Source organism: Euphorbia lathyris, chromosome 9, assembly GCF_963576675.1.
Source record: "Euphorbia lathyris chromosome 9, ddEupLath1.1, whole genome shotgun sequence".
In the NCBI taxonomy this organism is placed as follows: domain Eukaryota; kingdom Viridiplantae; phylum Streptophyta; class Magnoliopsida; order Malpighiales; family Euphorbiaceae; genus Euphorbia; species Euphorbia lathyris.
The window spans coordinates 36381407-36453495 of NC_088918.1; the positions used below are offsets into that span (position 1 = coordinate 36381407).

The window sequence follows — 72089 nt, forward strand, 5'->3', positions numbered from 1 at the left end:
ACATGGCAGAATTTTCCATCTTCAGTTGTGATAGAAAAGGATCCATATCTGTTGGAGACACTATGCTTTCTTGTAGCTGGATTGATTTGGGGGCTTGTGATCTTACCAAGCAGAAAAATGAGGCTTGATGCAGTGTTGGGAGGAGGTCTTATTGGTATTTATTTGGTTGCTGTTTCTGTTAGGCTCATTCAAACACTTGGTTCTTTGCAATTTCAAGACATTTATATGCACTTACAAAATTAGCTAACCAATTATGTAAATTTCAATCACTAACCTAGTTTATATGATCATTTGTAGTTTGATTTTGTGTTTTTGAGGTGTGATAAGATTATGTTCTACTTCTGCTGCTGAATGAAAGAATGCACAGTTTTTCCCCAAATCTCCATTGATGTTATCTAAAATGTTCCTTCTACAAATGCATGTTGTTAATTGTGTTCATGAATAATAAAGAGGTAAGTAAGAGTTATGGTAAGATGGAATATGAGAAGAAGTGGAGGAATTATTACAAGTTAGTACCATGAAGATGAAAGTAAAGGAGATGATAATTAAAGAAGAAATAAAAGTATGTAGGTGAAAAGACAGGACGATAAGGGCCTAACTAGCAAACAAATAATACTCAAGTGATGATATGAGTTGTGACAAATTCTCACTACCAAACAAACTATACAAATTCTCTCTCTACATATATATAACATGTGTTCATTTTCTTTTTTCCTTTTTTTCTATAAAATATTTAATCAAGTTGGATGCTAGTTAACAATTGGCTTACATCTGTTTGGTGTCAAACTAAAACTTTTAAAGTAAATTACAACTCTAAACTATCAGCTGTAAACTCCCACTTCTTTCTATAGCTTGTTAAACGAATTGCGCAAAGGCTTTTAATTCGGCGAATTAGGCCGATGGCTGCGTACAAAAAGCACAAATTTCCCGATCATACTAATATGTCTATTCCGAGGAAGACTAGTGATCTTCTAATTCTTCTAGCCACCAGACCCTTCCTAGTCGAAAGAGTGGAAAACTCATTGTACGGACATTTTCTATATCTAAAGCAGCTTTTATAGCTTGAGAAGGAAAATTCATCAACTGAGTGCACATTTTATCCTAAAATCATGACTATTTGATATAGACGGTAATAATTTCTGTGTTGGTTCAAAATGGGTTTGTGGAAGAGAGTATGAAACTGTTCAATCGAATGATTTTCGATGAGGTTTCGATTGATGATTTTTGTTTAGAATGATGACTCAATTAATAATTCTTTATTAATTCATGGATCTAATTGATGATTTTGATAATTTAACATCCTACTTAATTTTGAAACCTTAGTTTAAGGACCCAAATGAGTATTATACCTTAACAATTTGATACTTTCAACTACTCATTCAGTTAAGTTAACTGTAATTAGTTTTTTCTTAAAAGTTTTTTTGTGATGACTTAAACTCGAAATCTTAATAAGCAACTTAGACCTTTAATCACCAAATTGTGATTAAATCAATTGTAATTAGTAGTTTCTGTAAAAAAAAAAAAAAAAATCTAGAATCTAAACTCGAAATTTTTAACGTTTGACTAGTCAAGTATTTTTCTTTTTATTCTTTTCACTATTAGTCACATTTACAATCATCACAAGATGAGGACGGATAGATTTAAAGAATTTTAAGAAAAAGAACAAGAAATAAATAGATTCCAGATTATTCAAGTATTTTTTAAATGAAAAAATCTATTATATGTATCGTTGTCAAAATCGAGTCGGTTAAAGAACTGCAAAAGCATATAAATCAGGGGTTAGAACTTCAATTCAAGTCTAATGAGTTTTTTTAAAAAGCTTGTTAACCTTATACAATAATAGTAAAATATTAATCTTTACAAAAAAAAAAAGTAAAATATTAATCAAATTAATAAAAAATGTACTGATAAGGCACTTGGCTGTATCTGGTGCCTGTAGCAGATGCAGCGGCCATGTGGAAACCTTGTGCCATGCTTTGAGAGATTGCCCGAATAGTAGAAAGGTTTGGGAAGGGGTCCTTCCTCACCACATCCTTCCTTCCTTTATGGGGTTCTCTGATATTGACTGGTTCTCTGAAGGCGTTAATGGGAATTTGTTGGCCAGTATGGAGCACGGGGCTATTCTCTTCGCTATTATTTGTCACCAAATGTGGAAATGGAGGAATGAAGAGTTATTTGCTGAGAAGACTGTCTTTATTCCTGACCTCCGGTTTTACTTCTCGAAAAAACTCTCTGTTATTACAAAGAGTTTTGAAGGAGAGCCCCTGGTTCACCCCTCCCCGGTTAAAGAGGTCCAGTTAGTTGGTTGGAGGAAGCCCAGGGAAGGGGTTGTCAAGTTGAATACGGATGGCTCCTGCCTTAGTAATGGCAGAATTGCTGCTGGTGGAGTTCTTCGGGATGCTGGTGGCGCCTGGCTGGCTGGGTTTACCCATAACTTAGGTACGGGCTCCTCCTTTACTGCAGAGCTCTGGGGGATCTTGTCTGGCATTAAACTCGTCATTCGCATGGGTGTTAAAAGACTTTCGGTGGAGTCTGACAATTTGGAGGCTATCAACAGGATTTCGGATAGACATGCTGTTTGTCTTAAGAGTCAGAATCTCATTAAAGCCATCTTGAGGCTTCGTCCTGCCTTCGATTCTCTTACCTTCTCCCATATTTATAGGGAGCAAAACCGCGTGGCGGATCGCTTGGCAGCTGCTGGGCATGGGGGGATGTTAGGTGTTTCTACCCTTTCCGTTCCTCCTTCTTTTCTGTTACCTTCTCTTCTTGAGGATAGGATTGGGGTCAGTCTTCCTAGACTGATCCCGGGTTAGGTTTTTGTTTGTTTGTTTTTTTTTCTTCCCTTCTTACCAAAAAAAAATAAAAAATGTACTGATAATAATATTTTTTAATATCAATTTACAACATTTTGATATTTTAAACTAATAAATTCAATATGATAAATTAAAAATAATATATATATAAATTATAATATAAAATATGTATTTTAATTAAATAGTTATAGTATATATTTTATAATTCAAATTAAATTACATGATATTCAAAAAAAAATTAAAATATTTTTAGATAGATTTAAAGTTTAAATATTAATTAAAATTTATTAATATTAAAATATATATTTTTTATAAAATTTATTGAAATATAAAATAAAATAAATAATGTCAAATCTTATTTTAAAATTTTAATTTATTATCAAATATATAATTTTTTTAGGAATTATCCGTTTGTAAGTAATTCGGACCGGATGAATAAATATGGGTCCAAGTTTATCCAATAATTAATTAAGCTTTAACTGAGTTTCACTTAGATTAGGATTAGAATTAGTCATATCTTTCCCTATATAAAGAGACATCCAAAAGCAACCAAATTCTCTCTCTCCCTACATGGCGTGTCCATCTCTCTCTCTCGAAGGCTTTGTACTAAGTTTGTGGAACAATCTCTTCTCCTCCAAAAAGGATTTATTTTTTTTTAATTTGCGCAATGTGCTTACATTAAATAACAAAGAAAAATCTCCATCCCATCTCATTTGATTCAAACTCATGACATCTCAAGTTATTGGTATACCCTCAACCACTAAGTTAAGCGTTTCACCACAGTTTGAAAATGATATTGATTATATGTCACATGTACCTTAATCTAGTGTTGTTGCCAGTATCATCATTTATACACACCCTAGCATTTCAGGTGCAGTTAGTATCGTTAGTAGATATATATATATATGTCCAATCTAGGTAAAGATCATTAAAATGATGTGAAATGTATTTTGAGATATTTAAGGGTACTACTAATGCTTGTTCAATCAGAGGTTATTGTGTTTATCTTTGGTAGTAGTGATATAATTTGGAAAGCTACTTTACAGCCTATAGTTGTATTATTGACTACCGAAACAGAATATATGGTTGTAGTTGAATGAAAAAAAAGTTATTTGATTATGAGATTTGGTTAATGACCTAAGTTTAAATTTACAGTAAATGTTGTTCATTATGATAGCTAGAGTGATATATATTTTTACCAAATGACCATATGTTTTATGAAAAAACGAAACACGTTAATGTGAAGTATCATTTTATTCGAGATATTATTTCTGAATGTAATATCGGCTTTAATAAATTGGTACTATAGACAATCAAACTGATATAATGACGAAGCCACTTCCAACAACTAAGTTAAAACACTGCTTGAATTTGATTGGTAATGGAAATAACTGAGCTAGCCCATAGGACATTATAGTGAAAGGCCTTTTACAAAATTTCAAATTAAGGTGGAGATTTATAAACATAATTTGAATATTCCACGTTGTCCTAAGTCCAAACGTTGTGGAATTGGAAAACGTTAATTCTAACTTCTTATTATTTTCTTTTATTCACACATCTTTTTTACTTCAATCTTTTCATTCATATTACACTCATCTCCTATAAATGTCATATATTAACATGGTTTATGCATCAAGGCAATTAACAGTTAGATTGTCATTTGAAGAACTTCTCTTTAGAGACTTACGAGGGTTTTGATGTGCGGGAAGTCAAGGGTGTTTGAGTGTTATTTTCTTCATTTCTTTACTTTCAGTTCACTAGTGAATTAATTTATGTTTCCTTCGTCTATAAAATAAATACACTGCTGAACCACGTAAATATCTACATCATTAAATTATTATTATGATTTTATTTTATTTCCATTTTATCTATCTAAATTAATATCCAAATCCTTCATAGTTAAACAAGAGACTATCTCAATCCAAAATGTCAACATTTAGCATTATATATCAATACTTGAATGAGAAATCAGATGAAAACTAATAAAGATAGTGTTGAAATGGTTGGTTTGAAGCACTTATGAATGAAATAAGAGGATAAAGTATTGTCAACAACATCAAAATAATCTCAATTTCTTGTCAACATTGTAATTTTGGGATTATATGCCCAATCCATAGATACGTACTGATTTTGCCATTTGCTATTAAATATTCTCTTCTCTTAATCCTAATTTACTTTCTACAAATTATTTTAATTATGGATTTTGGTTAACCATTTAGCCAATCTAATATTCATACTCTTCAATTTATAATTGTAAATTTTTACTTTAAAAAAACCTCTGGAATACAGTGTGGTTTTTTTCTATTATTATTATTATTATGCTTTAATAGGAACAATCATATGGTCGTGTCATAATCTCATGTGCATGATATCTACATATTAGTCACTATTAGTACTATCTTTTCTTAAATAATTTATAAATTGACATTGGAAAAAAAAAACATCTTTACTTTTCAAATTGATATCAACACTCCATTTAAGATGTCTGCTTGGATTATTAGCTTCTCCATAACTCATAACTTGACACTTGAACCATCGTTTTTAAAAATAAAAATAAAAATACACGCTACATACATCATTTGTTGATTCAACTTGTTTAAAAAACTTGATTGGTTCTCTAAATTTTTAAAGTGTTTCTACAGTCTTTTAAACTTACATAAAATGTTCAGTTAGCCTCCTGAACTTGCATAAATTATAATCAATTGATCCCTCAATTATATTTAAAAAAAAAGTAAGTTAAATGCGAAAGATATGTTGCACGCATCTTAGAATATTTGTTACATAATTTCCTTTTCTATCGGATTCAGTCCTAACGCACTTATCCCTCACCGCCTCCACCTCGGGTCATGTCGATACATCCACCTCGACGTCACCAACCAAACGGCCGACAAGCACATTTCCCTCAAGCGCCCCATCAGCATTCACAGTCAAGACACCACCCTTATGTTGCGTACAACCTGATTTGCATACTCAACCAAACTAAACGAAGGCAAAGGACTTGACGTCGCCTCGTACGCTTAGCTCAGAGGAAGGACCCTTCAGCGAACTCACTCATGTTGAAGTTCATGCTAACTTGACTATTCCCGAGAGCTGCACAAATCACAACAGTTAGAAAAAGCATGAGAAAAGTTAACAAACAACATTATAAGAAAGCACAAGCATAATTAGCAAATTCAGCCCTGAACCGTCACTCACCATGAAGAGCCACCATCACCTAAATGGACTATAGCTCAGCCAACTCACCCTCTGTAAAACTGTGACCTTTCTTCCACGCATCAAAAATCTCCTCCAACCAACTAGCCAAATGCGTCAACCGCCACTAATTCCATATGGCAGTACCCAGCCGACAGATAATATCCGATCAGCAGGTCAACATCCTTTTTATTCTTCTCATCATTTGGCAAGCGCTTCAAAAACGTCACTAATCTTGACTCATGCTCGAGTAGCTCCCTCTCGACCAACCACTAGGAAGAATCTAGGGGGTCCATATTTCAGCGCACCCGACACGGGAACTCGCCACGTGTCTGTCTCACTAAAAAGAAGCGATGCCTCCACTCTAGCAGCTTATCGGACAAGCCCCCAATGGCATAAAATTTATGATTGGATTGTAATAATCTCTGCGTTGGTTCAAAATGGGTTTGTGGAAGAAGGTATGAAACTGTTCAATCGAATGATTTTCAATGAGGCTTTAATTGATGATTATTGTTTAGAATGAGGACGTAATTGATAATTCTTGGTTAGTTCAGGGACCTGATTGATGACTTTGATATTTTAAAGTTCTGATTAATTTTGAAACCTTAGTTTAAGAAACCGAATGAGTATTATGCCTTTAACAATTTGATACTTTCCACTACTCAGTCAGTTAACTGTAATTGGTTTTTCTTAAAAGTTTTTGGTGATAACTTAGAACTCGAAATCTTAATAAGCAACTTAGTCCAAAGTGTGATTTAAATCAATTGTAATTAGTAGTTTTTTTTTAAATCTACAATTTAAACTCGAAATTTTTAACTTTTGACTTTCTTTTTATTCTTTTCAATATTAGTCACATACTATTTACATTACAGCCATCACAAGATGAGGACGGATAGATTTAAAGAATTTTTTACGATACACATATCATTCCATTAACTTAAAAATACAAGTACAACACGAAACAAAGAGGAATAAAACCTTCATCTCATATAGGCAAAGACCTATAAAGGGAAGAAATATACTACAAAGAGCAATACATAGACTACAAAGAGCAATAAAACCAGAAAATATACAAATACAACAAACATAGAAATCACATCCTTCTCGTAAGTCGAATCCCGTTGAAAACCCGTTGTAATCCATACTTCATCATTTAGGCTATTTCGGACGTTCGGATCTGAGACCTTTCTGTTTGTGCATTCACGCAGATCTATAGATCTACGGACAAGATAAACATTTTCCGCTCTTGCTACGACCGAAAAAAAGAATAAAAGAAAGAAGTATAGCTCACAAATGTAGATCTGATGGAAAAAAAAGTTCAAGAATGAATATAGACTTCAAACTAACAAAAAAATGTAAATATAAAGCTAAAAACGGAAACTAAAATATAAATGGGAGGAGGAAAAAGGAAGACAGATTTCCTTCTTCCTCCCCGAAGTAGATCTGATTAGAAGGGAGTCAATGGAAGATATGAAAAAACAAAGAAAAGGGAAAAGAAGACTAGAGAAGGGAAGAAAAAAAAGGAAGAGAGAGGTGAGACCTTCTCACTCTAGAAAAGGAAGAAGTTGGCCCAAAATAAAATAAAATAAATAATGCCAAATATTATTTTAAAATTTTAATTTATTATAAAATATATATTTTTTAGGAATTATCCGTTCGTAAGTAATTCAGACTGGGTGATTAAATATGGGTCCAAGTTTATCCAATAACTAATTAAGGTTGCACGAGTTTCACTTTGATTGGGATTAGTCATGTCTTTCCCTGTATAAAGAGACATCCAAGAGCAAAAAAATTCTCTCTCTAGTCGGCGCGTCCCTCTTTCTGTCTCTAAGGCTTTGCACTAAGTTTGTGGAACAATCGTTTCTCTTCCAAAATGGATTTTTTTTAATTTGCGCAATGCTCTTAACATTAAATAACAAAGAAAAATCCTCACCCCATCCAATGTGATTCAAACCCATACTCTCAACCACTAAGCTAAGAGTTTCACCATAGTCCGAAAATGATATTGATTATATGTCAGATGTACCTTAATCTAGTGTTGTTGATAGTATCATCATTTATACACGCCCTAGCATTTCACATGCAATTAGTGTCGTTAGTACTAGTATATATATGTCCAATCTGGGTAAAATGTGAAATGGATTTTGAGATATTTAAGGGTACTACTAATGCTTGTTTCAATTTTTAAAGGAGTAAAGTCATGGTGGTTGGTTATATTGATTCAAACTATGCATGAGATCTTGATAGAAAAAGATCTATCACATGCTATTGTGCTTATCCTTGGTAGTAGTGCTATCGTTTGGAAAGCTACCTTACAACGTATAGTTGCATTATTGACTATCGAAGCAGAATATACGGTTGTAGTTGAAGCTATAAAAGAAGTTATTTGGTTATGAGATTTGGTTTGTGAGATAAGTTTAAATTTACAGAAAATATTGTTCATCATGATAGCTAGAGTGATATATATTTGCCAAATGACCATATGTTTTTATGAAAAAACGAAGCACGTTAATGTGAAGTATCATTTTGGTCAAGGTATTATTTCTGAATGAAATATTGGCTTTAACAAAATTGGTACTACAGACAATACGGGCTATAGTTGATATAATGACGAAGTCACTTTCAACAACTAAATTCAAGCATTGGTTGAACTTGATTTCATTATGGTAAAAGGCCTTTTACAAAATTTCAAATTAAGGTGAAGATTTATAAACATAATCTGAATATTCCATGTTGTCCTAAGTCCAAACGATGTGGAATTGGAAAACGTCGATTCTTACTTCTTATTATTTTCTTTTATTTACACGTCTTTTTTACTTCAATCTTTCCGTTTGTTACACTCATCTCCTATAAATACTATACATTAGCATGGTTTATACATCAAGGCAATTAATAATTAGATTGCCATTTGAAGAACTTCTCTTTAGAGACTTACGAGAGTTTTGATGTGCGGGAAGTCAAGGGTATTTGAGTGTTATTTTCTTCATTTTTTTACTTTCAGTTCACTAGTGAATTAATTTATGTATTCCTTCGCCTATAAAATAAATACAAATACACTGTTGAACCACGTAAATATCTGCATCATTAAATTATTATTATGACTATTTTATTTTCATTTTATCTATCTAAAATTAATATCCATATCCTTCCTAGTTAAACAAGAGACTATCTCAATCCAAAATGTCAATATTTAGCATTACAGTAAAACCTCTATATAGGAATACTCTATATAAGAATAACCTCCAATTTGTTATAAAAAAATTCGGTCCCAACTTGGGCCGGTTATAATAAGAATAACCTCCCAAATGGTAATTGTTATACATAATCCAAGTCCCACCTTTAGAAACTATACCTCTATATAGAAATAATTATGTAAATAATGTATATATGTATTAAGGATTTAAACAAAATTTATTAAAAAATTTAAAAATTATTGAGATTAAATATGAGTTGGCACACAAATTCCAACTTTAACTATAAATTCTTACCATTTTCCCATAAAACTCTTTTCTTTATGTATTGGAAACTAAACTCAAAACTCTTCCAATTCTTTAGGTATTGGAAATAAAACTCGTAGACTTGATATGCTAAACATTAAATTTATAAACTTTAAGTGTTGATTTTTTTTTTTTTTTTTGGTACCAAACTCTATATAAAAATAACCTCACAATTGGTATACAAATTGTCCGGTCCCAAACGTATTCCTATATAGAGGTTTTACTGTATATGTGAATAGTTGAATGAGAAATCAGATGAAAATAATCTCAATTTCTTGTCAACATTGTAATAATGGGATTATATGCGCAACCCATATAGATACGTAGTGATTTTGCCATTTGCTATTAAATAAATATCTATATAAAAGAAAATGGGAAAATAAATGCCTCAGCCATTCTTCTCTTCTCTTAATCCTAATTTACTTTGTATAAAATAATATCAAATTATTTTAATTATGGATTTTGGTGAACCCTTATCCAATCTTATGTTATATACATGCTCTTCAATTTATACTTTAACATGGTGTTTGGTATTCTATCGGGATAGGGATAAGGATAAAGATTGGGATAGGAATAAGGATAAATGGTTAGGATAAATATAAAAATATGATAGTCGAGAATTATTATTCAATGTTTGATATGTGGGTTAGGGATATGGATAAAATAATACATTTTACTATTTTAACCTTATTTAAACTACATAACATTAATTTGAGGGATAAAATGGACTTTTTCATCCTATTAAAATCGCATGAGCTTATCCCACCTCTTTATACCACCCTCTATGGGTACCAAAACAACAAAGTATTCCAAGTTCTAAAGGGAAACTCTTATTGGTTAGCCAGCTTGTAAGGGGAGCCACATAAGAGGTTCATCAATGGAAAGTACCTCAAGAAATTCTACCCCACCCTTTGGAAACTGAGGAAGCATCATCCATAAGATATAGACAATCTATTTTGATGTAATGCAAAGCAATTTCAATTTGAAAGTTGTAAAGATGGCTTATAGCCGCTATTTTAGTGCAATAAAATAATAGTTGCCTGTAAGGCTGCAATTTATTCATCATTCAATGTCTATCAAATATGTTTAACAAAGAAATCTATCTAGAAGGGAATCAAATCAAACATCGTCTAAATCTAGGGTTTTCAGATCTTCCCAAGAAGCCCGAGAAGCAGATTGAAGTTGTTTGAGTTTTTGACGTTCGACAACTCATGCTTTAGCTTGATCACATTTTGATCTCAAAGAGTCTGCAATGAGTCTCTTTTTCTCTCATCAGTTCATCTTCAGTTGTCTTCAACGGTTTCCTGGCTTCTTCCATCTTTTTATCCTTTTGGTCGATCAATTCAATGGAAGACTCAACCTCTTGGTCAGCACTAGAGTTATTTTCACACAACTCCTAGTAAAGGTGGTGATCGGATGCACACGAATCTAACTTGTCACCTAAAAAGGTCAACTAGGGTTCCGCAGCAGAGTAATCAGAATAACATGAGTGAACTTGAGTCTTGAACCTAGTCAAGCGATTTTTTAACTCAACAGAAGAGGGGCAATGAATAAGATCATCAATGGTCGAAGAGAGCATCGTCAAATGTTGAGTAGAAACTGAGGATATATCAAGACCAAGTATCGATCGTGTCATACTCTTAGAGGCAGAAGTAAGGTCTTTATCAAGCGCACCTCTAAAAGGGTCATCTTCAAAAAAGGAGAAGTCAATGTTAGAAGAAAGGTCCTCAACTGAAACATGTGATTCCTTTAATTGAACCATTCATACTAAATTAAATTAATTAAATTATGGGATCATATTTTACCAAATCTTGCTTAATACGAAAAATTTAATCTAGAAGCAAAAAAAAATTGTATTAGCCACAAATTTTTCATTCAATTAAAGGAAATACATATTATCAATTCTTAGATAAAATATTAAAGAAATAATTAGTAATTAATTAGGAAAAGAGTTTAAAATTATTCCAAAAATCAAATTCGAATAATTTAAATTTTATTTTGGTAGCTGTTGATTTTTTTCTAGTATAAAGAGCTTGCCATCTATATTTGGTTAACATTTTTTTACTAAATATTTAGTTTAACTTAACTGGATATATTATAACAAATGGATAAATGATGAACTATAACAATTTTGTAACAAAAAGTAAAAAAATGATTATGAACACATAATTTAAATTCATGAATTCAGAATCAGAACTGAAATTGTTGACCCTAGTTACCAATTCAACCTAATTTTGTTTAAAATCTACATAATATGCATTAATAACTATCTAAAAACAATCAATACAAAATCTGTTATCATCTATCAAATTATATAAGACTAAAAATCTCTAAGATGATCCATCATCAAAAGAAAAATAATGAAAATGAACAAAGTCATAATAGTAATTATGATATTAGGGTTTAGCCAAATTGGAGAATGTTGGTTGGATTGACTTTTGTCAGGGCGAGATATTAGAGTAACAAATTACGTATGTTACGACCAATGTTATGAACAATGCATCAAATTACCAATCGCTACTCCTCAACAATGCAGGCATCACTGTCAAATCACATGTCGTGGAGTATTCCTCATCTCAATAAATTTTAATCCTGATACTACTATTCCTCATCAAAGGATATCACCATCACCATCGTCATCGCCTTCTCCGTTTCCATCATATATTACTATGCCTCTGGTACTTTGCCATAAAATTAAATGTCATCATCATCTATAAACTGCTTGTAATTAATTTTATTAGGTTTTCAGTAAAATATTGATTATTTACTTCTTTAAAGCTTGAGCTGATGTTATTTATTTCTTCAACTGAAAAAATATTTTAAGAAAGCTGTAATATTTCAAATTTGAGCTTTTAGGTACTCTTACTCAAAAAATTTATTATTAAAAAATTATGATGTTCTTTTTGAAAAAATTGGTGGCTCTAATAGTCGTTGCAGATTTCATTTCTATCCTCAAAGGACGAGTAATGAACCTGAATCTAGATATAAATTAACATACAACAGATTTAGGATTGCCTCTTATAGCGCAGATCTAGTGATTAGCAACGGAAGAAACGAACATTGGCTTTGTGTTACCGATCTAGATGAAGGCTACACTAGAGGAGCAATCAACGTTGTTCCTCGAACTAAGAGCGAACATGAGACATGAGAAGGGAGGCAACTTGGGAGAGCAAGAAGAGAGGAATTGCCTTTTGTAGCATTGTATCTTTGTATCTTGTGTATTAGTGTGTTATCTGTTTTAGGTTTAGCCTCCATACTTATCTACTTATAGCTAGCTTAAACATAAACCCTAACCCTGACTGATTAGGTTACGGACGGGCCGTAAATGGACCAAGGCCCATTTACTCCATTTAATCATACATCTCCCACTTGCACGTAATAGAAACATATTCCATTTACTCCGTCTCGTTCATACTCGCAAATAGTTCGTGCGATCGACATACAATCGAAAACTCAAATGTTGTATACTCGTTGGAGATATACAACCTCTCAAATTACGTGTGAAATTAAGAAAAAGTATGATTTATCCTAGACTTTATATCACATCCATTGTGACCATTATAATTTCAACAGTTTATCTATTTTCACAAGCATGCGCACATGCACAACTCTCCGGATTTGTGAAACATAAAACTACAAGACGTGAACTAGATAAACTCTTTCCCTCTTAGTACATTCTTTCCATTATAATTTATTTTACTTGCCTAGTCGGCCCTTTTTCGAGCTAAATTAGCACATAGCTCTTGAGAGCATCCTTCTAAGGTAGCGAAAATGAATTACACTTGTTGAATAGTTAAGGGTATCAAGGATAACATTTCAAGAAAAACATGATTTTCACGAAATGAGTCTCACACTAGAAAAAAAGTGAGATTGAACTTTTTCCATCTCTTGGTCACTAAGCACACATGGTTGGAAAAACATGTGCTATGGTGTTCTAATCCTTCCATCTAAGGAAGTGCATGTTTGTGCTCAAAACAACACCATAGGAAGGTTTCAATTCTGATATGCCATACCATTTAACCTTAGTCTCTCATTATAGGACTACCTTCGACTATCTAAGATAGAAGATTTCACTAAACAACTCTGATTGAAATCTCAGATTATAAATAATCTTTTACATACATACTTATCCACATGTATGTATATCTCTATCTTGTAATCTAACGAACTCATATTCATTGTTACATCAAGACAATATCAATTATTGAGCAAGTTCTCATTTACTCAAAAAATTACTCACCAAGTGAAAACTACCGAACATACTAGTATTGTAGCCAAAGTTGGAAAACATATGGAATAAGATGCTTTTAAGAATTCCATTATAAAGGACAATATGTTAAAATAGTATATATAAATTAATTGATAAAATGGAAGTGAACTAATTGGTAAAACTGAATCACAAATGTTAATGTAAACTAAACTCACAACACATAAGCCAACTGTTAGAGATATAGTTTATCAAGAAAGAAAGAAAGATAACGACATGAAGATATTAAGTACCAAACTACTAGGCTTCTAATGTTATCTAGATGGTGGAAAGATAGATTGCGAAGTTTATAATTAAGTTAATCTACTCCTAAGTGATCTTAAACCAAGCAATTCAATTAAGCATGGTATAGAATGATACGATAATATGAATTTCAACCTAATTTAACAATTAATCAACAACCTAATCTGAGTTGCTTAAGCCGGTGGCGATTAAACCTGCTTATGTAAACTCCAATTCATATTGGAACTCTGATTTATTAAATAACTTTTGGTTCCTGATATTATTATTATTTATTTATTTATTTTTATTTTTAATTTGATGGAGTCTACGTGATTTTGTCCGCGATCAAACATAAATTTTCTTCTATCAAATCCATGCTTGAGGAGGGCAATTGTTTACACCATAATTCTATTTTTTTCTTGCTTTTATATATTTTTAATATATTAATTGACCTAACTTACGTCTAAATAGATTTTTCAAAAGTGAATATTTCAAGGGAAAGCTACTCTAGGGTGAACCTCAACCTAAGGTAAATTAAAAGGGAAATTAGACGGTCATTTAATATTTTAACGTGTATTTGTGAGCCAATTAGAAAGCACGGAAGTTAGAAATCAATCCACCGTGGAAGTTAAAGTGGAGCAATTATTCGATATGGTGGAGAACGTAGATTTGTGGAAACAACAAGAAGTTACAGGCAGAAATCGCGATAAAGAAAGGACAAGTCAACGCACAAGTAAAACTCTAGCAAATTATTTCCAGACTTTAGCAATTTAAATTTCTCAGTCATTCCCTTAGTTTTCATTTTAATTCAAGTTCAATTTCATTCAAACTTCCAATACTATAATTTTTCGACACGCCCGCTGTAACACCCTGGTCCAATAACATGTACATATTGTCCGCTCTGGCCCAATCCAACACATTGGGCCTCACGGCTTTAAAACGCGTCTGCATGTATTGGATTCACATCTTGCTAATAAGCCTCAATCACTCCCTCTCCATTTCCGATATAGAATTCAGTTCATTCTTGCCCCATCGCTATCCCTTAGGGCTGCTCACTCCGGCGCCACCCGCTCCGAACGGGTCGTTACACCCGCAATTCCCACGAAAGAGTAAAAATTGATTTCATTCAAGATAGCAAAAGTACATAACAGTGCAAAAACTAGTGCATGACGATGCAGAAACAGTCAGAAAGTATATAAATACGCAAATATTAGGGAAGGGAATTAAGCAATCTCATTTCCATCCCAAAATCTCTGTTTCAGCTGTTATTTGATTCATCTGTTTCAGCTGAAGAATCATCGAACTGCAGAGGCTGTTCTGTTGGTTCTCTCACAAATTGTCGGCTACGTGCAATTCTAATTGGCCTTCCCATCAATTCCTGCAAATGAAGCATTTTCAAGGTTATACTCTATTTCAATCAGTCTTTTAAGAGCATCTCCAGTACTTACCTTTCCTGAAAATGTAGAAAGTGCATCATCAGCTTCTTTTTTAGTCTTGAAGGCAACGAATCCGTATCCAGAAGGCCTTCTTGGATTATCACTATTATATACAATTTCAGCAGAAACAATATTAGCGCCTTCAGCATCAAACAACTCCTTAATATCTTGGGCCTTGGCTTCAAATGGCAAATTTGAAACAAACAAGTTGAATGTTGGAGCTTTCTTGAATGGTGGGGGTGAAGGTGAAGGTTTTTTCTTTCTTAACTTAGCATAATTCATCTTCAAACAACGACCTTGAAATTCCTAAACCGGCAATTACAAGAAAATCAAAATGATGGAAATATGAAACCCTAATTAAACCCTAAACCACCCACAAATGGATTGGACTTACAAAAGATTCGAGATTTATAAGAGCATTATCTGCCTCCTCAGGAGATCCCATTGTGACAAACGCCAAACCCCTGTTTCTGCTCTGGCTATGCATTGAAAGCTAAACAATACACAAAATCAAAAAAACATAAGTGGAAAGTGAGATGAAAAATGAAGTGAATTGAATTGCAGAGAAAAGAACCTCAACGTCTAAAACGGTCCCAAATTTCTGAAACAAAGCACGAATGTCATCAGTGGTACAAGTCCAAGGAACATTTTGAGCAAGCAATCTCGTTCGAGAAAATTCACCTTCTTTCCCCTTTTCAGTATTTGTTCGGAGTTGAGGTTGGTGCTCGGAGGAATCAACAACTGGGTCTTGAGTTGTGGAAGAGAAATGCAAAACCAAGTGACTGGTTCGTATGCGATTATGAAAAAGAGACAGCGAGAATGGAAGGAAACTCACATAATGGTTCGACTGTCTGCTGCCAACAAATGATGGAAGATGTGTTTTATGATGTGTTGACGGTGAACAGAGATGAAGGGAAGCCATGAAAATTGGGGATTTCTCTCGCTTCTGCGACTAGATTGGATAAGGAGGAGGACAAGCAAGACTTTTGGGAACGATGTCGTTTAGCAAAACCTCAAACCTGTCTTCCATTGTGGTGGAGAAAAACTTGTTAACCTGACCCACTGCTTTTGGTTTAGGTTCGGTTTCGAATATACGAACCGTTTATATTATTTTTATATATATTTATATTATGTCAAATTTTATTATTGATAATCAACATGTTTGTTACAAGGATAAATGGGGTGGGGACAGGGCCGATCCTGAGATTTTAGAGGTTCGTGGGCGAATTATTAAATGGGGCCCTAATAAATAAATGGTAATAAAAAAAATAAGTAGAAAAGTAAATTGTATAAAAGAATATTACTTAAAAATGACACTAATATCTAATAAAAACATTTTATATTGTTTTAAGTACCCAATTTTTTATACAAAATGATGTCTATGGGCATTTCTAGAAGTAAATTTCTTAAATTTAATAAATTATGAAATAGTTCTAATAGATTTTATGTTCTTTACGATACAAAGCATGATAACAGAAAAATGAAAATCCAAATTTGAAAATCACATCATTTAACGAGGTTTAGCGCATAAGTTCTTAAAATTGGAAGATTTTAATACGCTTTTTCCAAATTGCTTTTGAAGACCGGGTAAATCAAAATCTGATAGGGATTCTCAAAGACAACAAAAAAGGCTATTAGTAATTGGAAGTTTCAGATTGAGGTGATTAGAAAACAAAACTGATTATATAACTGATGAATTGAGAAGATGAACTGAGGATGTAGCATAATATTATTGTTTAATATTCTTTGGGATTGAAGTGTGATTAAAAAAGGGAGAGATAAATTATAAATTTTTGTTGGGATTGATAGGTGGGAAAGATAATTATAGAAATACTTTGAGATAAATTAGGGAATTGACGCCAAAGTTTTTATTAGGAAATTTGGAAAGAATCCGAGATAAATTATGAAATTTAGAAAGACTATTTAATGACTGATGTCAATATTTTTTATTTGGAAAAACTAATTTGGAAAGAATCTAATGCCAACGTTTTTAATCAACTATAACATTTTTTTTTGAATTTAATCAAGTATAATTTAGGGTGAATTACAGAAAAGTCATAATCAAGTGTATATTTATAATTTTCTCATAACTTAATAAAGAATTTCTTATTTTGTCATATTTTTCAGTTTTTCAACACCTTTGTATTTCACTTTTCCGTTTTTTTCCAAAATTATAATTTTTGAATAATAAAAAATTACTGAATTTGACAAAATTAGAAATAAAAGTATGAAATGATCAAAACACAAAATAGAAATTGCTTAAATGTAAAATAAAATTTAAACTTGATTTTTTATGTAATTTCTTCTATAATTTAATAGGTACTAATACATTACTATAATTGGAGCCCTTCTCATCTTTAGGCCCTGGGCAGGCGCCCCTCCTGTCCATGCTCAGGAACGGGCCTGGGTGGGGATAGTGATAAAAAAAACTCAAAGTTTATGGTTACATCTATTTTTAATCAGCACCTTTGTAGTTTAAAAATTTATAAAATGATATATCGAGGTTCATTATGTTAACAAACACATGTCAAATTGACTAACGGTGTTAAAAAAAAGTCAAAGGAAAAAGTGTTAATTTAGTCTTTATATTTATTTATTTTATAAATTAGCCTCTTTATTATCTAATTATCACAAACAAACCCCGAAACAACAACAACAACAACAACAACAACAAAGCCTTAGTCCCGAAATGATTCGGGGTCGGCTAACATGAACCATCATATAAAACCGTGAAAATCAAGTCGTGTCAGCGACACAGATTCGCTCCCTCCACTCCGTCCTATCCACTACCATATTTTCCTCAATTCCCAATAAACTCATATCACTCTCGATCACCCTCCTCCAAGTTTGCTTAGGTCTTCCCCTACCCCTCACCACTACATCCCTTTGCCACTCTTCGGTTCTCCTAACCGGCGCATCAAGCGCTCTACGTCTCACATGGCCAAACCACCTTAGTCGGTTTTCTCTCATTTTATTCTCAATAGATGTAACCCCTACTTTTGTCCTAATTATTTCATTACGCACCCGGTCCTTTCTCGTGTGACCACACATCCATCTCAACATACGCATCTCCGCCACCGACATCTTATGGATGTGGCAGTGTTTCACTGCCCAACACTCCGTACCATATAACAATGCTGGTCTAATTGCCGTCCGGTAGAATTTTCCCTTCAATCTATTAGGCATGCCGGGATCACAAAGGAAACCCGTAGCACTCTTCCACTTCGACCAACCAGCTTTAATCCTATGGGCAACATCTCCATCTACTTCTCCATCCGTTTGGATAATAGATCCTAAATACCGGAAGCAATCCGAGGCCTGAACAACTCTCCCATCTAGGGTGATTGTCCCTGCCTCCCTACTCCTACGGCCGCTAAACTTACACTCCAAATATTCTGTCTTACTTCGACTCAACTTAAAGCCTCTAGATTCTAGAGTTTGCCTCCATAGTTCCAACTTCATCTCCACTCCTTCTTTCGTCTCATCAACCAACACAATATCAAACTCACCATCTCTCTTCTCTCTCTTCCTCTTCCTCTCAAGCATAAGCCTAGGGGTGAACTCGAGCCGAACCGAGACCGAACAGAGGTAGGCTCAGCTCGGCTCGAGACGTGTTGAGATCAGGTTCGGCTTGAGACATGTTGAGATCGGGCTCGGCTCGAGCTTGAAGCTCGCTGAGCCTGGAACTTTAGAGCTCGGCTCGATATGGGTTCGGCTCGAGCTCGAAGCTCGTTTTGATTTTATTTAAAAACAAACAGTTTTAAATACACTTAATTATACTATAATTAACATTTTATTATCTAAATTCAGCCTTATACCGAATTTAAACTCCAAAAAACAAATACAAACATACAATCTACAACAAATTTAAACAAAATAACAAGATTAAACAAATATAGAATCTAACAAATTCGAATTTAATATGTAATCTACAACCACAAAGTTTCAAATTTGCCACAAATTCAACAAGTGAAAGAAAAACAGTCCTTCGTAGAACATAATCTAATAATCCAATTATAGACAATCGGAAGAATGATTTCAATTGGTCTATCTTTATCATCATCACCCTGTAAATATGATTATATTGCATTGGTATATGATAATTAACTATAATACATAAAAAGAAATACAAAACCATCAAAAATGAAATAAATATACTTACTTTCTTGAAGTCCTTCAATCTATAAGTTGATTAACACCAATCTGTCGTGCAAATCAACATTTGCACTGAGTCTGGTGTCAATTTAGATCGATAAGTATCGATAACCCAACTTCCGGCGCTAAATGTAGACTCAGAAGCAACAGTGGTAATAGGAATAGCTAAGATATCAGCTGCCATTTTAGATAAAACACGGAATTTGTTAGATTTATCCTTCCACCACTCCAAGGCATCAAACGCATGTCCTTCATTAATACAAGTTCCTTCCTTTCGATCTCAACACGTCTCGATCCGAGCCGAGCCTACCCCTGTTCGGTTTCGGTTTGGCTCGAGTTCACCCCTAGGCTTATGCTTGAGAGGAAGAGGAAGAGAGAGAAGAAAGATGATGAGTTTGATTTTTTATTTTAGTTTTGGGGTTTGTTTGTGATAACTAAATAATAAAGGGGTTAATTTATAAAATAAATAAATACAAAGACTAAATTAACTATTGTTCTTTTGACTTTTGATTTTTTTTAACACCGTTAGTCAATTTGGCATGTGTTTGCTAACGGAATGAATCTGAATGTACCATTTTGTAAATTTTTAAACTACAAGGGGGCTGATCGAAAACAGATGTAACCACAAGATTTATTTTTATACTTTTCCCTTATTTATATCACGTTTGTTTTAGAGATAGAGTGAGGAGATAAGAGTTTTATTCCTCAAATCTTATACCTAAGGTATCTCCAACAGCCTTCTAGTTTGACTCTTAAGTTAAAATTTAAGGATAGAGAGTTAAAAATCAGCTCCAACAACCTCTTAATGGCTCCTTAAATTACTAAGAGCTTGTTCATCCTCTTCATTAATAGAGAACCTCTCTCCACCTCTTACGAGTCGTTTGGTATTCTATGGGGATAGGGATGAGGATAAAGTTTGGGATAGGATAAGAATAAAAACTTGGGATAAGGATAAAAATAAGACAGAGAAGTTTATTATCCCATGTTTGATATGTAAGATGGGGATAAGGATAAAATAATTCATTTTACTATATTACCCCTATCCAAATTTAAATAGGAAGTATATATTATTACAGTGTTAACATGGACTGGAATTAATTAAATTTAATCTATCAACCTAATTTGAGAAATACTTGAAACACTGTATTAAATTTTCAAAATATAAAAAATGGAATAATTAATATATTTAAGATGATAGATTAAACTTATTATAAAAAAAATGATAGATTAAATTTAATTAATTTTATTCTATATTAATACTATAAACAGGATTTCGGATGGGTGTTAAAAGACTTTCGGTGGAGTCTGACAATTTGGAGGCTATCAACAGGATTTCGGATAGACATGCTGTTTGTCTTAAGAGTCAGAATCTCATTAAAGCCATCTTGAGGCTTCGTCCTGCCTTCGATTCTCTTACCTTCTCCCATATTTATAGGGAGCAAAACCACGTGGCGGATCGCTTGGCAGCTGCTGGGCATGGGGGGATGTTAGGTGTTTCTACCCTTTCCGTTCCTCCTTCTTTTCTGTTACCTTCTCTTCTTGAGGATAGGATTGGGGTCAGTCTTCCTAGACTGATCCCGGGTTAGGTTTTTGTTTGTTTGTTTTTTTTCTTCCCTTCTTACCAAAAAAAAAAAAAATACTATAATAATACATAGATAAACTTAGGTTTTTAAAAGTTTAAGATTAAAATTATCTTAAGAAATATTTGGAATACCCTACTAAATTTTCAAAACATAACCAATGGAATAAATAATAAAATTTGAGGGACAAATTAGACTTTTCCATCTAAATAAGTTATCATCATGCCTTATACCACCCCCTCCCTCCTTATCTTTAGCGGGATAAGAGGTTTATCCCTCCCTTGTCTCACTCTCTTCTCTTCCAAACAAACACGAGATAACTTATCTCGTTTTTTATCTCTATCCCAACTCATATATCCCTTCTAACAGTGTCTCCTTACGGGGCGTTTGGTATTTTATTGGGATAGGGATAAGGATAAAGGTTGGGATATAGATAAGGATAAATGGTTGAGATAAGGATAAAAATAGGACAGTCGAGAATTATTATTCAATGTTTAGTATCTGGGATAGAGATATAGATAAAATAATACATTTTACTATTTTAACCTTATTTAAACTACATAATATTAATTTGAGGGATAATTAAGATAAATTTTTCTATCCTATTAAAATCGTAGGAATTTATCTCACCTCCTTATACCACCCTCATGGGTATAGAATTTGAAGGATAAGAGGATTATCCCTCTTTTTATTATTATTATTATTATTATTATTATTATTATTATGCTTTAATAGAAACAATCATATGGTCGTGTCATAATGTCATGTATTAGTCACTACTAGTACTATCTTTTCTTAATTAATGTATAAAATGACATTGAAAAAAAAAGACATTTTTACTTTTCAAATTGATGTCAACACTCCATTTAAGATGTCTGCTTGGATTATTAGCTTCTCGACAACTTGACACTTGAACCATCATTTTTTAAGAAAGAAATAAATAAATAAATATATATATATATATATATATATATATATATATATATATATATATATATATATATATATATATATAGGCATAATACATCATTTCTTTGGTGAATTTGTCCAGATAAAAACTTGATGATTGCTTCCTAAACTTTCAAATTGTTCCAATAATCCTTTAAATTGATATAAAATATTCAATCAACTTAGCTTCTTAAACTTATATAAATTATAATCAATTAATCATTCGGTTGTAAAAAAACTAAATTAAATGCGGAAATATATTACCAGCATTTTAGAATGTTATTACATAATATACAAAATAGATTAAAAGACATTAAAAAAGAAGTTCTTATCCGCCTTTCCTTTACTATCCTATCTCCTTCAATCCTAGCACCCTTATCCTTCAGCGCCTCCACCTCAAGTCTTGTCAATACATCCACCTCGACATCAGCAACCGGACGACCGACAAACACACTTCCCTCAAGCGCCTCGTCAACACTCGCAGTCAAGACACCCCCCATGTTGCGTATAACCTGATTCGCATCCTCAACCGAACTAAAAAAGGCAAAGGACTTGACGTCGTCTCGTACACTGAGCTCGGAGGAAGGAACCCCTCAACGAACTCACTCATGTCGAAGTCCATGCTAACTTGACTACTCTCGGGAGCTGCACACACACACACACACACACACACACATATATATATATATATATATAACATCATAAAAAAGCACAAGTATAATTAGAAAATTTAGTCCCGGACACTCACTCACCGTGAAGAGCCACCATTACCTTAATGGACTCCAGCTCGGCCAACTCACCCTCCGTAAAATTGTGACCTTTCTTCCACGCATCGAACATCTCCTCGACCAACCAGCCAAATGCGCCAACCGCCACTGATTCCAGATGGCATACCCAACAGATAGATAATATCTGATCAGCAGGTCAACATCCTTTTTATTCTTCTCATCATCAGGCAAGCCCTTCAAGAATGTCACTAATCTTGACTCATGCCCGAGTAGCTCCCTCTCGACCAACCACTGGGAAGAATCCAGGGGGTTTGCATTCCAACGCACTCGACATGGGAACTCGCTGTCTCACCAAAAAGAAGTGATGCCTCCAGTCCGGCAGCTTATCCGACAAGCCCCCAATGGCATTAAATTTGGCGTGGGAGACTAGTAAAGCGCATAGAATGCAACCAACAGCCATGAAGAATAGCGGGCTCTTCATCGGTTTAAAACATTTATGAAATAATATACTCGTCGCCCTAAAACCTTGAGACCGGTAAAGCGCATAGAACGCAACCAGCATCCGCCAGCCATTTGGATGAACCTGTCCTAAGCACAAACTGAACTCTTTCATTACCTCGACAAAAAATAGAAGCAAAGGCAGTCGCATCCCAGCCTCAAATTGTTCCTCATACACGATCATCCCATCTGAAGCAGTGGCGTCATTAGCTCGCACATCCACAGACAAGTCATTGATCTCGTAGGGCATTCCTATCCGATACGCCGCTAACAATGATGTAAGATCCTCTTTCATAATTATCGAGTGGGCTCCCTCTAGCGTTTAACTCTCAAGTCTCCTCGACCTCTTCGTCCGGTCATAGTGCAATCCGTCTGATCTAGGGACACCTGATCCACGTGACCACACCTTCTTACACGTCCGCTCATACAATATGCCTAAATCTTTTTCGCCACTAACCAGATACCCAGAAAACATGACGACAACTTCCACTGTGCCCGACCTCACGCCCCCTACGGGCATCAGGATCGAAAAAGGAAGACGGACTACGAGAGCACTCCGAGAATGAACCTTTTTCGCTCTCGAAAACTCCACATCTTTTACCTTTCCGGTCTTTGCTTTCTCTGGCGAACGCGACCAGAATCCTTTAAGGCGAAATCACTGGGAGTAATGGAAGCCAACTTCACTGATTGCTCCGGTGAAGAATCACCAGACATAATCACACCCACAAACACACTCCAGACTATACTAACGCGCAAAGACAAGCAGGAGGGTATAGAAGACTGACATCGTCTTCGCAAAACAATGCTAGAGAAGCTGAGCAACCACAACGCAAGCAAATCCTCCTCCCCCAACAAAAAGCGAAGCACCAACAACAATGAAGACTGACGGGCGATTATTTCTCGGGTAAATTTCATCAATGGTGTACAACATTTGCCTCATTTCACACTTTGGTGTACAACCTTCAATTTGTCTCACTAATGTATACGACCTTATAGGTGACCTCCCACTTTGGTGTACGGCCGGTAAAAATGCCCAGTCAACGTGCCAACTCATCATTTTCATTCAAATAATTAGTAAAGTGGGACCTACAAATTAAAAAAAATCATTTTTATCATTTCCCTATTTTACCCTTATCCCTCCATCTCTTCATCTTTTTCTCACTATTTCTTTCTCACTCTTCAAATTTCTTTCTCTCTCTAACCTCTCTCTCTAAATTTCTTTCTCTCTCTAACTCACCCCTCTCTCTCTCTCTCTAACAAAAAAGAATATATTTGTTCCTGAGCTTCGATTTTCCATTTCGCATGACTTTGATTTCGATTCTCTTTTGATTTCTTTCTCACTTTACTAATTATTTGAATGAAAATGATGAGTTTGCCAAACAGTTTGTTTCGAGGGGGTCTACTTTATAAGGATATGAGCCAGGTCCAACCCAAATCAACCAAATTAGAAGCATATGACACACCAAAGGGTTGCCCTCCATCTATAAAAGGAGCTCACTAACCACTAAAAGATGTCTGCCTACTTTCTCTCTCTTATTTACTACTTTATCTCTCTATCCTTTTCGAGACTAACTTGAGTATCGGCGTGTTTCTAGGGACCGCTCCATTTTTTATAAAAAAAATAAAAAAAAATCTTAAATAAAATATAATAAAAAAATAACATAAATGTAAGAAAAACAATAGATTGAATATCGAGAAAAATAAAATAAAAAAACATGTGAAATGTCTTAAAAAAAACATGTGAAATGAAGAAACGGTACAACAGCAAAACAATAAAAAAAATTGGTAAAAATAACTAAAAATTTAAAATAAAGGCACAGTGCAACAATAAAAAAAATTATACACCAAAATGCCCTTCTAAAACTGATATTTTATGTAAGTCACTCTAAAATACATTGATTAGGGTCGTTTGTTTACTTACTTTCCATTTGATATTTGTCTTTTCATTTTGAAAGGTAGAATTTTAAATGTTTAATTAGATACCTCATGTTTACCTTTTAGAGTTGAAAAATAGCTTTTTATAAAAACAGAGAAACTCTGGTTTTTTTTAGAAAAATATTATTTTCTAAGGCAAATAGCAAACAATAAGTAGTGAAATGGATCCTTAATAATGAGTTAGGCATTGTGTGGGGTGGGGTGATAGGGAAAAGCCCAATGTAGATAGAAATTAACCTTAACCCACTAATAATAGAGAAAATGGGCTAAATGGACTTAAACTTAATCTAAATTCCAAGGAGTTGAGTCACTCTCAAAATGCCAAGTTTTAGGTGTCAAAATAAAAGCAGCCATTGCATTGGCATTACCCTCCCCACCTACCAACTTGTAACATGTCATGTCAGTCATAGACCCCATTTTAAATTACATCATTTCATGCCTATATGTTAGGAACTGGTCCCTCTTTTCTTTTTTATCTTTTTAGTGAAGAAATTATCATCAAACTCTTGCTTTTTGTTTTTTGTTTTTTTATCTTCACTTATTTTAACATTTAGTATTAAAAATTTATTATATTAAATCTCAATTAATTATAATTACACATATTAAATTTCCAATTAATAAGATAATTGGAGTTTTAGTATATACAAAAAAAAAAAAACTTTAATTGGAAGATTATTTATCTAAAGGTATCTGACGAGTCTTGAACTGATAAATGAGATAAACTAAAAAGAAGTATATAAGAGATTATAATTAATTAAAGTGAAAATAAAAAGCTAAAAGCATGGGCAGAGCCAGCCTAGGGCTCGGGACGCTGGAGCCCTCCCAACCACCTGTTCCACCCTTGAGTACTGGTTGTTTTTTCCCTTGTTACTCCCCCAAATATTAGAACATATAGACTCTATGTAGTATTATTTTATGTTTAAAGGTAGATTTGATAGTTAAAGATGCATGTTTCTATTTAGGACTGTAAATGAGTCGAGCCGCTCATGAGCGGTTTGGTGGCCGGCTCGATAAAAGCTCGGTTGGACTCAGGTCGATTTGTAAACGAGTCACTTGTGAGCACGATTTACTATCTCGGTTCGTAAACGAGTCGAGCTTGAGCATGCCAAAGCTCGTCTCGAAAGCTCGCGAGCAGGCTCGATTAGAACATTTATGAACAAATTTTAGTTTTGTAGAAAACTATATAGTTTTGTGTTAGTTCACAAATATCTAAACTTAATATTATTTCATTTGCTATTAGATAAGTTCATTCATAGACATAATAAATGAGTAATAAACGAACTATTTGTAAGCATCTTGTTTATTTATTCATGAACTTTGCTTGTGAGTTTGTTTATGTACACAATTAAAGAGTTATTTGCGAGCAAAATTCACAAATATAATTAACGATTTACTCACAAACAATTTATGGTTAGATAATTTTCTTAATAAACCAAGTTCAAAGAGGATTTTGGGCTCGAAACAAGCTCGAAGCTCGGTTCGAGCTTGTTGAGCAAGTCAAAGCTCGGCTCAGGCTCGAGTTCGTTAATTTTATAGCAAGCTCGGCTCAGGCTCGGCCTCGTTAATTTTATAGCGAGCCGAGCTTGAGCAGGTCAAAGCTCGGCTCGGCTTGGCCCGATTACAGCCCTATTTCTATTTAAAAGGTTCTAGTTCAACTCCCACCAATCTCATTTTATTTTAAAATTCTTTTATTAATTTTAACTTAATTTTTCCATAATTATAAAAATATGGTATCATTATTAATTAATTTAAATAGACTCTTTATTTTGATATCACTTATGAATCATTTTTATTATGTCCTTTCTATTAAAAAAATCAATTTTTTATTTTTAAAATTCAAATAACTTAATTTTTAAATTAAATTTTAATTTATGAAAATATCAAAATTTTAAAACTAAAAATAAAAACGGTAAAAATGTTACAATTTTTTATAAACTAGCATTGAACTAATAGAAAATTAAATATGTTTCCTCTTTTTACATTTGATATTTTTAATGTTTTAGTGAACACATCAAAACGATGGTGTTTTAACGTGTTGGAAGTTAAAAAATTTATATGTACGACTAAAATTAGCCTCTAAAATTTAAATTTCTGGTTTTCCACTGACTAGAAGTATTAAGATCGAAAGACTAAAGTTGTTGTGATAATGATTTTTTGGTTTATCCGTTAGTTTAAAATAAACACGTTTGTGTTAAAGAAAAAGAAGATTTAAAATGAAATGAAATTGAAGAGAGTTGCGTGCTGGGATTATATCCATGAATATTCTAAATAAAAAAAGAAAAAGAAAAAGAGTGGATAATGTTAATACATCTCAGTTGAAGTGGCCACCTAGCTAATTATTATTTTTTAATTTTATTTGCCAACTTGCTATACCAGTTGTCACCATATGTCTATGCAACAAAATGTTCTATTCAATTAGTTTTACATTTCGTGTTAAATGTTTTAGATTGCGTCTAATCTAAACATCATTACTATTGTTAGCGATATTTTGCGAATATGCTAATTTCAACCTTGTCACGTGTGGTTAGGGTGCGGGCGTGTCAGAGAAATTATTTCTCAATTATTAAAGACGGTTAAGTTTATAGAATTGCGCGCCAAAACTTGAAATCTAAACAAAACGATTGGCGAGGGACGCAAGGATTGAAAAAAAGTCCCTCTTGGGTCTCTAGCGCCGTTATAAAAACTTTGCTAGATAAATTATTTTATTTAAGCTAATGCGGGTAAATTGAAGACGAGAAAATAAAGGAATTTAAAATGCGAAATTGACACAAGATTTGGTGAAAAATCGGTATTTTATTGATTGAATAAGTGTTTGAAACATGAAATTGGAAATGAATTACAATTGAAGTACTTCTATACTAAACATATAGCTAATTCAATTGAATTGGAAAAACAAATCAAATACGAGGAATTGAAATGCAATTAAAATAAAAATTGGAATTCAACAACAAACTCGGAGCCACAATAGCTATCTCGGATTGATGTTGAATTTTTGCGTCGGCGTGAGGTCCTTGGAGAGCTGCAATCGGTCGGGCCCGTACGGTATGTGCTTGGTGCAATGGCAAAACGTTGGTAGGCAAATGGGGCAGATTTAGACCTTAACTTCGGGAAGTTCGTTTGGGTGCTTACGAATGCGGAATTGGACGAGTAAATAGTGTAAATTGAACTTCAGAATGTCAGGAACAACTTTGTATAAGGGATCGAAGGCTAAAACAGACTTTAAATAGACGTAATTGAGGATTGAAAATGACTGGACGAATCTGGAAAAATCTGGGGAGAATAGCTAAAAGAATTTGGGCTAGAAATATCAGCTTGTAACTATAGTTTCTGGGTACGGAATTGGGAAATTAAACATACTAGATTGAAATTCAGGACGTTAGGAACAACTTTGTCGAAGGGATCGACGGCAAAAAATAACGTTAAATGGACGGAATTTGGTTTTGAAAAAGGTTGGACGAATCTGGAAAATTAACTTGAAAACAGAGTTTTAGCTAGGAATTGAGCAAATTTAAGGCTTGGAATGCTAACTTGAATTGGAAAACTTGAAAAGAAACTTGAATTAAGGCTAAAGGAGGCTTAAAAGAGGGATTGAAGCTAAGAAAAAATGAAGAACAAAAGGAAGAACTTGAAGAACTTAAAGAACTTAGGAGCTAAGAACTTGAAACTAAGAACTAGAAAAGAGAGAGCATTGAAAGGGACCTTTAGAGAGGGGTTTGTGTTTGTGTTGAGTGTGATTTTTTATGAAGGGGAGGGGGTCTATTTATAGTATTTTGGAGTGGCATTTTGGTAATTTTTGAGTGGTATTTTGGTAATTAGTCACCAACTAACTTAACTAACTCCTTAACTTCCTCCAACTACCAATGCCACATCATCCCACTACCTCAACTTCCATTAACTTCCATTGACCAATTCCAACTGCTGCCGAAAGAGAGTTTACGCCCCGCGTATGTCCGACTACGCCCCGCGTAGTGCAGCTTCTAGAGTTGGCGCGTTTTGTTGATGGTGCATACGCGTGGCGTCTCTGGTGTCACGTCCCGCGTGAAGGAGTACGCCCTGCGTGTTGGTGGATACGCCCTGCGTATTGGAGCTTCTGATCTTGGAACACTCTGCGAATGCGTCTTACGCGTGACGTATTGGCAAGTACGTCCCGCGTAAGAAAGTACGCCCCGCGTAACGTGAAGGACGCGCTGCGTATTTGAGTTTTTGACGTTGATTTCTTCGGACGCCTTGTTTACGCGCTGCGTATTGAGGACACGCCCCGCGTGGTGCCAGACTCTCTCATGGGTTGAAGGTTAGCTTACACGTGTATTTTTCATTATTTTCTAGACAAAAATAGAAACTATACCCTAAATTAAACATAAGCTTTCTATATACATAAAAATAAAATTTATTTTATTTTGGGCCAACAATTGCCCCCCTCTTTTGTATATAAATTGACTAGAATTGAAAATTTGTACACAAAAGAATGTATTTAGGATTTTTTGAACCTTTTTTTTTTTGGTGAAATTTCTTTTATTTTTGTTTTACCAATTGCATCAATCTTCTGGAGGCTTCGACTCCGTTTGAATAGGTTTTGAATGGTTTCTCGGTTGCCCGGACAACTTCCGCGTCCTCTCCTTTCCAAAATAGAAGGAGTTGGTGCAAAGATGATGGGATGCATGAGTTGGAGTGAATCCAATCCCTTCCTAAAAGCGCTTGATAGCTTGCAGTTGAATTTACTACGAAGAAAGCAACCGTGGTGGTGTGAGAGCCAATGGTGAGTCCAAAGGTAGGACACCGTATGTCTTCGTGATTTCTCCCGTGAAGGCTGAAACGGATGCCTCTGATGGGATTATGTCTTGCTCCGATTTGCCTAGGGCCAAGACCGTCTTCATTGGTATGATGACAGCTGATCCATTGTCGATGAGCACTCTGGATATTGTTTTGGCATCTATATGAGCCTTAACATATAAAGGTTTATTGTGGCGAGTCATCCTTGGAGTGGGCTTGTCAAAGTAAACCCTCCTCATGGCGTCTTCGACGGACGCCTTCGGTGTTGGATCTTCTCGCTCTTTGTGCTCGAGCTTAGGGGCTTCCTTCTTAGTGCCTTCACCTCTAAAATTTGAAGGTAAGGTCAAAGAGGTGGTTGCACAATCTGTCTGGATGATGAAATCCCCCACACGGATTTGGATGCTCTTTTCTTGGTTTTTCCCTTTTTCTTTCGCATTATTAGAGTTAATGCTGGATGATTCCCTTTGACTATTTCTTTTCTTTGCCTCTCTTTTTCTTTCTTTTCTTTTCGCATTTTTTGAGAGAGGTCTTGGGAACTTCTTATGGTTGATTATCTGCCACTGGTCGATGGGTAACGTCTTTGGAGGCTTCACAAAACGTGGTAGCCGTTGCTGCGTATCTTTCTTCTTTGAGCCCTTCGAACTCTCCTTCGACTTAGATGTTGATGATATCGCCTTTGGTACCCAAACTCGCCGGGTCCTTGGGTTGGAACACTCTTTTCCCTTGCCCTCCCCACACTAGTGAAGTGGCATTGATCATGTTGGCTACCGGGAATGGATCATCATCGATCAACATGCTTTCCTTCTTTTCCGGGAATTGGAGTATCCCGCGGTTTATCCTATCCTGCACGGCATTTCTAAAACTAAAACAAGTTTGAGTATTATGGCTCCAGTTGTCGTGATACTTGCAATAGTCTCGTCCACGTATTTCTTCTTTAGCTGGAATCACATGTCTAGGTGGTAGTGTGATGAATTTTTCCTTCAACAAATAATCGAAGATTTCTTCCGTCTTTGAGACGTCGAAAGTGTACTGAGCGGTTGGACTCCTTTTGACTACGTCTGGTGTCTTAGGGTTCTTTAACAAACTGGGGCACATCCGAGATCCGGTGTTTGCTAAATCGGCAATAGCTACCTCATGTGTTTGCATATTTTCTTGATAGCTCCCCATAGTGCTCTTTTTCCGCCAATGATCCTCCTTCATCAACTCTTCGTACTCAGATACTTTAGCTACCAACTCATAATAATCATGGAAGTCGATCCCTTGGAATTTCTTTCGGTTTTCGAATTCCAAGCCTCGTTGAGCAATTTTTACAAACTCGACTTCGGGAATGTTGATTCGACATCGATGTCGCATTTTCTTAAATCTATTAATGAAATTTTCAACCGGTTTCCCATGTCGCTGCACTATATGGGAAAGTTCTGCCACATAGACCTCGGGTTCCGTTCGATAGAATTGGTTATGGAAAAGCCTTTCCATTTGTTCTCATCCATGAATGGACCCGGATGGCAAAGTGGTGTACCAAGAGAACGTTGGTCCTGTTAATGATCCTGGGAATAGGCGTAAGCGCAACATGTCGAAGTTCATAGCCATGCTCAAACCACTGCATTGAAAGGTGAAGCGTGCCACATGCTCTATGGTGGATTGCCCTTCCTCTCCTGAAAACAAGGTGAAATCAGGGACTCTAAAGTTGTGAGGTAAGGGATATAGTTGATCGTACTGCGGTGGATACGGTTTTTGGAACTCGGGTTGGTACACCTCTCTTACGGCTGGCCCATAAATCTCTTGGACGATGTTTCTTATGCGTTGGGCCTCTCCCAAGTTGTTGGCGGGCTCCATGCGTGTGTGCATCGTCCGTTGTGGGTGAAAGCCGGTTCCTCTCCCATTGCCCCCCATATTATGAGTATGGTTTTCCTCATAGTATTCAGCATGGTTACTAGGCCCGATATGAGACCTGAACTGTTGTTGAGGTGGTGAGACTTGAACGGGTTCTGGACTGATCCTATCACTGCGCTCATTAAACCTGAGGTTTTCTTCTCGAATTGGTGGAGGAGTATACCTCTCACCGGCGCCTGAGATCGGCGTTCCTTTTCCGTTGCCTGCCGGTCCTTGAGATGTTGACTTTTGTGAGAATAGCTCGGCACATTTTTCCGAGATTTTGTCGATCTCTCCGGTTAAATCGACAATCCTCTCCTCGAGAGCCGGAACCTTATTGGAATTGTTTACCGCCTCATTGCTGGTTTTGAATAGGGTCTCATTGATAGCTTGCATTGCGTTGCATATAACCTCATGATTCTCTTTCATGGTTTGTGAAAATCCATGTAGGAATTGGCTGATTTGCTTCTCCATACTCGCTAATAGTGGTGTTATGTCGAATATGGGTGGGCCTTGAGGTGGTTGTTGGCTTGCACTTCCTCTATTATTCACGGTCTCGGCTACAAAGCCTTCAGGCATTCCGGGCTCATTGTGATGATCTCGGTTCTGATTTTGACTCTCTTCGGATTCCATCGGAATCCGATCTTTTCCGGTGTTCTTCCTAGGCGGCATTCTCCGTGAATACTTATAAGCGAAAATGATGAAATTAAGTTAGTAATCTAATATTGAAAAAAGAAAGAACAAGAAAATAAACAAATGGAATAAAAGCAAAGCATAAAAGATAAGTGGAAAATAAAAAAATTTAAATAAATGTGAATCGGGTTATAAAGAAAAGTTTTGAAATTTTTGGCAAAGCCTAAATAAAAGTAGTTGGTCTCACTGGGCGTGCCAAAAATTGTTAGCGTTAGCTAATAAATTTTGGTAAGGTAAAGTGGGGCGAGAAAAAAAAATGAGTCGTGTTTATATAAAAAGGGTATTGAAATTTTTGGCAAAGCTTAAATAAATGTCCCACTGGGCGTGCCAAAAATTGTTAGTGATATTTTGCGAATATGCTAATTTCAACCTTGTCACGTGTGGTTAGGGTGCGGGCGTGCCAGAGAAATTATTTCTCAATTATTAAAGACGGTTAAGTTTATGGAATTGCGCGCCAAAACTTGAAATCTAAACGAAACGATTGGCGAGGGACGCAAGGATTGAAAAAAAGTCCCTCTTGGGTCTCTAGCGCCGTTATAAAAACTTTGCTAGATAAATTATTTTATTTAAGCTAATGCGGGTAAATTGAAGACGAGAAAATAAAGGAATTTAAAGTGCGAAATTGGCACAAGATTTGGTGAAAAATCGATATTTTATTGATTGAATAAGTGTTTGAAACATGAAATTGGAAATGAATTACAATTGAAGTACTTCTATACTAAACATATAGCTAATTCAATTGAATTGGAAAAACAAATCAAATACGAGGAATTGAAATGCAATTAAAATAAAAATTGGAATTCAACAACAAACTCGGAGCCACAATAGCTATCTCGGATTGATATTGAATTTTGGCGTCGGCGTGAGGTCCTTGGAGAGCTGCAATCGGTCGGGCCCGTACGGTATGTGCTTGGTGCAATGGCAAAACGTTGGTAGGCAAATGGGGCAGATTTAGACCTTAACTTCGGGAGGTTCGTTTGGGTGCTTACGAATGCGGAATTGGACGAGTAAATAGTGTAAATTGAACTTCAGAATGTCAGGAACAACTTTGTATAAGGGATCGAAGGCTAAAACAGACTTTAAATAGACGTAATTGAGGATTGAAAATGACTGGACGAATCTGGAAAAATCTGGGCAGAATAGCTAAAAGAATTTGGGCTGGAAAGATCAGCTTGTAACTATAGTTTCTGTGTACGGAATTGGGAAATTAAACACACTAGATTGAAATTCAGGACGTTAGGAACAACTTTGTCGAAGGGATCGATGGCAAAAAATAACGTTAAATGGACGGAATTTGGTTTTGAAAAAGGTTGGACGAATCTGGAAAATTAACTTGAAAACAGAGTTTTAGCTAGGAATTGAGCAAATTTAAGGCTTGGAATGCTAACTTGAATTGGGAAACTTGAAAAGAAACTTGAATTAAGGCTAAAGGAGGCTTTAAAGAGGGATTGAAGCTAAGAAAAAATGAAGAACAAAAGGAAGAACTTGAAAGAACTTAAAGAACTTAGGAGCTAAGAACTTGAAACTAAGAACTAGAAAAGAGAGAGCATTGAAAGGGACCTTTAGAGAGGGGTTTGTGTTTGTGTTGAGTGTGATTTTTTATGAAGGGGAGGGGGTCTATTTATAGTATTTTAGAGTGGCATTTTGGTAATTTTTGAGTGGTATTTTGGTAATTAGTCACCAACTAACTTAACTAACTCCTTAACTTCCTCCAACTACCAATGCCACATCATCCCACTACCTCAACTTCCATTAACTTCCATTGACCAATTCCAACTGCTGCCGAAAGAGAGTTTACGCCCCGCGTATGTCCGACTACACCCCGCGTAGTGCAGCTTCTAGAGTTGGCGCGTTTTGTTGATGGTGCATACGCGTGGCGTCTCTGGTGTCACGTCCCGCGTGAAGGAGTACGCCCTGCGTGTTGGTGGATACGCCCTGCGTATTGGAGCTTCTGATCTTGGAACACTCTGCGAATGCGTCTTACGCATGACGTATTGGCAAGTACGTCCCGCGTAAGAAAGTACGCCCCGCGTAACGTGAAGGACGCGCTACGTATTTGAGTTTAGGACGTTGATTTCTTCGGACGCCTTGTTTACGCGCTGCGTATTGAGGACACGCCCCGCGTGGTGCCAGACTCTCTCATGGGTTGAAGGTTAGCTTACACGTGTATTTTTCATTATTTTCTAGACAAAAATAGAAACTATACCCTAAATTAAACATAAGCTTTCTATATACATAAAAATAAAATTTATTTTATTTTGGGCCAACAATTGCCCCCCTCTTTTGTGTATAAATTGACTAGAATTGAAAATTTGTACATAAAAGAATGTATTTAGGATTTTTTGAACCTTTTTTTTTTTGGTGAAATTTCTTTTATTTTTGTTTTACCAATTGCATCAATCTTCTGGAGGCTTCGACTCCGTTTGAATAGGTTTTGAATGGTTTCTCGGTTGCCCGGACAACTTCCGCGTCCTCTCCTTTCCAAAATAGAAGGAGTTGGTGCAAAGATGATGGGATGCATGAGTTAGAGTGAATCCAATCCCTTCCTAAAAGCGCTTGATAGCTTGCAGTTGAATTTACTACGAAGAAAGCAACCGTGGTGGTGTGAGAGCCAATGGTGAGCTCCAAAGGTAGGACACCGTATGTCTTCGTGATTTCTCCTGTGAAGGCTGAAACGGATGCCTCTGATGGGATTATGTCTTGCTCCGATTTGCCTAGGGCCAAGACCGTCTTCATTGGTATGATGTTAACAGCTGATCCATTGTCGATGAGCACTCTGGATATTGTTTTGGCATCTATATGAGCCTTAACATATAAAGGTTTATTGTGGCGAGTCATCCTTGGAGTGGGCTTGTCAAAGTAAACCCTCCTCATGGCGTCTTCGACGGACGCCTTCGGTGTTGGATCTTCTCGCTCTTTGTGCTCGAGCTTAGGGGCTTCCTTCTTAGTGCCTTCACCTCTAAAATTTGAAGGTAAGGTCAAAGAGGTGGTTGCACAATCTGTCTGGATGATGAAATCCCCCACACGGATTTGGATGCTCTTTTCTTGGTTTTTCCCTTTTTCTTTCGCATTATTAGAGTTAATGCTGGATGATTCCCTTTGACTATTTCTTTTCTTTGCCTCTCTTTTTCTTTCTTTTCTTTTCGCATTTTTTGAGAGAGGTCTTGGGAACTTCTTATGGTTGATTATCTGCCACTGGTCGATGGGTAACGTCTTTGGAGGCTTCACAAAACGTGGTAGCCGTTGCTGCGTATCTTTCTTCTTTGAGCCCTTCGAACTCTCCTTCGACTTAGATGTTGATGATATCGCCTTTGGTACCCAAACTCGCCGGGTCCTTGGGTTGGAACACTCTTTTCCCTTGCCCTCCCCACACTAGTGAAGTGGCATTGATCATGTTGGCTACCGGGAATGGATCATCATCGATCAACATGCTTTCCTTCTTTTCCGGGAATTGGAGTATCCCGCGGTTTATCCTATCCTGCACGGCATTTCTAAAACTAAAACAAGTTTGAGTATTATGGCTCCAGTTGTCGTGATACTTGCAATAGTCTCGTCCACGTATTTCTTCTTTAGCTGGAATCACATGTCTAGGTGGTAGTGTGATGAATTTTTCCTTCAACAAATAATCGAAGATTTCTTCCGTCTTTGAGACGTCGAAAGTGTACTGAGCGGTTGGACTCCTTTTGACTACGTCTGGTGTCTTAGGGTTCTTTAACAAACTGGGGCACATCCGAGATCCGGTGTTTGCTAAATCGGCAATAGCTACCTCATGTGTTTGCATATTTTCTTGATAGCTCCCCATAGTGCTCTTTTTCCGCCAATGATCCTCCTTCATCAACTCTTCGTACTCAGATACTTTAGCTACCAACTCATAATAATCATGGAAGTCGATCCCTTGGAATTTCTTTCGGTTTTCGAATTCCAAGCCTCGTTGAGCAATTTTTACAAACTCGACTTCGGGAATGTTGATTCGACATCGATGTCGCATCTTCTTAAATCTATTAATGAAATTTTCAACCGGTTCCCCATGTCGCTGCACTATATGGGAAAGTTCTGCCAGACAGACCTCGGGTCCCGTTCGATAGAATTGGTTATGGAAAAGCCTTTCCATTTGTTCCCATCCATGAATGGACCCGGATGGCAAAGTGGTGTACCAAGAGAACGCTGGTCCTGTTAATGATCCTGGGAATAGGCGTAAGCGCAACATGTCGAAGTTCATAGCCATGCTCAAACCACTGCATTAAAAGGTGAAGCGTGCCACATGCTCTATGGTGGATTGCCCTTCCTCTCCTGAAAACAAGGTGAAATCAGGGACTCTAAAGTTGTGAGGTAAGGGATATAGTTGATCGTACTGCGGTGGATACGGTTTTTGGAACTCGGGTTGGTACATCTCTCGTACGGCTGGCCCATAAATCTCTTGGACGATGTTTCTTATGCGTTGGGCCTCTCCCAAGTTGTTGGCGGGCTCCATGCGTGTGTGCATCGTCCGTTGTGGGTGAAAGCTGGTTCCTCTCCTATTGCCCCCCATATTACGAGTATGGTTTTCCTCATAGTATTCAGCATGGTTACTAGGCCCGATATGAGACCTGAACTGTTGTTGAGGTGGTGAGACTTGAACGGGTTCTGGACTGATCCTATCACCGCGCTCATTAAACCTGAGGTTTTCTTCTCGAATTGGTGGAGGAGTATACCTCTCACCGGCGCCTGAGATCGGCGTTCCTTTTCCGTTGCCTGCCGGTCCTTGAGATGTTGACTTTTGTGAGAACAGCTCGGTACATTTTTTCGGGATTTTGTCGATCTCTCCGGTTAAATCGACAATCCTCTCCTCGAGAGCCGGAACCTTATTGGAATTGTTTACCGCCTCATTGCTGGTTTTGAACAGGGTCTCATTGATAGCTTGCATTGCGTTGCATATAACCTCATGATTCTCTTTCATGGTTTGTGAAAATCCATGTAGGAATTGGCTGATTTGCTTCTCCATACTCGCTAATAGTGGTGTTATGTCGAATATGGGTGGGCCTTGAGGTGGTTGTTGGCTTGCACTTCCTCTATTATTCACGGTCTCGGCTACAAAGCCTTCAGGCATTCCGGGCTCATTGTGATGATCTCGGTTCTGATTTTGACTCTCTTCGGATTCCGATGGAATCGGATCTTTTCCGGTGTTCTTCCTAGGCGGCATTCTCCGTGAATACTTATAAGTGAAAATGATGAAATTAAGTTAGTAATCTAATATTGAAAAAAGAAAGAACAAGAAAATAAACAAATGGAATAAAAGCAAAGCATAAAAGATAAGTGGAAAATAAAAAAATTTAAATAAATGTGAATCGGGTTATAAAGAAAAGTTTTGAAATTTTTGGCAAAGCCTAAATAAAAGTAGTTGGTCCCACTGGGCGTGCCAAAAATTGTTAGCGTTAGCTAATAAATTTTGGTAAGGTAAAGTGGGGCGAGAAAAAAAAATGAGTCGTGTTTATATAAAAAGGGTATTGAAATTTTTGGCAAAGCTTAAATAAATGTCCCACTGGGCGTGCCAAAAATTGTTAGTGATATTTTGCGAATATGCTAATTTCAACCTTGTCACGTGTGGTTAGGGTGCGGGCGTGCCAGAGAAATTATTTCTCAATTATTAAAGACGGTTAAGTTTATGGAATTGCGCGCCAAAACTTGAAATCTAAACGAAACGATTGGCGAGGGACGCAAGGATTGAAAAAAAGTCCCTCTTGGGTCTCTAGCGCCGTTATAAAAACTTTGCTAGATATTTATTTAAGCTAATGCGGGTAAATTGAAGACGAGAAAATAAAGGAATTTAAAGTGCGAAATTGGCACAAGATTTGGTGAAAAATCGGTATTTTATTGATTGAATAAGTGTTTGAAAAATGAAATTGGAAATGAATTACAATTGAAGTACTTCTATACTAAACATATAGCTAATTCAATTGAATTGGAAAAACAAATCAAATACGAGGAATTGAAATGCAATTAAAATAAAAATTGGAATTCAACAACAAACTCGGAGCCACAATAGCTATCTCGGATTGATGTTGAATTTTGGCGTCGGCGTGAGGTCCTTGGAGAGCTGCAATCGGTCGGGCCCGTATGGTATGTGCTTGGTGCAATGGCAAAACGTTGGTAGGCAAATGGGGCAGATTTAGACCTTAACTTCGGGAGGTTCGTTTGGGTGCTTACGAATGTGGAATTGGACGAGTAAATAGTGTAAATTGAACTTCAGAATGTCAGGAACAACTTTGTATGAGGGATCGAAGGCTAAAACGGACTTTAAATAGACGTAATTGAGGATTGAAAATGACTGGACGAATCTGGAAAAATCTGGGCAGAATAGCTAAAAGAATTTGGGCTGGAAAGATCAGCTTGTAACTATAGTTTCTGTGTACGGAATTGGGAAATTAAACACACTAGATTGAAATTCAGGACGTTAGGAACAACTTTGTCGAAGGGATTGACAGCAAAAAATAACGTTAAATGAACGGAATTTGGTTTTGAAAAAGGTTGGATGAATCTGGAAAATTAACTTGAAAACAGAGTTTTAGCTAGGAATTGAGCAAATTTAAGGCTTGGAATGCTAACTTGAATTGGGAAACTTGAAAAGAAACTTGAATTAAGGCTAAAGGAGGCTTAAAAGAGGGATTGAAGCTAAGAAAAAATGAAGAACAAAAGGAAGAACTTGAAAGAACTTAAAGAACTTAGGAGCTAAGAACTTGAAACTAAGAACTAGAAAAGAGAGAGCATTGAAAGGGACCTTTAGAGAGGGGTTTGTGTTTGTGTTGAGTGTGATTTTTTATGAAGGGGAGGGGGTCTATTTATAGTATTTTGGAGTGGCATTTTGGTAATTTTTGAGTGGTATTTTGGTAATTAGTCACCAACTAACTTAACTAACTCCTTAACTTCCTCCAACTACCAATGCCACATCATCCCACTACCTCAACTTCCATTAACTTCCATTGACCAATTCCAACTGCTGCCGAAAGAGAGTTTACGCCCCGCGTATGTCCGACTACGCCCCGCGTAGTGCAGCTTCTAGAGTTGGCGCGTTTTGTTGATGGTGCATACGCGTGGCGTCTCTGGTGTCACGTCCCGCGTGAAGGAGTACGCCCTGCGTGTTGGTGGATACGCCCTGCGATTGGAGCTTCTGATCTTGGAACACTCTGCGAATGCGTCTTACGCGTGACGTATTGGCAAGTACGTCCCGCGTAAGAAAGTACGCCCCGCGTAACGTGAAGGACGCGCTGCGTATTTGAGTTTTTGACGTTGATTTCTTCGGACGCCTTGTTTACGCGCTGCGTATTGAGGACACGCCCCGCGTGGTGCCAGACTCTCTCATGGGTTGAAGGTTAGCTTACACGTGTATTTTTCATTATTTTCTAGACAAAAATAGAAACTATACCCTAAATTAAACATAAGCTTTCTATATACATAAAAATAAAATTTATTTTATTTTGGACCAACAACTATATAATTTAATTACATCCAACTAAAATTTTCAAAATAAAAATACGGATAAAATACAAATTTATCTTTTTAACTTTAATATTTTTAGTGTAAGAAGCAATTTTATTTAGACTCAAACAATGGTATATGGAATAATTATAGATCCGAATAATAGAATAAAACAAGATTCTTACATAGGTTAAGAGGTAAAGCCACGATGAACCTCAAAGGGGTGTTGGTGCACCCCTCAGTCGTCAGATTTACTTATAGGGGTGGTTGAAGGCTAAATTGCATTAATGGTCATTAAAGTTTGAGATTATTTTTAAAAAAATCATTGAATTTTATCTATTTTAATAAAGTCATTGAAAATTTATTTTATTTTTTCAATCAAGTCACACAAAAAATAAGTAATTGGAATAGTAAAAATTTACTTTTATATATAACATGACAACACTGTGAATTAGTGATAGATCTAGAATTCACTTTCTCTCATGATTTATGGTTGCTAAATTAATATTTTTGATGTTTTTACATAAAAAAAAGTTAAAAACCCGTACACAATTTCCATGGAATTAACCACATTAGAACATTGATATTCCATAAAGAAAAATGTTATGGTTGTCATATTAATCGCAATTGATGATGTTATTCTATAAAATAAATAAAATTGAAAAATCTTATACTGAAATGTTAGCCAATAATTATGAAAGTAAAAAATGTAATGATACATAATTCACTGATACTTTAAAAAAAAAAAATTCCAAAATTACTCCTGGCTAAGAATTAAAGGAAAAATCAAGCCCAAGAATGAAGTTTAAATAAGCCAAGAGCCTTAGCCAGCCTTAAGGATAGAAAGCATAAATAAATAGCTAAGAGCCCAAAACCAAGAACTCTATCTAACCTCATATTGTTCCTTGGCAAAACCACAAGTGCCCATAACAACCCTCCAATTAAGAACCCTAAACTCTCAAACAAAGAAGGATCATAAGGAATTACATATGGATATGGATAATTAGACCATGATGTTATAACAAATGAAATCCCCAAACCCAACAATGTATTAAACATAGGAACAGCATAGCAACCTGATATAGCCACTTGTGCTCCATCTCCCCCTCCATTCACAGCCATTGCCACATTTGCTATCAAATCACCAACTGAATTACCCCATGCTAGGACTGTTAGCCCTAAAACTGAAGGGTCTATTCCAAACACATACCCTATTGAAACTAGCAAAGATACTAATTCCTCAGCAATTATGTAAGTCCATGTTACACTCATTAAGAATCCACCACCAAGCCATAGGCATAAGCAACTCTTTGGTGGGCTGCATTTTTTAGTAGTAAGCAATGCAACACTGCCGAGACTTATGCCTATGAATCCTGCTGTTCCGTAGGTGATCAGGCAGGTTTTCGAGCCGCCGGAATCGAATAATGCAGCTAATAGAATTGGTGCTAATGTTACTGAGGCAACTGCGTATGTTTTAGACCATTTATCTTCACTCACAACAGGAATAGTCAATCTTCTTGGCAAGTATAAAGGCAGCTCCAAAATACTACACAATGTTGCACTTTTCGCTACGAAAACCGGATGTTCATCATCAACATAGCCAAGTAATGATATGCCTAATTCCTCTACGTCTAAAGGGTTGAGTTTGTGTTCTCTTGTAGAGAGGAAGTGCATGAAGCAAACAACACAGACATAGAACAAATATACAGAAAGAAAACAAATGGAAGCCCAGAGAGTGATTTTTCCTACACTAATGATCAAAACAAGAGTAAAAAGTGAGAAAAGAAAGAAGAAAACGTCCCGAATGAAGCTGCATTTATCGATAGAAACGTCTCGAGGACTCATGATTATGCTTATGACTCCAACAACAGCACTAGACACAAAAAATGCTCCACCTAGTATACTATTCAGCCCAAAATCACCGTTTTTGGAGCTAGTAAACGAAACAATACTAGCAAAAACATCCGGTGCACCGTTACCGAGTGAAAGAAGAGTGACACCAGCAATAGCAGGAGAAAGGTTTAAGATATTGGACAAGTTTTCTAAGGAGGAACAGAAGTATTCTGCAGCTGTGTTTCCTAATAGATAGAATAAAACAGCAAGCCATGCTGATAACATGACATAGCCTAGTACAGGAAATTTTCCAAAAGTGCAGTAAAATATTTGGAGATAGTTTATATACCCTTTTGGTCTGCACCCAGAATTAGACTTGATAAATATACACTTGAATTTGGAATCTGTGTGGTCATGAAGTCCAGTGCAGTCATTGCCTTGAACTGGAACCCGAACCGGTAAGGAACGGTGTGTGGTTGTGTGTGGTTGATGAAGAAGATATGAGATTGTGACATAGAATATGAAGAGGAAGAGAAAGGAGGAATTAAGGAAAAGAGTGAGCTTTTTGGATATGAAACTTACCATTATTCTAGGTGTTAAATGTGCAAGTGATGAAGTCCATAAATTTGAGAAATTATGGTGGGTGATTTACTGTGTTTTTGGATGGATTAAGGTTTAAATAAAAGGGTATGAAAAGAGTACAAAAGTTCATTCTTTTAGGATGGACAAGTAGTGTACAAAATGATATAGTTAATCCTACAATATCATATATACTAAGGCACCACAATGCTTCACTGTTTCTGCCAAATACATCTAATACTTGTTCTATATACGTAAACTACTGCCAACTAACTTTATTTTATTTAGAATTATCAAAACATTTAATGAAGCATATGATACCCCAAACGTCGTCAGGTCGGTCATGTCCAGGAGATGTTTTTGGCTAGTTCAACATGCCAGGGACATTTTGGACGTTTTGCGTCCCCAGGATCCAAAATCTATAAATACGAGAACTACACCCCATAGTTGAGGATTGTACCTTTCTCTCTCTCACTACATTCCCATTTCTTTTAACTTGATCGTCCAAGTGTATCATAGGAACCACTCCCGTCGCATGAACAGAACGCCGAACATCTCCAATCTTCACTTCATAATGTTTTAAAATATATAGAAAATGGTCAAACTTGAATTTTTAAATCCGCTCGTAATTAAAAAGATTAGCATACATAACAAAATATTAATATTTCTCCGCCGATTGTTTTGAGTCAAGCTTCCTAGTCCGTCAATGTACCCGTAGAAGTTGAAAGAATTACAATGCCCATCTCTTCTATCAATTTTCTCCAAAGTGAATTTTTATTATCATTTTAGTCCTGCATTTTTTTGTGAATGTTAACATTTGTCACTTTTGAATTAATTTGGAAAATTGGGGACTAAATTGAAACCAAATTATAGTTGTGGAGTTAGTTTTCATAGTTGTAGAACTTAGTGTGGTAAACATACTGAGCAGATGTTTGAATACATTGACGTAACCTTTAGGTTTTAATGAGTCTGTCTGGACACTGATTTGAACCTTGCAACCTATTTAATGTACTTGTAATAACAATATTGAAAGAAACTTAGTAGCAGCAGTTGGAAGAAGAATTTTATAAATGGTTCATCATACTTTCACATAAGAAATAAATCATGAAAAGTAATAATTCATATTGGAACTTTCTTTTAATTGAGTATATTGAGCAGTAAAATTCAAGTGTTTTCAAGTTAGGTCAGTGAAATTATTATGATAGTTCATCATTGTTTGGTTGGCAAACTTCATTCTTTCTTACACTTAAAGTTAAAGAGTAAAAATTTTAACTTTTCATTTCAAACTATTCGGTTATGCCAAAATCATGGAGCCAAGATATTTTAACCCCTCTATGTGCACTGGACCACGATTTACAAAGACAACTCAACTGACACAACATGGTTGATACGATTATAATTATCTTACAATTAGATAATGTATAATCATATGGAACATACATTTAACATAATACAATTTTGACTTGATAACCTAAAATTGTCACCTATAATTTTTTTTTTTTTTTTTTTTTTTGAAACAAGCCGCCTCTAATTAGATTATGTGCTAATTTTAGTTCAAATTTGCCTAATAATTAGAATTCCAGTAAACATGTAATATACATCACATGGGAAACAAATAAACATACTTGCACGTGTATTTATTTGGTTAATTCTGGGTATATAATTAGGCTTCTGAGGGTCTCAGTAACCCAACTTTGTATGCACTAATTCCATATAAAATCATATTCAAACTAATTACTAGTACTATATAAATAATTTTATAATATTCAAACTAGATTAAATAGTATATTAATAATTGAATAGTAACAATAATTAAGTAATATACATAAAGATATAAACAATCAAAGTGAATTAGCTTAATGATTCAAGCTAAATGACTTCATTGTTAGCATTGATAAAGTGTGTGTTTCCATTCTTTGGACCTGCTTTTTATCTTTTAATTCTAAAAGGGAGATAAAAAGTGTTCGGTAAAAATTTAAAACAACTGTTTTTAACAGAAAAATCAACTAATATTTATTATCTATCAGCAAACAGGTAAACCAAACGAACCCAAAGTATTTCTAATTTTTTAGAGAGAAACAAGTAGCGGGTACGCCTGAGTATACCCTGCTCTACCCATGCCTGTCACAAATAATTTTTTAAATATCATCCCTATCCCAAACCCTTATGTATAGGGTTCTAAGTCCCATTAGAATTGAGTAGTGTCAGTAACCATTACCATCCCTACAAGAAACAAGGCAGTGGACGTCCAAAATGCATAATAACACCAATATTCCAAGACTAAGGCATGAAATTAGCTACTAAGATCTTTTAAAATGAACTAGCATCCATTCTGGTGATTCTATAAAATAAATAAATTAAAGAGGCATGAAATTACCTGGTAAGATCATAATTGCATACAAAATTGCAGCTCACTGTTGCAGGAAGAAAACTACTTGCCCAATTACATTTCTCCCACCATTACACCACACTAACAACATCAAAACCAATTCATGCCTTTATAAATATAAGGCTACATCATAATTCTTTAACTACCCAGCTGATCAGTTTGCCTTGATTTGGTACCACTCTCGCGGCCCGCACTGAAACAGTGCTTTTCTAATAATTTTGCTATCATTCATATAAGCCAGGCATTACCTAATAAAAGAAGAAAAGGACCATTTACACACAAAAAGGTACAAAATGTAGCATTGCTGTGTAGATTTCTTCTGCAGTCAATATCCACATAACTTCATCTACAGTGAAATAGGCAGTCCCAGATAAGAACTCTCATCACCAGTTAGTACTTCAACTCCTCTTCTGGAAGAGGATTGACAAAAACTCAACTAAGTTCTACAACGTTCTATGTCTGCTTCCGTGAAGCTGATCCTGCGAATGTTGTAGCTGATTGCAAGAATCATCTACAGAATCAATCCATCACATTTTCGTATACGAAAATGAGGAACGGTTGCATGTTAGAGAACTCTTCAACATAACATTTTCCCATCACATAACTCACCCAAACTTTGCATTACAAAAAAGAGGCAATGAATGAAGACCACAAAAACTTATTCTCACAACAGCTTAACCAATTGATTGATTAATTGGTTACTTGATAATTCAGAGTTTAATAATGGACTTTTATTTTCTATGCAGAACTTTAAACAAGTCAACATGATAATCTGAAAACTCGTAAACGATCATTATTTTAAGTAATGCAGATGTTGTTTTCTGTGCCTCTTCTTTCTGGAGATAATGTAAAAATATGCAAGTCAAAATAAAAGATATATATCACATTCCGCAATTATGAACTTGCAAAAAAGTTCTAAAACTAAAAGAAACTGGGTTTCAGTCCAATTGAGATATAACAAAAATTGCTCAATTTAAAAGTTGATCAGGATCGGCATCATGGAAATAGTATTACCATCATTCATGCATAAACCAATCAACAAGGATAAAAGATCTGATCATAAGGAAAGGTGACTCACTCTCAGCTGACAGATTAGCAATTCTATCAAGTGCCTGAAGAATATCTCTTTCATGCTCCTACATCAAATTGCAAAATCACAACCTTAATATTAAAAAATTGACAATCAGGCATTCTTTATCACAAAGTAAAAGTTCACTCATGCAAGTGAAAGTTCAATGCTTCAACTGAGGGAAGTGATATTACCCCTAGAATTGACATGGCTTTCTGAAGTTGAAGAGGATCAGGGTTTCCTCTACCAAACGCCATCTGCTTGACCTGTGTGAGACACAAAAGTTTCAGACATTACAAAGTAGAGAGCTAAACATGAAAATTAAGAACTCGTTTTCTAATCACAATGACTGAATATTGTGAGAACTTGACTAATTGACTAAATATCACATAAATATTAACTCCCACTGGTACAAACTACAAAAAGGACATAATATCCAACTTAATTAGCAAAATCTGGATTTTACAAATGGGCATTCAGGCAACTGCTGGAAACTAGGCATCGATTATAGATTGAGTGCAGTGCGTGCACAAGTCAATCATCTTCAATTACAGAGAAAATAACTAAAAAATGAAATTTATAATACTTATATGTCAAAGGAGAAAATTACAAGTTTTCACACGCCTTTAGGGGCTGAAAACATGGATTAGTGCAGTTAGACATTAAGTGTGGGTTCATTAGCAAATATAACCTATGTTGCACGGAAACACCTGTTCAGTACGTTTCCACATTTTGTGTCCGTTTCCGTTCCTTTTCGGTTTCCTACCTATATTTTTTAGAAATAATGTTTCCAGCACACGCCTTTAGGGGCTGAAAACATGGATTAGTGCAGTTAGACATTAAGTGTGGGTTCATTAGCAAATATAACCTACGTTGCACGGAAACACCTGTTCAGTACGTTTCCACATTTCGTGTCCGTTTCCGTTCCTTTTCGGTTTCCTACCTATATTTTTTAGAAATAATGTTTCCAGGAAGCCTTGGCGCAACGGTAAAACGTTGTTGTCGTGTGACCAGAGGTCACGGGTTCGAGTCTTAGGAGCGGCCTCTTGCCAATTAAATTGACAAGGGAAGGCTTGCTCCCAATACACCCTTGTGGTGGGACCCCTCCCCGGACCCTCGCTCAGCGGGGACGCGTATTGCGACCGGGCCGCCCTTTAATGTTTCCAGGAAGCCGTTCCCGTTTTTCAGTTTCAGTTTCCATGCAACATAGACTATAACTCAAGAGATCATAGCACCAATCAAACTGTAGAAAAGGATAAAGAAATTCCAATGAACAATTAACAATTAACAATTAACATTGGCATAATATATACAAGATAATTGGTTTTCACTTGTCACTGAAAATAGATAAGTGCTGCTGCAATATCATATTAACATCAGCAAACCAATCCCAAAGGAAATTTGCAAGGCAGTATTTCAAACTCCAGTATCTTCTTTTCAACCTCATGAGTGACCTATTCAAATTGAACAGCTGCAACAAGAACAGCAGACTTCTTTCATTCCCATTGACCACCATGGTTTTACAGATTAAGAAAAAAAAAAAACAATTTGAATATATTGCCACGTGATGCACAAGGAGCTAGCAATAGATACTATGGTGCATCACAAGTTTGTAATGACCACAAGCATACATGCTTGAGAGCATAATTAGCAAAATCAATGCGATCAGTGAACGAACTGCTGTTATGGAAGTTCAATATTTGTAATTGAAATAAGAATGGAAGTAACAGCAATAACATTGCAAAGGCAATGTTTGTCATGTTGATATGACATACAAGGTGGCTGGAACTGGATCTAAAGCAACAGCAGGGACTGCAGCATACTAGGAGGAAATACATAAGATGGAGCTTAAATGCAGGTGAGCTAAGGGGTGAGAGTTTAGTAATAAAATAAAGGTAATCATGCTTAGGCTGCTAAGGCTGCTGTGAGAACTACATGGCTGCTAGTAGGGTCTCTATGTTTGCTTAATTGTAGAGTAATTTACGCATAACCTTGAATATATATGTGTGTATTGCTCTTAAGTAAATCATATTATGTAGTCTTTAGATTACATGGTATCCCATGTATTCCTTCCTATTTACATGGTTTTTTACAAGTAAGATCAACCTCTTCCAGGGATTTGTTCCCTTCACCTTCTGAAAACAAACATGTTAGCAGAATAGGCACACGAGAGCAAAAGATCAATAAAAATGAAAATGAAACAGATGGCCTTATTTGGGTATATAAAAATAGAAGTACTCTTCCTTAAATGTCACCAAAGAAGTAACAACATAAGCAATACTTTAGTGCCTTTGTAGCTTTGCCAAGGTGAAATTCTAAAATAGTTTGCCCAAGAAGTTTATTAATGTCCAAACCATAGACTTCCAGCTATATCTAGGGTTAATTACAACCATGGTCCTTCAACTATCAGAAATGGAACCTAATTGTCACCACATTTTATTTTGTAACAACCAACCCCCCCCCCCCCCCGGTGGTTTGACATTTGTCACAATTGTTGTCCTTTTGACCTAAAACCAAGAAACCCAAAGGGCCAAAGATGCCATGTGTGGGTGCCATGTCAAGCATTTTTAACCATGTGGAAAGAAAAAGAACAAAAAATAATTTTTTCTCACATCCCTAATCCTAGTGTCAAAACTGTAGTGACTTGAGATCCACGTGGCATTTAATGTATTTGCTAAATTCAAGTCAAAAGAAATAAAAGTCAATCCGTGAGGGGTTTCTCATTAAGAATTAAAGAGTTATGGCAATTCCGTTCCATTTTTTATAGTTGAAGGACCATGGGTGTAATTAACCTGCTATATCTATATCGTCAAGGTGTCGAAAGTAGTATCAAGCAACAAGTTGGCAGTTTTGCCTTCTGCTACTACTACTAAAACTTGGTAACACCTGCATCCCTTTCTTCTAACTAACCTCAACTTCTTCAAACTTGAAAATAGACTAGCCTCATTCCACACGTTTGGAGCTTCTACCTACAACCTAGATGGCCAATTAAAAGACATATCTACAATACTGAGGGTGATGCTGATACTCACTTAGCATGCATGATCTTACAAAAGTTACAGGTATAGTACATCAAATGGTTTCTTCAAATCAGCCAGCAAAGCAACTATGCTGCTGCATCAAACTTTAATCAGTAAGTTCTATTGATGAGTATCTGTGCTCATGTTAATTAATATAACAATGAAAATACTTAAAGATAATAATAAAAAGGTTCAATGGAATGAATGACGAAAAATTAGGAAGGTTAATATCAATGAAATATAATTCAAATATGAGAATCCAATAAAAATAATGAAGCAAACTTTAGATGCCAAAAAAATATCTTTTGCATAAATTTTAATCATGTCATCACGGTGAAAATCTTTATTTAAATTATTTTCTTTTGAAATATATGTATATATATATATATATATATAATTCACTTACAGAAAATCAGGATCCAAATTAAAGTATAATTCACTGTGCAAACTTTTTATTTTCTATCAGCGGCTGCCTCCATAATTCTCATATAAAAAGCTACTTCAATAATATTATTATTTTTTGGTAGAATCAAAAGACACTTGCATTTAATTAAGTAAACCTTATGACCTCAGCAAGGTTGTACCTCCAAATTAAAGGAATTATCCAAGATTGGTCAATTTAAAGCATATAAGACATAGAAACGATTTTGCATACTATTTTCTACTTAATATATATACATATGAAATGCAGAAAAGTAGATGAATCATTTACTAGTGACTTTTCTGTACTACAGAGTACAGAGATGCCGACCATCACTTGCTACACATGAACTTAGAAAAGTTACAGCTATAGAACACCGAATGGTTCCTTCAAATCTGCCAGCAAAGCAACTATAATGCTGGATCCAACTTATACAATAAGTTCTGTAACATGATGAAAATTTGTGCTGCCTCACCTCATGAATAATTTTATCTGTCGACCGAATCTGAATGGGATCTGAGCCATTCTTAAATTTACCAGTATGAATTGCAGGAACACCATGTAAATAGGATTGTGATGATCCTTCATGTTTGTTACCAAGTAGTTCTGGAAAATTATGATTAGCAATCTTTCTAGGATCCACAGTGGAGATTGCTGCCAGCTCAAAACAATACTGATCTTGTCTGAAGTGTGCCTACAGAGACCAACAAATATAGTAATTAGTTTGAATTACTACAGAGACCAATCTTTCATCAGAGACAGCAATAATACTACTGGTTCCCTTGATGATCATAAGTTGAGGCTTTTCAAATGAAGGGATCTAATTTCAGCTCTAAATGGTAGATACACCCCAAAGATTTTTGACATTCCAAGTTCAACCTCAGCCTTGGGCAGTCTGTTTATCCAGAAAGGATTCTTGGGAAGACTCCTTCCAGAAATCCAACATCAAATGCCTCATTGTGTTTGAAGACACACTAAATGCAATATGATGAGGATTCTCCATCATGAGCATTTTCAACTTACTGGTTCTGACGAAGGAATCGTCGCTGAAAAAGGTTTATCATGTGACAAATATTTCCGAGGTTTTGCAAGGGGAGGACGACCAGGTAGTGTCTTATTTGGGGGAATAACATGGCCAGGAACGTTCATGTTAGTCGGGAGTGATTCATGAGCACCTTTACGCCACTCCCTGCATTATTGAGGATAAAGATCACCCACATATTGAACAATATCAAAATGATCTCAGAAAGATGCAACAAAATATGAGGGAAACGGAGTGAACTGCGAACACCTTATCCTTTTCACTGATTCATCTGAACTGATTTGTCCAAGAATTTGACCATGTTCAGAGTCAGTTACATTCAGTTCTTTCCGAAGCGCTGTAATAAGTCCCACCTTTTCCTGTAAATTTTAGGTAGATAATAAAAGCAAACATAAAAACTCGCAAATGGTAAAGCTAGCGACAATCCAAATCCTATGTAAGTGAATTAGTAAGGAAGCTTCAAAGGGGCATACCCAGGAAAGGAGATCGGATTGAGCAATGAAAGCCCTCAAGACAAAATAATATGCTTCTTTTTCCATTCTCTGGATTTGGAATTTAATGTCCATGTTATCCCCCTCACAAGAATCTTTCTGGAAAGGCATCCTTGAAGCCCCAGTATTCATCATGCCGTGCATCATAGCTTGCCCACGACTTCCTGAAATGCATACCAAATAAAACAGTGAAACTTGTTGGGAACTAGAGAGAAATAAAGTTCAGCAAAGTCTAATGTTTCAACATGTATAATAAAAGAGAAGGCCTGCATTTAACTTATTGACTTGTTCAAACTTCCATTTGAAGGAGCCAAAGTTCCTTTGGGCGTATAGAGTATTTCTTCTACAAAACCATAGGCTACTTTAGCCCAGAGGCAAGAAGGTATGTAGGATAGAAATAGTTTACTCAATTGTACAGTTATCTTTCTCAATGAACTTTAGTCGTTTGAAATGTGCCAAACTTATTTTTCATGCTCCCACGCTCATACTGAGAAATCTGGCCAACATTACGGGTTTTTAACTAATTTGGAGCAATGAATAATCTTCCCATCAAATTGAAAACTTTTGATGAGCATAATGAAGCGGAAAGGTATCGTGTTATAGACAAGAGTAAGCAGAATCTTCCACCCCATGATGTGATAATGCCCCATAGCAAGATTTTAACTAAGTATATAATTATTTCCCTTCCAAACATTATTAAGCAAAAAGGTTGATCTTTCAACACGAACTCATCTCCCATATTTCAAAAAGATTTCATTTCAACCTGAACCAATTAGTAATGATCCTATCAACTGAAAAGCTTAGTAAACATTCCAAGCAAGAAGGAATGTAATACTAGATTATAACATCAATAATCAATGTTATCGTTTCCAAAACTCTACAAATTGGAGGGCTCCCATGAGAAATAAATAGTTGTCCTCTCTTGTTCTTCCTTAGTTTGAAGAAAATTGTTCTAAAGACAAGTAATATAAGAGTTACGTTGAAGGGAATATTAGCCTCAAGAAAGCTCATGGCCTCAAAACTATAAAAGTCAGCATTTTAAACAAGCATGCACCAGTGGTACCATGTTAGTGAGAGGAAAAAAAAAAAGAATCCTCCTGATTCTGAACCATTATGGTATATAGAACAATAACATTCTTCAAAAAGATATTCCCTTACTTCATGTATGGATATAGTAATTTATGCTATTTCTTGTCCATTTTTTAATCATAAAATATAATTCTTCTATCCAAAGCTCGCTAGTGGGTCTAGCATGTCCCCAAATTTCCAAGCAACCCACAAAAATTGATACTTTATCCACACAGGCGCCTAATATGCAACCCCACACAAAGCATATTCAATACATTGCACAGGAGATAATTAAAAACTCGTTTTTCTTATGTGGGTCTGCATATGTAAATTTATAATAATTAATCTCAAGCAAACCCCACCAAATTATGATGTTGACTACATCTCCCCAAAACCCTATCGAACTCGTAACTTTAAAAAGTAGTAGCAGAGTACAAACTCCAGCTCTGCTCCAGAAAAGCATCTTCGCCGAAAGGAAATCATTTAACTTTTGATCCCAAGAGAGGCAAAATAAATTAACCTGCTGAGCTTAAAGGGGCCCATGAAACTTTAGAAATGAATTTTTAAGCGCTTTTTCCTGTTTCAAACTGGAGAGCAAGGAGACGAAAGAAGATAAAGAAAAGGAAGTGAGAGTTACCAGCAGGCTGGTTGTTGGAATTGTAACAATCCATAGGAAAAGTTTTTCACTTCAAAGTGGATTTTAAATGTGCTGAATCGGAAATGGGGAGTTTGTGAAGCGTCACCGATGTTTGCTTTGCTTCGCCGGAATTTATGGCGGGAACAAAAACCCTACCGACATGCCGGCGAATATGCTGAGTGGCTTCTTTTTAGTTTTGGAACTGTAGTATGTATGACTCTTGTTTTAACTGTGTGGGTCTAAATTATGTAAATTCTTACCATGGTTAGTTGGTCACCCTTCACCTGTTTTTTAAGATTCGAAAAGAAGAGAATATGGATATCCAAAACAAAAAAAATAATAAATAAAGTTGAAATAAAACCCATGTGTTTCATAAAGGACTGTGGTTTACTTTTTGTCAAAACAGGGACTGAGGTTTTCAACTTTAGCAAAATAAAGACTTTTTCGATTGATACTATTAAAATCACCCTTGACAACTTCAAAAATGACATATTTTAGGGTAATTAATTTATTAGTCCTTATATTTTGACAAAACACACTGTTTAGTCCCTGTATTTTTAAAAACACACGGTAAAATCCCTAACGTTTTTCTCGGTGAACTGTTTAGTCCCTAACGTTTTTCTCAGTGAACTGTTTAGTCCCTGCCGTTAGACTCATGAAGATTCTGTTAGTCAATTTGGATTTGCGTTCTTCTTTTCCTTTATTTTCCTTTCCTTTAAACTCTAATGCATCTGAAATCAACTTTGAGTGTTCTTTTTCTTGATTTTCTTCTTAATCGTTCAAATTCGTAAGCATTGGGTCTGTTCTTTTTTTTGTTCTCCATACAAATAGCTTCTTCTTCTAAATTGGATTTCCTCTTCTGAAGTTTGAAGGTAAATATAGTAAAGCGTAATTTAATCATTTCCGAAGTCATAAACGGTAAAAAATCTAACAAACAGACGGAAGGACTAAACAGTTCACTGAGAAAAAGGTTAGGGACCTTACCATGTGTTTTTAAAAATATAAGGACTAAACAGTGTGTTTTATCAAAATATAGGGACTAATAAATTAATTACCTCATATTTTAAGAACTACTAATATTCTAAGCAACTTTAATTCTTTTTTTTATTTTGAGATTATTTAGATGATGTTTGGTAAAGAGAGAGAAAGTTAATGTTTAGAGAGAGAAAGTTCCAAAAAAGATGATTTTCTAAAATTGAAAATGTAGTTCTATGGAAAATATGACATTGAACAACTTTAATTCTTGAAAATTTTCATTTTCAAGTCGTTAAAGATAGTTTTAATAGCATTATTAAAAGTGTGAAACCTCAGTCCTTGTTTTGACAAAAAGTAAACCACAGTTCTTTATTTAAAAATTAGTGAAACCATATGGGTTTTATTTGAACTTTCCCAAAAAAAAAATGCTAATTCAAAAACTATGTTTTTTTTTTATGTTTTTTGAGTTATTTTATTTCTTGTGAACTCGATCAATCCATCACCTTATTACTTAAAAAATTATATAGGCAAATGTTGGAACTTCGACAAATACAAAAAAAAAAATGCTAATTCAAAAACTATGTTTTTTGAGTTATTTTATTTCTTGTGAACTCGATAAATCCATCACCTTACTATTTAAAAAATTATATAGGCAAATGTTGGAACTTCGACAAACATATTTTAAATTCCTTAAAAATATGAAACATCTATTTCTTTCTTGTAATAATTAATAAAATACTTCTTCTTACAAAAACAAAATACTTTTCCATCTTAAAAAATATTATAGGTCTGCATGAAATATTTACTTGATTTTCTTATGTTTATTTATTTAGAAAAATAAATTAACAAAAAAATTTAAATTAACAAAAAAATATTATGCGTCTGCATGAAATATTTACTTGATTTTCTTATATTTATTTATTTAGAAAAATAAATTAACAAAAAAATTTAAATTAATTGTTGAAAATGTTTCACACTTTTAAAAAAATAAAACATTTTTCAAAATTGTTTAGAATTCTACTTTATTTATTTTTACCTTTTTGAAAATAGTAGCTATCCATCACTGTTTTTCGTTTTTCGATGTTGTATTCAAATACCAAAAAATATTTTATTTTCCAATCAAAAAATCTCTCTTACCTCAAAACATACTATTTCAATAAATAAATATGGACTTTAATAAAAAAAATGGTGTGTTATAAAATTAATTAAATGTTTAATACTTTTTCTAATTTTACTTTTAATAATTGTTACATTAAACAATTGAAAAATGGGGGTAGAAGAAGAAGATAAACATGGGAAGAAGATGAGTTTTTGCGATTTGAATGACAGCTACTTAAAAGAAAAAAAAAAGTAAAGAAGAATGAGGTACGAACTTGAAACTTTGAGAGTACAATTGAAGGAGATATGGAATCCGTAGAAGATAAATATAGGAATAAGAAACATATATTGGATATTGATTGGAATTTATATAATGATCATGAGTTTGATTTGAACAAATTTTCGAATAAATAAAATGATAATTATAAGAAAACAGGAATTCAACAAACAATAAGGATGTTGCTGGAAATTCATTTAAACATCACAAAACAATATTTTTATTTCTAAAATAACAAACACACGAATAATTTGTAAAATACAAGAAAACGGAAACCAACATTACTTAAATATTGTTTTCCAACATTGCTAAAATATCAAACGTTATATATACAATACATAAGGAAATAAATATCAATTTCCTTCAATATAAGAATATTATCGCCATTTAATCTCTCGATAAAAAAACAACGAAGAAGTAGCAAACGAACTCTGATATTCTATTCCAAAATCAATCATTGAATTATGATCACAACATCTTCATTGTGTTCCCATTTAAAATACAAAAATCCAACACAATTTAAAATATAATTCAAAAAGATCAAAAAATGCAATGAAATAATGTAGCAAATAATAATTAACATTTACTACAACATTGTCATAATTCTCATTCGAATAAACATCTAAAAACCAATTCAAAATATTTGAAAATGACTTCAATAATGAAAACAAATATACATCAATTTCATTCGCTTCCATTGAATTTCAATATTATGTAAATTCAATGAAAGTGAAATAAATTCAATCAAAGAAAATAAATTGGGCTAAAATCACAAACAAATTCAATGAAACAAATAATAAAAAGTGAAAATTATATGGTATAGTTTAATTTTGTTTCAAAAGAAGTAATATAGAAATCATAAGCAAAATAAATTATTCTCAAATCAATTCAAAGTGTAAAAAATAACTAAAATTGAATGAAACGCACTAAAAGAAATACCATAAATTAATTGAAAACGTAAATGAAAGTAAAATAATTAAGTACTATTGATTATAGAACAGAGACGTTTTCGGATGAGAGAAAAGAGGGTGAGGGATAGGTCATCGGAGAGGGCGGTGACAGGCGGGTTGGTCGGATCGGGAGGCGGGGACAAGTTTAGAAGGGGATCTGGGTTCGGATGGGGATAGGGAGGGAAGACGAGGGAGATTGGCGGGGTTGTTATTAGGGTCTGGCTGATCTGGTTTGATTGTGGAAGGGATGCGCCAGCGCGCCGATCGGTAGGGGGAGAGGGTATAGAGCAGGGGGAGGGCGGCGTCGGTAAGGCAGAAGGAAGAGGGGCAAGGCGCGCAGAGGTCGTGGGCGTGGTGGGTGATGGTGCTTGGCCAAGGAGCGGGGAGAGCAGGTTGTTGGCGGGGCAGGAGGCTTGCGGCTTGCTGGCTGCGGGCGCTGGAGTTTCGACGGGTGCAGGCGCAAGAGGGTTTCAGGCCCAGGCTGGTGGCGGGGTGTCGGATGGGAATTTGGCTGTTAGGGGAGTTCAATTTCAGGTGGAAGAGGCGACCGTCAAGGCCCCGTCTGTTGTGAATGGGTCTCCTAGGTCAAATAGTGGTTTGGTGATCAAGAATAATTCCGATCTAGGAATGGGGAAAATGTCGTGGAAAGATACGGTCGTGGGAGTGGTCGAGGAGGAGCCGTTTTTAAATGAAGGTCTTATGGAGGATGATTCGGATGGGTTTTGTTCTGATTCAGACGAGGAGGATGGTGAACAAGACGATCCTTTATGCCCTGTGATTCGGCTTTCCTCGGCCGATAAGCGGGCTTTTAGGGCTAAATGGAAGTTATCTTTAATAGTGACGGTGCTTGGAAAAATAATTAGTTTCAATTATTTCGCTCAGAGGATCCAGGCACAATGGGCTAAAAATGAAAAGTCAGTATTATTGACTTGGAAAATGATTACTATGTAATTAAATTTACCCGGGCTGAGGATTATAATACAGTGATTAATGGGGGTCCTTATATTATTTCTAATCAGGTTTTGGCCTTAAGGCCATGGGCTCCTAATTTTAATCCGCATGATTGTTCGGTGAGTAGAATTCTGACTTGGGTAAGATTTCCGAGCCTACCAATCAAATATTATAATGAAACCTTTCTTAATAAGATAGGTGGGTTAGTTGGCAAAGTTCACCATGTGGATAAAACTACCATTGGGGCAGTCAGAGGCAAGTTTGCAAGAGTTTGTATTGATATTGACCTTGTTAAACCCCTTTTGTCTAAATTCTGTGTTCAGAATACGGTTTATTTTATTGAGTATGAAGGTTTACATAATATTTGTTATGAGTGTGATATGTTTAGTCATACTTATGAGGGATGCCCTAAGAGGGAGAAGGTGAGGGAAGAGGTTGTTGAAGCTGCTAAAGTGAGAAAAGGAGGGATTCAAGGAGATGGGAGGAATTTTGGCCCCTGGATGGTTGCTAAGAGGTCGGGAAGGCGAAGGACACGTGCGTCAGTGGTTCAGAATCGTCCTCCGGATATCAACATCGATTCTGCTCCGATCCAATCTAATCCATGAGTCAAGGAGAAGCCTCGGCCAAAGGAGAAAGAAGGGTCTGGTGCTGCTCCGACTATCGCTTCAGGATCCAGATTTGGGGCTCTCTCTATTGAGGATGAGCAAGACTCTGACCATTATAACGAGCATATTGAGCTGAGCATGCCAGGTTTGGAATCTGCTGAGCCGATGATTAACATTGTGGAGGCAGTTAATCCACTTTTTGTATCCAAAGAAGAGGCCCAGGAAGGCACCCAGGTTCATACTTCACAAGTAAAAGAGAAGGATAAAGAGGTTAGTATCCCTAAACCCTGTGTTGAACCCAGTAAAGGGAATGCTATAGGTGTTAATAAAATGAGTATGAAAAAACCGAAAGGTAATCAGAAAAAGATCCATAATCCTATGGATTTGTTGGATAAGAGGGGGCCTGCTGGTACCTCTTCGAGGCTCTTAGGAGCCCCTAATAAATACCTGGTTTAGGGTGTTGGGCTGGGGGTCAGTAGTCTTCCTTTTGATGGATTTGTTTGTGTGGAATGTTAGAGGAGCGGCTAGCAATGCTACCCGTATCCATGTGAAAGATTTAATTAAACAATTTAACTCTTCTTGTTTTGCTTTAATGGAAACTAAGATCAGTGGAGCTAAAGCAGATGAGGTGGTTAAAAAGTTTAGGAACTGAAATTGTGTTAGATCGGAAGCTACGGGCCGGGCTGGTGGGATTTGGCTTTTTTGAAAGCCAGATCGTGTTCATTTTGATATCATTAGTATGGATAAACAGTTTATTCACAGTAAAGTTAGCTACCCTAGTAATAAACCTTTCTTTATCACTTTTGTTTATGTTGATCCTGTCCAGGCCAATCGTAAACGGCTGTGGGAGGTTCTTTATACTATGAGCGTTAATTTGGATGATTCTTGGTTTGTGGCTGGGGATTTTAATGACATTGCCCTTATGAGTGATCAAAGAGGGGGTGGCAATCACTATGTAAATCGTTGTCTTAATCATAAAAAGAGTATGGATTTGTGTGGGCTATCGGATCTGGGTGTCGCTGGTCATAAGTTTACTTAGAAACGAAATAGTACTTTTGTTCGTTTAGACAAAGTTTATGCTAATATTTTGGCCCAAAGTATATTCCTGAAGTGTCTGTGTTAAATCTTCCTTTCCGTCACTCTGATCACTGTCCTATCTTAGTCAAGCTGGTGAGAGGACATCGGCCTAGAGGGGATAGACCTTTTAGATATCAAGTGGCTTGGGAATCTCATCCTGAGTTTAAAAACTTTGTTCAGGATAATTGGAAACCTCATTCTAATGTTTTACAAGCAGCTGAGGGTTTTAGAAATAATGTGGTGGGATGGAATAAGAATATCTTTGGCCATATTATCAGAAGAAAGAATAAAATTTTGAGAAGAATTGAGGGCATCCAACATTTGTTAGAGATTAGATTTGATCACAGTTTGGATGGTCTTCTTAGAACTCTCCAAAAGGAATTGGAAGCTGTGCTTAGGCAGGAAGAATTACTTTGGTTTCCAAAATCTAGGAAAGCTTGGATTAAAGATGGAGATCGCAATACTAGGTATTTTCATCTCTCTATTGTTATTAGGAGACAGAAGAATCGAATCGATGTTATCAAAGATCTAAATGGAGAATGGGTTTATGAGGATGAGGACATTCGTCACCTGACCCTTAATTTCTATAAAGAGTTGTTCAAAGAAGACCCCGTGGATCTGGATAAAGCTCTGTCTAAAACTACGTTTCCCAGTTTGGGAGATGATAAAGTTCGTGAAGCCTTCCATCCTATTGACCAGAAAGAGATTGATCAGGTAATCTTTAGTATTGGAGCTACTAAAGCTCCTGGAGTTGATGGTCTGCCTGCTGGTTTTTTTCATAAACACTGGGAGACTGTTAAAGAAGGCATTTATAGTTTTATTAAAGGAGTTTTTAGTGGTTCCGATGACATTAGACTTGTGAACAAAACTCTTCTGGTTCTGATTCCTAAAGTAGAGAAGCTGTCTTCATTCCTTTAAATGAGGCATATTAGCCTTTGTAATGTGCTTTATAAAGCTATTACCAAAATTGTGGCTAATAGACTCCGGGGTGTTCTTCCTGATATTATCAGCCAAAATCAAGGCAGTTTTGTTCCTGGGAGACAAATGATGGATAATGTGGTTATTGCCCAGGAGATGGTCCATTCTATGAAAATAAAAAAGGGTAAGAGGGGTATTGTGGCTCTTAAATTGGACATGGAAAAAGCTTATGATCGTCTAAACTGGAGTTTTCTTATTGATAGTCTGAAGAGAGCAGGGATTTCGGATAATTAGAGGAGTTTAATTGAGGTCTGCATTTCTTCACCTGTTTTTCAAGTTTTGATTAATGGAGATATGTCTGAGGAATTTCCTCCTTCCTGGGGTATCCGTCAAAGGGATCCTATGAGTCCTTTTTTATTTGTAATTGCAATGGAGAGGTTGACTCACCTTATCCAAGATACCGTCGGTAATGGGATTTTTCATCCGGTGTCAATCAATAAATTCTGTCCCCAGATTACTCATTTGTTCTTTGCTGATGATGTTATGATCTTTGTGGAAGGCAAGGAGGAGCAAATTGGTGTGATTATGGATATCCTTAACTGCTTTTGCTCTGCTTCTGGCCAAAAGCTGAATATCCAAAAATCCCGGATGTTGTGTTCTAAAAATATGAGTCAAAGAGTTTGCAAAAGGTTGAGTGAAATATCTGGTATTCCTCTGACTAATTCTTTGGGTAAGTACCTAGGGATTCCCCTCCATAGTGATAGAGTCTTTAAAGCTTCTTTTAAGGAGACGTTGGATAAAACTAATAGTAAATGTGCCATTTGGAAAGCTAAGACTCTTTCGCTTGCGGGCCGCCTTTCTTTAATTCAGTCAGTTAATTGTGCGGTTCCTAATCATATTATGCAAGCTTGTTGGCTGTCTGAGCCTGTGCTAAATGATCTTGATAAAATCAATCGTCGTTTCCTGTGGGGGAATCTGAGGAGGGAAAAAAAATTCACCTCGTTCCTTAGAATGAGGTCTGTCAACCTAAAAATATGGGAGGTTTGGGGATTAGGAAAGCCAGAGATAACAATAAAGTGTTACTGATGAAGCTTCTATGGAGGATGTGGCAACTTTCGTCTGCTCTTTGGGTTCAGCTATTGTGCGGGAAGTATAGAAAGGATAGGATCTTTGGGGGTCCTAAGGAGAGAGTTATTAATTGTTCCTTTCTTTGGAAAGGCCTTAGTGCTGTGTTTATAGAGTTTTGCTCTGAGATTGGCTGGGATGTGGGTAATGGTAAGTCAATTAGCTTTTGGAATGATATTTGGATTGGTAAGAAGCCTTTATTAGAGGTTTGTGAGTCCATTCCGCCTGTAGATATTCGAAATTGGAGGATTGCGGATGTGGTTGATTTTGAGGGTAATTGGATTTGGTCGAGGTTCGATTCTTACCTCAATCTGGAAATGCTCCTGAAAATTAGAGGAATCAAAGTTAGTAGCAAAGAGGAGGATAGGGATGGTCACTGTTGGTCTTTGACAAACAACAGGGCTTATTCCTGTAAATCTGCTTTTGAGGCCTTTAATCAAGGATTGGAGACTCTGCACCCAGAGTTGTGGGAAAATATTTGGGACTTGAAAGTTCCATACCGTATTAGGAGCTTCTTGTGGCTTGGTGTTAAAAATAGGCTGCTTACTAATACTGATAGGAAAAGGCGTCATTTGGTGGAGTCTGGAGCTTGTAGTAGATGCAGTGGGTATGAAGAAACCATTTGCCATACTCTTAGAGATTGCGTTAAGAGTAAAAAGGTGTGGAGGAAAGTTCTCCCTGACCAGTTGTTGTCTGCGTTCTTGTCCCATTCTGATCTTGACTGGTTTATTGATGGTGTTAGTGGGAAACTGCTGGCTGATCTTGAGCATGGTGTTACCATTTTTGCGATTGTCTGTCACCAGATTTGAAAATGGAGAAATGAGGAGATTTTTGGAGGAGAAACTGTTGTTATGCCTAATCTTTTTAATTTCTTCTCCAAAAAGATTTGGACTATTGTGGATAGCTTCAAAGAGGACACTTTAGTTGGGTCTAATCAGAGGAAGGATGTCCATCTCTTTGGCTGGAGTAGGCCTAGCGAAGGGGTGGTGAAATTAAACACGGATGGCTCTTGCCTAAAAAATGGTAAAATTGATGCAGGAGAGGGGTGTTGAGAAATGCAGGAGGTGGTTGGTTGTATGGGTTTGCTCAGAATTTGGGTATAGGTTCTTCATTTTTTGCAGAGCTTTGAGGGATTTATTCTGGCCTCAGGTTAGTTATTAATCTGGGGTTGAAGAAGCTGCTCGTGGAATCTGATAATCTGGAAGCTGTCAGAATGATCTCTGATATTAATGCTATTTGTTTAAATAGCCATAATTTAATCAAAGGGATTAGAAGGTTGTGTTCTTCCTTTGAGTCCATTAGTTTCTGCCATATTTTCAGGAAGCAGAATAGGGTGGCGTGTTGGGGTTTAGTGTCCTATAGACAATTGTTCTAGGATACAAACTTAATGTAAATGAAGTGTTCTTTATATCGTTTGTTTTAATGAGATATGGTTTCATAACTATATAAAGGCAATCCCTTTTTTAGAACTAAATAAAGTCTAATAAAAGGAAATCCATAAGTTTGTTTAAAGTGATTATAAAGTGTTCATACAAGCATGAAGTGAGACGAAACTTTATGATAAACTAATAAACTTAAAACCACCCCAAGTCAAGTAATATGTTTAGGATTGACATATCACTGCTGAGACTTGCATGTAACAATTTCTTCTGCCAAGACAGAAAGCTGATCTCACAAACTTCATATATACAGATATCTAGACAGTTACATGGATCCAATGAAAAGAAGTTCATTAGGATTGGGGACCCGACTTGAGATAACAGGATAGGTAGATTCATCCTTGTCACCTGTTCATCTCATTGGTATTAATAGGTATAAGTAATCCTCAGACTCAAAGGAATGTTAATTGGTGATTCTAGATTACGGAATGTGATGCTTTGATCCTGTTGTAACACGATCCATAACAGAGATGACTCTGGGGTGTGAACGGCAGACGTTGGGTATCACAGAAAGTAATTGCAGGACAATTATACATAGGATTGAGCATTTATCACTCCTGATAAATGGGAGATATGTCCATGGATCGCTTATGGAAGACTTGACTCTAAATCCTTGCAAGGTGATAGCTTAAGACTTGAAATACAGATTTCACTTAACCTATCTAATTGGAGTTGACTCGGCCTGTACAAGTAAACCGAACGTCTCGCTATATGTGACTTGACATTATCCATAGTCATAAGATTCAGTTCAATGATGTAGTTGATAAAGGATCGAATTATACTGTAACTAATACGGAAAGGTCAACGACAGAATCAACATGTCTTCTTATAGCTCTGGGGGAATGTTTCGGATTTGCTAATCACATTTCGCGTACTCATTCCGTTATGCAAAGATTAAATATAATTCTGTGAAAATTAATTTAATAGTTGCATACGTCTAGAAGCAATAAGAACCTAATGGGTCACACATAAGACTTGGAGCCCAAAAGAGAAACATATGTTAATTAATTAATGGAAGCCCAACTGAGTCCACTAAGGCCCAGTATATAAGGGGGGCGATTTTCATGTATGAAAATACATGAATAATTTAATTTGATTTTAACAATTCTAATTAGATTATGATTGTGAATTAAATTAATAAAAGGATAAATAAGTTAGGAGTTTTAATTAGATTAAATTGCTCATATTATTATCCTATAAGGTTACTATTATTATCTTTATATTTAAGATATAATTATAGATAATAAATAAGAATTATATTCCGAATTAAATTCTTATTCAGTAACCTAATTCTATCTAACTAGGGTTTAGATACAAGAGAATATAAATACCCCCTTACCTGTGATTTTCGAAACACACAGTGCAACCAAGAGAGAGAATTTCGACCCCCCTAGTCGAGGACGAAATAATCCACCGCTTCCTACCGATTCAATTGATTTCATCTCTTTCTCTTCATCCTTGATCTTGTGTTGATTTATTAGAGACAATCTATACTTGATTGTTTTCACGGTTGATCACTAACTTGATTTGGGTTGTGTTTTGTTTTGTGCTCGTGAACTCGGAGTAAGAGTTGAGGGCACTTCGCTTGCAACGGTAGATAGTTCGTCAAACGGTATTTCCTTCTATCCCTCTTTATATGAAATAACGATTAATGGATCTTGGGTTAATGGAAAAAGATTAAAATTTTATATTTCCGCTGCCATACGTTAGCCTTATTTTCCTTCAGTGGTATCAGAGCCTGCGTTAAATCCGTTATTTCATATATGAAAATTTAGAAGTTTTTCAATCAGATTGAATAAATATTTATAGTTAGGTTAATTAACAAATCTATTTTGATTAATTAGTTTTAAAGATAAATAAGTTTTAATTAATTGTTAATTAAAATAGTTTATGCATATGTTCCTAATTATTTCGGTTGATAATCATTATAACAAAATCTATTAGTTTTATAGTTAGATTGATAAAAGTTAATTTTGTTGATTCTAAAGATAAAACGGAAAATCTATAGTAGGTTTTCTTATTTTCTGAAACTCGTTTTAAAACCGTTTTAAAACTGATTTATATATATATATATATATATATAATTATTTAAAAAAAAAAATTGGACAGCAGCTCGAGTCGCGCCTCACGGCGCAACCCGGCTGCTGTCGCGCGGTTGCTCCCTCGCGGCAGCAACCACGCAGCGGCTGGCCAGACGTGTTAGGGCTGCTGCCAAACGGCAGCAGCCGCGTCCTCGGGCCCGGTCCGAGACCCATTTATTTTAAAATTATTTTAAAATCAGTTTTAAATATATTTATGTATATATGTTTCAGAAATTAATAGTTTTATGTTTTGATTATCGAATGAAAAGTTTATTTAAAAGTTTGTTTTACCTATTTGTAAATCAAAAGTATTAAATGAATTGAAATCAAAATAATTGGGACATGCATAATTAGAGTTTTGTATAGTTGTATTAATCTAAAAGGTTAATATAGAAGATACGAAACTGTTAGAATTAAAATTGGATGAAAGTTAATTTGATGTGTTAATGTGATTAACCTAAATATTACATAAAGTATTTATGTAATCAACCAATTAAATTTATTTAATTGAGTCTATGCATGTTTGGAGTTATGGACATATTTGGACCCTCTTTTAGTCTTTTGGTATTTTTGAAATAGGGCTTGCGAGTCCTGCCTTTCTACTATCTATTGTAATTTCTCCTCTCATCTAATTCCCTTCAAGTTAATTGAAGTTTTCTTTAGTAGAATAGAAATTAATATGTAATTTCAAGGCGCCATGGAGAAGACGGAGGACCTGAAGAGAAATATGTAATAGTTAGTATTTCCCTAGGTTTGGCCCTTTATTCCGTATCTGGCTCGACGGAATAATTTAGATGATATGTCCATAACGCCAATGTATGTGTCTGATGTATGCTAAAGCAAATCAAGACTAAGTTAGATTATGAGACTTAAAATAAAAATCCCTCACTAATTAAAATTTAAGTAAATAAGCAAGTTATTAAAATCGGTTGCCCCTCCCTAATATTATAATTCAGCCGGCAGTACTGGGGGCCTTTGGGTTGTTGAGCAAACTCAAGCTGGGGGTCTTATGGTAACACCTGAATTATCGAAAATCATTCTTTCATGAATATGGGGTAATAATTAAATTAGATTATGATAATTGGATGAGCAAACTCATGTTGTCATAAACTAATGGGCAATATGGTTGGGATTAATATGAATAGCATATTAGTTACTAATGTGGTTAGTAACCCAATAACCTAGGAATCACATCAAAGATGTGATTGATTACATGAATCTACCTAACAAATGAGACTAGTTTGTTGAGCAAACTCAAGGTGAAATCTCAGGAGTTAGGATCCTAGCTCACTAAAGGATTTGCGAAATTCTTCAAATTAATATGGAGGGCTATTAATTTGGCAAAATAGTGGGAGCAATCTAAAATAAACAAAAGGCCTATAATTTTAGATTGATGTATTTTAAAGCAAATGAATAACGTACGTTAACTCTTTCTCACTCTCAGGTTATATTAAAACACTCTTAAAATCATGACTAACACCAATCTGCAAAATATACTTACCGATAACAAGTTGAACGGTTCAAACTTCACCGACTGGTATCGCAACCTCAAAATCGTTTTGAAGTTCGAGAAGAAAGGGTATGTACTTGATACACCGATACCCCCTTACCCGGCGGATGGTGCTCCCTACCAAGAATTTTATTCTTACTTGAAGCATAAGGCTGATGATGATCATGCGGGAGACATCATACTTGCATCAATGACACCGGAATTGAAAAGGCAACATGTAGAAATGGATGCCTATTCCATGGTCGCGCACCTGAAAGAGTTGTTTGTGAATCAAACTCGGTTCGAACGCTACGAGATAACAAAGTAGTTATATAGATGCAAGATGCAGGTGGGCACATCTGTAATGGCACATTGTGTCAAGATAATTAGCCTTATCACCAAGTTTTCTAGTATTGGAGATGCGATGGATCATGAATTAAGTGTAAACTTACTTCTTCAATCCCTCCCCAAGAGTTACTCACAGTTCATCATGAACTACCAAGTGAGTGGCTTGCAAACCTCTCTTGAAGAGCTTGCAAATATGCTCGAGACAGTTGAGCCCAATATGAAAGAAAACGAGGGGATACCGGCCCTTGCTATTGAAGGATCAAAGAAGAGGAAATGGAACTCTCCCAATCCAAACCATCCTAATAAGGGCAAGGGGGCCATGCTCACCGAAACAAAGGGAAAGGAAGTGAAGAAGCCCAAAGGAGAGTGCCACTTTTGTGGTGAAGAAGGGCATTGGAAAAGAAACTGTTTGGTGTACCTATCTACCCTCAAGAAGGGAGAAGCCGGGACTTCTATATCTGGTATGTTTTATATTGAAATAAATACAAATTCACAGTCTAAATCTTGGGTACTTGATACCGGATGTGGATCTCATATTTGTACAAATATGCAGGAACTAAATCGGAATAAGGAATTGAAGAAAGGAAGCATAAACTTGCGAGTAGGAAATGGAGCAAGAGTTGCCGCCCTCGCCATTGGAGATTATGCTTTGAGCTTGCCCTCTGGGCTTGTAATAGAATTAGGGAACTATTTGTATGTTCCAGAAATGTCTTGTAACATTATTTCTATTAGCCGTCTTGTTGACGACGGTTTTCATATTTCAATAAAAGACAAACATTGCGATTTTTATAGAGATGGGATTTTCTATTTTTCAGGAATATCACAAAATGAGATTTATGTGCTAGATGACAAAATTTCTGTTTTCGCAATTGATACCAAAAGACATAAGCTAGATAATTCAACTTACTTGTGGCATTGTCGTTTAGGCCATATAAACAAAAGACGCATGCTTAAGCTACATCAAGATGGGCTTATAAATTCAATTGATCCTGAATCATTGGAAACATGCGAAGCATGTTTAAAAGGTAAAATGACAAAGACACCCTTTAGCAATAAAGGTGAACGTGTATCAGACACTCTAGGATTAATACATTCCGATGTATGCGGTCCTATGTCATTCCAAGCAAGAGGAGGATTCAGATACTTCATAAGCTTCATAGACGACCATACCCGATATGGTTATATCTACTTGATGAAGCACAAGTCCGAAGCTTTTGAGAAATTCAAATGCTTCAAAAATGAAGTGGAAAATCAATTAGGAAAGAAAATAAAGATACTTCGATCCGATCGAGGTGGCGAATATCTTTCAGATGATTTTCTGAATTATCTAACTGAATGTGGGATATGCTCACAATGGACACCTCCATATACACCACAACACAATGGTGTATCCGAGAGGAGGAACCGTACCTTAAAATATATGGTACGATCCATGATGAGTATAGCATTACTTCTAAAGATATTCTGGGGCTATGCCTTAGAAACTGTCCTCTTCACCCTAAATCGAGTACCAACTAAATCCGCTAGTTCACCACCATATGAATCGTTCGTTGGTAGGAAACCCACATTCTCATTCATGAGAGTATGGGGTTGTTCAGCATTTGTCAAACGCATACCGTCAGACAAACTAGATTCTAAATCTGATAAGTGTTTCTTCATTGGATACCCTAAGGAAACTGTGGGGTATTACTTCTATCACCCAGATGATTAGAAAGTAATAGTATCCAAGCATGCAACCTTCTTGGAGAAAGAGTTTCTCGAAGAAATAGAAAAGGGAATCATGATTGAACTTGATGAAGTTCAAGAACAAGAAACACCGACTGAAACAACAGAGGCGGTTGAGGAACCCGAAGCAGTCCCATTAGATGAGACTCAAGTGCCACCCATTCGTAGATCACAAAGAGTTCGTGAACTCCCAATTAGATATGGTTTTCTAGTGGGAGATGATGATGAGGTTCCCGTGTTAGACGACGAACCCGAAAACTACGAAGAGGCTCTTAACTGTCCAGATTCTAAAGCATAGCTCGAAGCCATGGATTCTGAGATGGATTCCATGTACACCAACCAAGTGTGGACTTTGGTTGATCCACCCGAAGGGATAAAACCCATTGGGTGCAGGTGGATCTTCAAAAAGAAGACTGACATGGATGGAAAGGTTAGCACCTACAAAGCTAGGTTAGTAGCGAAAGGATATCGTCAGAAGTAAGGAATTGATTATGACGAAACTTTCTCTCCTGTGGCTATGTCCAAATCAATCAGAATAATGCTCGCTATTGCCGCTCACTACGATTACGAGATTTGGCAAATGGATGTGAAAACAGCTTTCCTAAACGGAAACCTGCTTGAGGATGTATATATGATGCAACCTAAAGGTTTCACATCAAAGGATGCAAACAAGGTTTACAAACTTCAGAGATCCATTTATGGACTCAAGCAAGCATCAAGAAGCTGGAACAAGTGTTTTGACGAAACCATAAAACATTTTGGTTTCGAACAAAATTGCGAAGAAGCTGGCAATTATAAGAAAGCAAGTGGGAGCTCAGTTGCATTTCTGATATTATATGTGGACGATATATTATTAATGGGAAATGGCATAACTCTACTACAGTCGGTAAAAGTATGGTTATCTGGCAACTTTTCCATGAAAGACCTTGGTGAAGCAGCTTATATACTTGGTATAAAGATCTACAAAGATAGATCAAGAAGACTGCTTGGTCTTTCACAGGCTACATACATCGAAAAGGTGCTAAAGCGGTTTAGCATGCTTGAATCGAAATGAGGTAACTTACCCATGGTACATGGAGTAAAGTTAAACAATCATCAATGTCCTAAAACCGAAGATGATAAGAAGCGCATGTTGGTCCCGTGTGATTAGTTCCAAGGGGGGTTAGGAACTAATATAACTTTTTCCTTACTTAATCTTGCTGACTTGATAATTTGGTGAGTTTATTAACTCAGGTTTCTGGTCAGCTTGACCGATCTTAATGTAAGACAGCTTTAGTCAGATGTTGACTAAGACTGTTTCACTTGTGAGTTGCAAATTGAAACGTTAGTGGTCAGCTTCCAACTCAGCACTCTAATTTACTCAGTGTCAGCTTTAAACAGTTTATATGCTGAGTAGATACAACAAACAACACATGCACATATATATATTTTAAGAGAGTTAGAAATTACTCAGTATCACTTATCCTGGTTCGGCCTCTCCGCCTACGTCCAGTCCCCAGACTTCTCCGGGCTTTTGAAATCCAATACTGAGCTCTTTAAAGGTAGAGCACAAACCGGTTACAAGGCAGTTGAATATGCAAGAGTACCTTCCTCTATTCGTCTACTCAACTCCTACTAAGTGCTACAACCCAGCACCTAGATTTCTCTACCACTGAGTATTTACAACCAAACACTCAGCACAACACTCTCAATTCTCAATTGATACAACTTGCTCTTTTTGGGATAAAGAACACTTTAGATGATTACAAAACAATCAATCTAGCATTTACACAGAAATAGAAAGTTGGTGTAAGATTTCTTTCTTGTTTTTGAGTGCTTTTAACTTGTATTTTTCTCTCTTGTATATTCTGTAATTTGGCAATGATCCAAGAGGATTGCTTGTCCTTTTATAGTTGATCTTTGAGGATCAAATGATTTGAATTTGATTTGTCCGTTGAATCCAAAACGGCTCTTTTGGGGGACAAGCTTCTGGTCGGCTTCAGATGTGCAGGCCTATCATGTTTTCTGATTTCCTCAGATGTCAGGCTTGTCTTCTTCCTACAGGCTTTGTCTTCTTGCGGCAGTTTGTCTTATAGCAAAGAACAGTTGACCCATACACCTCGGAATTTGGCTTTTGCGTAATTCCAAGGCTTCTATTATTGGTGCAGACAGTTGTCGAATTTGTCTTTTAGCTAACGGATCATTCATGCTGTCCTAAAGATCACTCAGCTTCACTTTTATAGTCATTGTCTTTGATTGTCACCAATTCTCATACTGAGTTCTTTTTCACTCAGCTTTCATGGTCAGCTTCGTTCTGCAAGATCTAGTTCTGAAGCAAACTTCTTTTATGCTGAGTTCCGTTCCACTCAGCTTCTTTGATCAGCTTCTTTCTTGAGCTGTTGTTTTGAAGATGACTTATCTTCTCTTATGCTGAGTCGCTCTTCACTCAACTTGTATTGTGTTCTCATGCTGACTTTGTCATGTCTTAATCTTTATTTCCTTTTGCATTTATACTCAATATTGAACAAACGGATTAGTACAATTAAATCAAAGCACTTAAATTTAATTGTCTCTTAATCATGGTTTAAACTTAAATGATTTTGTCAAATCAAAATCTTGTGGAAAGGTGTTTCAACAAACTCCCCCATTTTGATGTTGGCAAAATACTTAGTTTATGGAACTCAGTATTGAAATTCCCCATGATTGAATTACATTTTATTCTTCTGAAATTACTCCCCCGTAAGGGTTGCATATATTATCTTGGCTTAACTCTAAACCTTCTCAAGATTTAATTGAGTAATTAGGGAAGACATGTTTATACTGACTTAGTTCAATCCTAGACTTTCTAAGATCTAATTCAGATGAACCTAGGTCAACTTTCAGAAGGGTTCAATGTTTACTCAGTCTGATATATGAATAGTTTTGGTATCAGAGTTTATGTGTGGATGTATCAGAGTTGATGTGTACTGAGTATATATTTTGAATTTATTTGTTTGTTCAAATTTTTAGACAGATCAGCATATAGTATAAAAATAAGCATGACTTATCAACAAAACAGTATGAATGAAAAATGCTTAAGTTGATATAAATGGTCAGCACAAAATACACAAGTCAATCTTTAAAGCTAAAGGCTAATCTATTTCTTATTGACTTGAGCTATCCCTTTGCCTTTGTCTTTGGCTTTCTTTTACTGACTACCTGAAGTTTCTCCTGCCGTTGGCTGAGTTCCATCAGCTTGTGCTTTCTCCCCCGTTTTGCCACCATCATGCGGAGGAGGGATGAAGGTATCATTGAGAGCAGCACGAGTCAGTTTGACCGAATATGCCTTGAGACGTTTCGTGCTTTCAAATAACCCATAAAGCACTGGAACTCCATCATCCAGTACTATACTTGGGACGCGAATAGATGAGCTGATCATGCTGAGCATATATTCCTGTGACTTAGCTAGCCATGACATTGCTTCTGCTAGCTGGGCATAAGATTGATGGTACATTCTAAGTACAGCCTTATCGTAAATGTCACGCTGAGCGTTTGTGTGACGCACATGGCGAAATAGGCTTTGAGTGGTTTGGAGGATAGTATTGGTTTTGACCACATCAGTTTCCATCTCCTCTTTACTCAGATTCAGAAGACGGACAGCTTCACTAATTTCATCCATCGTACATTGGGAAGATGAAAAGAGAAGGTCACGAGTACCAGTCAGCTTAGAAGACAATTTGGTAAAACAATGATCTAACTCAGCAGAGGTAGCGTAGCCCGTGTTGACTGTAGGTAAAGCATTGATCTGTCCTTGAAGTGAATTCATGTGATTCACCATCATCAATATCAGCTCAGTCAGCTTGACAAAGGATTCTTGCTTGGGTTGCTGGGTTTGGACTGAGGTCATGACACTTACTAAATCTTTGAGATTCTTGATCTCATTGAGAAGCTGAGTGACAGACGAAAACTCTTGTGATTCAGCATTTGCGGACCCAGCAGCATCGGCATGAGAATTGTTTAAGTCCTGAAGAAGATGTTGATCCGAGTCAATGATGCGACGTCCGGACTCAGTTGCATGAAGATAGGCAAATTGTGCCTCAGGATTTAACTCAGTGGCTAGAATTCTAGTAGCACCTGATTGAGGAGGTGTTTGGTGCTGTCCTTGAGTAGAAGTGCCAGTATGGTCAGCAGCTGGACTTTGATGTTGATGAGCAGCAAGAGCTGACTGCTCAATGTTCTGCGAAATGGGATGGGAAGGAGGTGGATCTGCAGAGATAGTTACCTGCTCAACATGGACTTGAGTTGGTGAAGGGAGAGGCACCTCAGGTTGAGCAGGATTTTCCTTAGCGTGCTTGTCTCCTTGAGCATCTAGGACTTCGAGCTCTTGCTCGGCTTGGTTTGGATTTTCTGGAGTCTTGGCATGTTGCTTGGTATGGGTAACAGAGGCTTGTTTTTCCTGTGTAGAG

The 72089-nt window shown here is 36.0% G+C and overlaps 4 protein-coding genes across 4 annotated transcripts in view; 1 reads left to right on the forward strand and 3 right to left on the reverse strand.

The window, feature by feature from the left end:
* The window catches only part of LOC136205846 (cation/calcium exchanger 2), a 2373-nt gene extending 1992 nt beyond the window's left edge, over window positions 1–381 (forward strand). Inside the window, exon 1 of the mRNA XM_065996669.1 lies at window positions 1–381. This exon is cut by the window's left edge and continues 1992 nt beyond it. Within this exon, the coding sequence (XP_065852741.1) occupies window positions 1–243 (243 nt within the window). The 3' untranslated portion in view covers window positions 244–381.
* A 14714-nt stretch (window positions 382–15095) lies between these two features.
* Window positions 15096–16506, reverse strand: LOC136207459 (28 kDa ribonucleoprotein, chloroplastic). Its single transcript, XM_065998713.1, has 4 exons — window positions 16002–16506; window positions 15822–15920; window positions 15440–15733; window positions 15096–15369 (listed from the first exon to the last, which is right to left on the reverse strand). Exons 1-4 carry the CDS (start codon window positions 16347–16349, stop codon window positions 15250–15252), a joined length of 861 nt encoding a protein of 286 aa, XP_065854785.1. The 5' UTR covers window positions 16350–16506; the 3' UTR covers window positions 15096–15249.
* A 24283-nt stretch (window positions 16507–40789) lies between these two features.
* LOC136206931 (cation/calcium exchanger 1) lies at window positions 40790–42547 on the reverse strand. The gene has a single exon (XM_065998143.1). The coding sequence runs from the start codon at window positions 42474–42476 to the stop codon at window positions 40845–40847; it is 1632 nt and encodes a 543-aa protein (XP_065854215.1). The 5' UTR covers window positions 42477–42547; the 3' UTR covers window positions 40790–40844.
* Window positions 42548–44834: 2287 nt separating this feature from the next.
* On the reverse strand, window positions 44835–52889 carry LOC136206918 (protein EMSY-LIKE 4-like). Its single transcript, XM_065998126.1, has 8 exons — window positions 52608–52889; window positions 50885–51066; window positions 50661–50770; window positions 50393–50558; window positions 49845–50063; window positions 46123–46194; window positions 45938–45995; window positions 44835–45370 (listed from the first exon to the last, which is right to left on the reverse strand). Exons 1-8 carry the CDS (start codon window positions 52639–52641, stop codon window positions 45303–45305), a joined length of 909 nt encoding a protein of 302 aa, XP_065854198.1. The 5' UTR covers window positions 52642–52889; the 3' UTR covers window positions 44835–45302.
* Window positions 52890–72089: the final 19200 nt, after the last annotated feature.

What these genes read in the sequence shown, in the direction of transcription:
- LOC136207459 (XM_065998713.1), bottom strand. Translation starts at nt 16,349, where the DNA reads ATGGCTTCCCTTCATCTCTGTTCACCGTCAACACATCATAAAACACAT. An exon ending in GGACCGTTTTAGACGTTGAG is followed by an intron (nt 15,921 to 16,001) that starts GTTCTTTTCTCT and finishes TGTATTGTTTAG; the next exon opens with CTTTCAATGCATAGCCAGAG. An exon ending in TTTCTACATTTTCAGGAAAG is followed by an intron (nt 15,370 to 15,439) that starts GTAAGTACTGGA and finishes CTTCATTTGCAG; the next exon opens with GAATTGATGGGAAGGCCAAT.
- LOC136206931 (XM_065998143.1), bottom strand. Translation starts at nt 42,476, where the DNA reads ATGGTAAGTTTCATATCCAAAAAGCTCACTCTTTTCCTTAATTCCTCC.
- LOC136206918 (XM_065998126.1), bottom strand. Translation starts at nt 52,641, where the DNA reads ATGGATTGTTACAATTCCAACAACCAGCCTGCTG. An exon ending in GAATCAGTGAAAAGGATAAG is followed by an intron (nt 50,559 to 50,660) that starts GTGTTCGCAGTT and finishes TCAATAATGCAG; the next exon opens with GGAGTGGCGTAAAGGTGCTC. An exon ending in CGATTCCTTCGTCAGAACCA is followed by an intron (nt 50,064 to 50,392) that starts GTAAGTTGAAAA and finishes TGGTCTCTGTAG; the next exon opens with GCACACTTCAGACAAGATCA.